This window comes from Nicotiana tabacum, chromosome 13 (assembly GCF_000715075.1).
Source record: "Nicotiana tabacum cultivar K326 chromosome 13, ASM71507v2, whole genome shotgun sequence".
In the NCBI taxonomy this organism is placed as follows: domain Eukaryota; kingdom Viridiplantae; phylum Streptophyta; class Magnoliopsida; order Solanales; family Solanaceae; genus Nicotiana; species Nicotiana tabacum.
The window spans coordinates 86,193,896-86,265,984 of record NC_134092.1 but is presented as its reverse complement, the minus strand read 5'-3'; the positions used below and the strand labels follow the sequence as shown (position 1 = coordinate 86,265,984).

At 38.1% G+C, this 72,089-nt stretch overlaps 4 protein-coding genes, 1 long non-coding RNA gene and 1 other non-coding gene across 8 annotated transcripts in view; 3 read left to right on the top strand and 3 right to left on the bottom strand.

Annotated features, from left to right (window-relative positions):
• The window catches only part of LOC107779089 (uncharacterized), a 13,014-nt gene extending 9,601 nt beyond the window's left edge, over positions 1 to 3,413 (top strand). For 2 of the 3 annotated variants that reach the window (XM_016599432.2, XM_016599431.2), the window contains exons 5-8: positions 172 to 296; positions 1,556 to 1,616; positions 2,075 to 2,123; positions 3,030 to 3,413. In XM_016599432.2, the coding sequence (XP_016454918.1) occupies positions 172 to 296; positions 1,556 to 1,616; positions 2,075 to 2,123; positions 3,030 to 3,100 (306 nt within the window). In that variant the 3' untranslated portion in view covers positions 3,101 to 3,413. Of the gene's footprint in view, positions 1 to 171; positions 297 to 1,555; positions 1,621 to 1,701; positions 1,742 to 2,074; positions 2,124 to 3,029 lie in introns of all 3 variants that reach the window. The other variant, XM_075228099.1, reaches the window with a different exon arrangement.
• Positions 3,414 to 34,014: 30,601 nt separating this feature from the next.
• LOC142168556 (small nucleolar RNA R71) lies at positions 34,015 to 34,121 on the bottom strand. The gene has a single exon (XR_012698409.1). It is a non-coding gene; the product is annotated as a small nucleolar RNA R71 (small nucleolar RNA).
• A 10,458-nt stretch (positions 34,122 to 44,579) lies between these two features.
• Positions 44,580 to 47,546, top strand: LOC107779088 (acid phosphatase 1-like). Its single transcript, XM_075228098.1, has 3 exons — positions 44,580 to 45,219; positions 45,829 to 46,038; positions 47,171 to 47,546. The coding sequence occupies exons 1-2, from the start codon at positions 44,807 to 44,809 to the stop codon at positions 46,019 to 46,021; spliced, it is 606 nt and encodes a 201-aa protein (XP_075084199.1). The 5' UTR covers positions 44,580 to 44,806; the 3' UTR covers positions 46,022 to 46,038; positions 47,171 to 47,546.
• A 1,587-nt stretch (positions 47,547 to 49,133) lies between these two features.
• On the top strand, positions 49,134 to 49,736 carry LOC142168206 (putative mitochondrial protein AtMg00300). The gene has a single exon (XM_075228863.1). It carries the CDS (start codon positions 49,134 to 49,136, stop codon positions 49,734 to 49,736), a length of 603 nt encoding a protein of 200 aa, XP_075084964.1.
• Positions 49,737 to 56,717: 6,981 nt separating this feature from the next.
• LOC142167862 (uncharacterized) lies at positions 56,718 to 62,114 on the bottom strand. The gene is made up of 2 exons (XR_012698068.1): positions 61,425 to 62,114; positions 56,718 to 58,171 (listed from the first exon to the last, which is right to left on the bottom strand). It is a non-coding gene; the product is annotated as an uncharacterized LOC142167862 (long non-coding RNA).
• Positions 62,115 to 65,106: 2,992 nt separating this feature from the next.
• Positions 65,107 to 65,652, bottom strand: LOC142168205 (uncharacterized). The gene has a single exon (XM_075228862.1). It carries the CDS (start codon positions 65,650 to 65,652, stop codon positions 65,107 to 65,109), a length of 546 nt encoding a protein of 181 aa, XP_075084963.1.
• Between the last annotated feature and the right edge of the window lie 6,437 nt (positions 65,653 to 72,089).

The window sequence follows — 72,089 nt, the reverse complement described above, 5'->3', positions numbered from 1 at the left end:
AAATGGAAAAGGGAAGGTAGTATGTAACTGGATAAGCAGCTCTGTGATGGCGATATATTTCCTCTTTTTCTTATTGTGATTTATATTGGGCATGCAAGATTCTGTATGTTTAAATAACAGGATTTATGAACTTAAGTTTATTTTGTATCTTTCGTCCTATTGAAATTGCAGGTTAACTTATTGTTGACTAAATGGATGAAGGATCTAGAGAAGATATTTTATGGCAACATCGTTGCCTATGATGCTGCTATGCTTCCTGAAGCTAAGCAGGATGAGTTGCAAAACGTAATTTGGAGGTAAGCCATAGCAATATTTGTTCAGGCTCCACGATGTATCCTAACATTGCAGGTTTCATTTTTAGTTTGTTTGTTAAGTATTTCATCATGTGAAGTTTGTGATCCGATCATTTTTTCCTTGGTCATTAATCATTATATAGAACTGATGAGCTATTTCATTTTTCTTACATTAATTCAGCATAACTCTTTGTGGCCATTTCACTTATCAATGCAAATCTGCTAATGTTTGTTGCCATTTCCAACTTAGGGGACTCTGCTCAATTAGGATAAGCAAAAGGATGGGTAAGTTGAAAACATTTGTTAGAGAATATGAGCTGAAGTTTCTAGACCTTAATCACATATAAGAAAGAGGAAAATAGTATCGGCCTTTAATTTGACTGGAATATTTGATCAGTCACTGAGTTCTCTTGAGACATTTCTAAGGATAGCTCTAAACTCTGTGTGAAGGTTGTAATAGTTGGGTTTCCACATTTATCAAGATAGAAATAAACACATTGGATAATTATACCCTAAATTGTGTCTTCATGAGATACTAATGAGAAAATAGTGAAACTGTATACTTGAAGAGCAATATACAACTTTTTTAAGTTCTTTTAAGCTTGCAACAAGCTATGATGAAAAAAGTCGATTAAATGCATTGCTCCTTATAATGATCTTGTCTGGATAGAGAAGCGAACTAAAAAAAAAACTAGTCTTTTTTAGCTACAAACAAGCTAGGATCGTTAGGGAGTTAATTATCAAACTAATCATTTAAAGTCAATTGCTTCTCCCTTGTATTGAGGGATAGCTAAACCAAAGATCCAATAGAATTACAGAAGTTAAAGCCTTTGCCTCATTATCTTTTTTTCCGACGAATTCATTGGAAATTCTAGCTCACTATTTTTCCTTTTGTTTTTGCTTTTCTATCTTTAAATTCCCCCTCTTTACAAAATCCACCTAAAAGTTGGAGAGTTCTCTTAACACTGTCATTGCCAATGTCAGTTCCAAACTGTAGGAACTAGCTGTTTGTTGTAATTGCAGCTGCATATTTTGAAGCATGATGTTTCCGTGGTGTTATAGTAAACTACAATTTGATGTGGTATAGGAGAATGGTATAAACAAAGATAGAGTATTATATTTGGTAATCTGAAAAGGGTCGAAGTCTCTGTAGTCTTTAATATGCCCTATTGTAATTAAGATTAAGGAGATGGCCATTTGGTTACCAATGACAGTTCTATGTGCATTCTATTTGATTGGCCTTCTGATATTATATGTTGTAGGAATGTCTTCTCTGATGATGGTACATCTACGCCTGATCATGCTGCCTTGCTTCCTCTCCAGGCAAGTACATCTTTGTACATGCATTCTTGAGGTGCTCTTCTTGATACAGTCTTTGCTCAGAACTGAAGACTTGTAGTGTAGGCAGTTGGTGGGCGATTAAAAGAGTTGGGAATTGCATGTCAAATGTGAGTTGTTGGAAATGCTTTTGCGTCTTTTGTGAAAGATAAAAATTTGTTCTCATTTCTCCTTAAGTTGCTATTAGCTTTCACCTTCTATTGACTGCAAGAAACAGTGTAGTTTTGAGACTAGCATTCATCATTTCTTGAAAGTACATCTCTTTTAGTAATTTCCCTCGAATTTAGTTTTCGCTTTATTGGACTCTGTACCAAAGGTATAATGCGTCCGAGGATTCTGGATACCATACTTATTTTTCTTTCAAATTGTTGCATATAGTTTGTTTTTGGTTGGGCTCTGTATACATACCGAGCTTATTATATTCTTTAATCGTGTGATTGCAGGCTTTGTCGAGGTATGTTCGCAGGGAATTCAACTGTATGTCATTGACAGGTACTAATTCTGCCTTAAACAAATTATGTATCAATTTATTTGAAAATGATGTTAGCACTTGTAAACTGAGGGCTTTCATGCTCTTAGTCTGCCCTCTTAAAGAGACAGAGGAAAATCTTAAACAGTGCGAGACACCGCAGTCTCTATCCTTGCGATGCCATATTTCATATCTGCAAACCACCCTTCCATCAGGAAAAGAAAAGACGGGAAAATAGAATGATGAATTTTTTTACAGGAAGTCTTGTTGCCTTCAAATCCCCAGTTTGGGGTTTGGGAGATGTTACCTTGGTGTTCAGATTGACTTAGTGCTTTAAATATAATCTTGAGTATAATAAAATAATTTTGTAGCTCTTAAATATATTAGTCGGCATGAGATATCTTTCCTGCATTTGAAATGTTTGCACAAGTATTGTATGAAAATAAAGCTCAGCAGAGTGGTTAGGATGCTTGATTGTGATTCTGGCTATTGATTTGTGGCTAGACATGGAAGTCTTTGAAGTCCTCTTTACCAAATGCCCAGTTAATTGTTTCAGAGAATTCTTTTAACTCAGTTTTATTGCATCAGACATTATGCATGAGGCTTCATACCTGAGGATTGGTTGAATTGAATCCATCCATTTCTTTTGATTGCTTAAACAAAATGGGGCTAGGGTTTGAAGGCACGGGTTGTCTGTGCTATATCTCTGTCTTTTCATGCCCATATTGTCGATGTATGGATGATCCTATCTTTTCTCACTTGAAGCAGCCCCATTCTCATTCGTAACATATAAGCAACTTATACCACGGAGACTTATGAGGGAATTTTCAATAAATTCTTTTTCCTTACTGATTCCTCACTGGTAGCCTGTATAAAGATAAAATATTTCTGGAACTTTCATTATAGTGATGGTGCTTTTGATTGGACAGATAAAGAAGCTATATTTTCGGGAAACTTCATGTTCACCCCGTTGGGAAGCTCAAAAGCTGGTGCTGTGTAATGCGAAGAGAGAGAGAGAGAGATCAAAACCAAACATGCTCATCAACAGTGCCAAAATTCATGGTAGAGACCAAGCCTTCTGTCACTGAAATCAGAAGAAGAAATTGCCTAGTGCTTATTAGGCAAATAGATGTGCAGTCCACTTTTCTCTAACTTTGTCACATAGAAGTTGCTGGCTGTTTTTGTTCCCCAGTATGAATCTTGGACAAAAATATCCTACCTGTTGATGCTAATTGTTTTGACGAAATTACATGGGTGCTTTTGTTAAATTACAAGTGTAAGATTTGCGAGTTCAAGATTTGGATTACTGTAAATGTCGCCAATGTGTTTTTCAGTTTTTGTTTTGGGGGAAATATTGGAGGGGTGAGTGCCCACTTGCATTGCTTTTGTATACAACCTTGATTGTTGATTAGGATTTATGTCTACACGACTCTTTTAAGTTCTTTTTTTTTTTTTTTGAGATGAATAAATAAGGGGATGAGCACTCGGCAATTTCTTCAAAGGGGCATTTTTTGTGTTAAATGTTTTCAATTCTTTAATTCCTCCAACAGTCCACACCATACTCTGTACGAACACTATGTCCTATGGATTTTATTTGAAAGACCTTTTTCTATCCTTTCTCATAGGAGCTGTCTCGTTAATGGAATTCATTAACTGACGAGCGCAAAACCGGTATATAAAATTGAGGCTCGCTAGTCAAAGATAATATAGTTATTAAATCGTCTCCACAGGGACTGATGTAAATAATGTTCAAATAAATCTTCAGCTTAACACTATTCGGGAAAATAAACTTGTGATTTTGAATTATTAAAGAACTATGAGTAAAAACTAAGATTATCGATTACGAACGATTAACGGAAATTGGGTAGCTAGGTAGCAACAATTGAATATCAATGAGAGAAATAAGTGCTTTGATAAGATATGTGCTCAACTATTATTCGGGATATAAATCTGTTCCAAGTTCACTCTTAAGTTCTATTGATTCTTTCGATTTCAATAGCTGATTAGATTATCTTTAGGATTCAAATTCTTTTTTCGAATGAATGAGAGTTCCGTTAAACAACTTAATGACAAGTGCTATGAATATATGCAAGAATATGTTGAATGAATTGTCTTACGAAGAACTTCTCTCCATTATTCCTCTATATTGGGTCAATTGATAACTCTATAAGCTCTTTTGATTACCTATGAGAGTCGTGATATTTACCCAACAAGATACCACAATGATATTTGCAACTACACTTCTCTCCCGATTAAAGTAAAACCACAAATAACCTTGAAATTTAATTAGAAACTCATTCAATATATTCAAGCAACTAACAAAAATCAAATCCTCGAATAATAATCAACTCACAATGTCGCGCCCCGTTTTCTCTCGAAAGTGGGTTTCGACACGTGACAACTCTTTTAAATGTGTATTAAAAGAGAAGAGTCGCCACCTAACAATTTTAAGGTGCATTAGGGCACCTATTTGCAGATAATTTTGATTTAATTAATCTACGTTGCCAAAGATCGGGTAAGGGCTCAGATTACCTCAAAGAGAAAGTGTTAGGCACTATTCGAGATCCACAACTGTGAGTCCCGACCGAAATTTACGCTATGTGGGATTATTGGATTATAATTGTCCCATGTGATCATGTAAGTGAGGGAAGATAGGGAATTTAAAAGTTCTACTACGATGTAAACAAGTGTAAAGAAAATCGCACAAGAATTAAACTATATATATAAATGATCAGTACAAGTCTTTAGAGGTTACAGGATATAACCTAATTATTCTAAGTTCAAGAAACAAGGCGCAAATAAACATATAAAGGAGGGGGGTCCTAAGTTTTTTAGTCTAAAGGATCACCCCATGCAACATAAATAATACTTCGCAACTCCCTTAGGGTAGGGAGTTTGCTCATATTATTCAGCGGGCACAGACTATCATCTCCTGTTACCCAATTACTATGTTAAAGTTGTTTACCTAAAGCGCTCTAGTTCAATTCTAGACCGTGTCCTATGCGTGCACTACCCGTCCCATGCCTATGATCCAGGAGACTTTGGACCTACTATTTGGGTGGTTCTAGACTTTACTTAGGATGCTCAAAAATGATAAAACTAGGCACACATTCAAAAACATGTAGGACTACACATAAAGACAATAAATGGCTCGAGTTAGCCTCCACACATAAGCAACAAAGAACGTGTGCAGATTTCGTATTAGGAAGTAGACAATTTCATAATTAAGGCATATTAGAGTCGTTAAGTCCTATAGATATGGCTTCTATGTGATCCTAGTTCAAGACATCCTACAGGCAGTACTGCTATTTCATACTATCGAATTTGCAGATTACAAGTATTATAAAACCTATAGACATGATCTTTAAGTTGTTTGCGCAATGGGGCAGTAAAACCATTTGAAAACTCAGAATTACCAGTGTTTGATTTTATAGGCATGCTTTCAAAGCGAGTAGCAGTATCCTATAGGCAGGTTCTCTAGTAGTTGGTATTTGAACTCAATTTTATCATACTTATTCCTATAGGCATGATATCTAGGTGGCAGTGTAATAAAATAACAGAAGTAATCGATTAGTTAATCAAATAAAGCCCTATATACATGGTATCTAGATGAGCAAAGACATGTACTAGTGTGATCCTATAGGCATGCTATCTAGTAATCACATTGCAATTACATAACTAAGCAAGTAGTTATTGATATTCGATTCCTATAGACATGTTGTCTAATAGTGCATAGAAGTAAACATGGAAGCAAGTAAAGCATTTACTCGAACCAACATGCTTTGGATAGTGTACGGGTATTAGACAAGTTAAGTGAAGTGTGTAATTTCCTATAGGCATGATTTCTATTAGTGTACAGAATTAAAGCACGTCAAGCAAATAGCAGGCAAAGCAAATAAATTCCATGGACATGTTTTCTACCCATTTAGGAGGAAATTAAAGTATACCTGCTTCCCCCATTTCACTAACTCCCCAATTGTTTGCTTACAAATTATTACAAGCCGAGATAATGAGTACAAGTACAAATATTACATAAGGAACAACTGCAGGCCCAAGAACAAGCCCAAATGATAATAACCCAGTACTGCCTGGGCCTTCAACATGCTCTCTTTCACACGAATAGCAGGCCCAGATCCAAACGCATCTCAAACAGGATAGTGTATCCATTTGCACAAACCCAAGGCCATACATGAACTCATACCAAGCCCAACAATTACAGATTGAGCACTTAACCAAACAAGTTAATGGACCACACATGAAAATCAACTAAACAGCCCTAAAGCAATATCTCATAGAGATAGGATTGTATGACATTTAGCAGGACTCACAAAAAACACATTGGCATTTCAGAAGCAAGAGTGTCAGGATTGATTAAGCAAAGAACGCGAGACTAGGAGAATCGATAGGCTTAATTTCAACATGGTAAATTTGACATGGCAAACAAACAGTATAGGTTAAATCATTAAGCAGGTGATAGCATGCCAAATATAGACATAACATTAGGAGAGTTGAGGAGACATGCCACTTAGAGTTAACAGGGTAAGCAAACCAAACATATACAAGATGCACATGTTAAGCTTTCCAGAGTGAGTCTAGGGTAGAGCATGGTTCAGAATTAGTCCAAAAGGGATTTAAAGCTATGAATCTAAGTCATGAAGGTCTGATAGAGTCATAGTCAGAGGATAGCAATTACACATACTAAACAAGCGGATAGGCATGATCTATAACAACCAATAAGAATCTTAACCATGTTGAGTATAACACAAAGGTTCCCAAGTTCAAAGATATCATAGTAGGAAAACATGCCAACTTAAGGTCAAGTAGAGCAGATAGATTTCAGAACTTAAGCCAGTCAATCCTGCATAATATAGAAAACTAAGTGTATTGGGATTCAACTAGAAGCCTAGGCAATACTAACGAGTGTAGGATTAGCCAAATAACACATTACAATTCTTAAAGCCACATGTTTGGTTAAAGCATTGGAATAACAATAGGGTTCATGTAAATAAGGACAATAGTAGAGCCTACATAAAGGATTCAGGGATTTATTAAAACAAATTCTGGGCAGGCAATAATTCCTTAGAGTTTGAGAGCAAGCATTCAAATTGAGACATGAAAATATACAGTATTAAATAGTCAATGTTATAGATTAGGCATTCATGAACATAACAACTTCGAACAAGTATCACAACGCATAAATCTTCTACACATGCTAACTTATACAAGCCTAGATGAAGCATTACAAGAGAAAACCAAAGCAAAGGTCGGCATAATATCATATTGGGTTTAAAAAGCCCACATAACAAGGATATTCAAAAGCATGAACACAAATAGGGAAGAAACATAATAGCGAGAGTCTGAACACTTACCACTTTGAAAATTTAACAACAAATAGAGAAGAATCACCAAATTCCAGTAGCAAGGTAAGAACAACAGCTGGAATTCCAAACCCCTAGTGCGTTAGAGTTCACAGGAGCTTCGAACGAGCCCCGAGTAGTGCTCGCACTATGGAGGTAGTTAGAGAAGATTCTGGTGGCCTTGGCTTTCAGCCGATCACAACCAAAAATACAGAAAGTATAGAATAATGAGAGTTGAGAGAATAACAGTAGTGGTAGCAGTAATTAAATCTTCGGGGGAAAAAGGGGAAATAAGGTTTATATAGTAGTAAATATCAACACATAAATAAGAAAATACAGTCAATCAAACATAAACAAGGAAAGAAGAACATGAAAAAAAAAATTAGAATCAAATTAGGGGTTGAAACTAGGTAAACCCTAGTTTGACAAGGATCAGAAATTAGACGGAGATATTGGTGAATTGGACCCTCATAGCCTTGCCATGAATGTATATAGATGAAATATCATCCAAATCTCGAAATGAAGCCGATTTCCCTTGATTTGGAGACTGGTACTTGACAAAAATAGGCAAGTACTAAGTAACACAATAATCGAGTAAGTAACAACAAAGTAACGCGTAAAAGGTAAGTAAATCACATAAGAAATCCATGATTTGATCGGATTCGAAGAAGATTGGGGGAGGCGACTAGGGTTTTCTGAAGAAGGGAGAGAGAGAGTGTTTAGGGGCAACTGTTTTGGAGGAATGGGTGTTAGGGTTTGCGGTTGGGTAGTTCAAAGAGATGGAGTGATCGTGGGCTGTTGATCTTGAGAGAAGTTTGGAATTGGGCCAGGGGTCAATGGGCTGAAGTTTGGAAGTCTGGGCTGGTGGATTGTGTCCGAAATTTGGCCTGTTTTGGGCCAGATTTTAAATAAGAGAAATTAAGGAAAAAATAAATTAATAAAATAGCTAAATAAATATAAAAAAATACTATTTATGCAACTTAACATTTTTAAAAATAAGAACTGAATATTATAAAAATATAAAAGGTTATTTTGACCGTAAATAAAATAATAAATATAATTAATTATAAAGTATAGGCTATTATTGAAAAATAATGTGTAAATAGCTCAAAAAAGCAAAATATAATTATATGAAATGAAGTAAAATGTTATAAAACATTCATGTGGGTATAAATAATAAATTTGGATGATTAAATCATCCTAAAATAATTTGAAAGGATATTTAATAAATATTTGAATAATTAAATGCGAGAAAATCAATTTTAAAGCTTTAACAATTGTAGAAAATTATAGAAAATAGTTATATGACTCTTGTAAATTGAATAATAATGCAAAAATGATATTTTGAAAGTACATGGAATACTCTATAAATTATGAGGGCACAATTGGGTATCAACAACTGCCCCTCTTTACCCGGGAATGATGAAAGAGTTATCGGGTAAAGAAAATGATGACTAATTTTGTCCGAAATGAGCGAGGATGAGGTGTGTTTGAAAACAATAAGGGTCTAACCCTGGTTCTTGAGTTGCTTTCATATATCTGGTGTTACGGAAATCAGGCCGTGTGTAGTTCTGGATCCAACGGCGAATGAAACCGATGGAGTTGTTATAAGAGTGGTCGTGTATTTTGAAAAAAGATCTCTTGGATAGGATAGTGTTGTGAGTAACGGATAATTTTAGGTAGATCTATGAATGGGAATTTGAATGTTACGGATATTCGAGATAAATGTTTGGGCGGTTACGGAACAAAAAGTAATCAATTACTGATTATTGGTTACGTTTGAGATAATAAAAGGATGTGAACATTGTGAACGGAAAACAGAGCGAGAATTACTCTCGTTTGTAGAACGGTTACCTCTCGAGTTACCTGCAAAACTTAAAACACGATGCACACGAATATATAGGATTATTGCGGAAATTTAAACATGATGCAAATTTCTTTCGGACAATGAGAGTTGTCTTTGGACAATGAGGATGATGTCCTTAGACCATGACGTCCAGGTCCATGAAGCATATGATAAGGGATTGTTAGCCCTGTGTAGGGGAAGGCGGTGCTTAGCCTTATGCAATAATGGAGGCAGTGCTTAGCCTCATGCAATATAATGGAGGCAACGCTTAGTCTCATGCAATATAATGGAGATAGTGCTTAGTCTCATGCAAAGGAAGGCAGTGTTTAGCCTTATGCAACAATGGAGGTAGCGCTTAGCCTCATGCAATGTAATGGAGACAGTGCTTAGTCTCATGCAAAGGAAGGCAACATTTAGCCTTATGCAATAATGGAGGCAGTGCTTAGCCTCATGCAATATAATGGAGACAATGCTTAGTCTCATACAAAGGAAGGCAGCGTTTAGCCTTTTGCAATAATGGAGGCAGTGCTTAGCCTCAAGCAATGTAATGGAGATAGTGCTTAGTCTCATGCAAAGGAAGGCAGCGTTTAGCCTTATGCAATAATGTAGGCAATGCTAAGCCTCATGCAATGTAATGGAGACAATGCTTAGTCTCATGCAAAGGAAGACAACATTTAGCCTTATGCAATAATGGAGGTAGTGCTTAGCCTCATGCAATGTAATGGAGACAGTGCTTAGTCTCATGTAGAGAAAGGCAACGTTTAGCCTTATGCAATGATGAGGGCAATGCTTAGTCCTATGCAATGTAATGGAGACAATATTTAGTCTTATGCAAGGAAGGTAGTGTTTAGCCTTTTGCAATAATATAGGCAGTGCTTAGCCTCATGAAATGTAATGGAGACAGTGCTTAGTCTCATGCAAAGGAAGGTAGCATTTAGCCTTATGCAATAATGGAGGCAGTGCTTAGCCTTATGCAATGTAATGGAGATAATGTTTAGTCTCATGCAGAGAAAGGCAACGTTTAGCCTTATGCAATGATGAGGGCAGTGCTTAGCCTATGCAATTTAATAAGGACAGTGCTTAGCCCTAAGCAGGAAAAGCAACGATTAAATGTAAGAGGGAAAATTGGACCTTAGCTTGACGCGTTTGTGCTTGGTGACTTCTGTCGGTGTGAAGATAGTGATCTTATTGTATGTATGTATATATTTACGGACATGCTTGTTATGTCCATTGTGCCTGCACCCAAATAAAAATCATGAGTTATGGGGGGGGGGGGGAGGGAGATCGGTTCGTGCTTTCGATTCCTCTCTTTGCCTTCGCTCCTGTCTTGACACCTTGTTCGAGGCACCCTGGGTAACATATGGCTATCATAGAAATGAAATTTTCGAAAATATGCATTTGTGATAAATTACTTGTAAGGATTTTAGTTGTTCAAAATATGTGATGATGCATAAAAGAAAATAACTTCGTCGAACCATAGACCGTGACACGCTTTGAGACATTGCGACCTTCTTAACTCGGAATTTTGAGGACCCCCTCAAAATCCTTCCCCAGTTCAAAAGTATACTCCCGACGATACATTTCTTGGCGCTCCTTAATGTAATGGGATTGGTTCTAAACTTGCCCCAGTTCCTGACCGTAGAGGGGAATGAAAATTTTATTATGATGTGACCGAACCCACATGGCTGCCTATGTATCCCCTCTTAAATGGTAATCAGGTCAAGCGTAGTTCATGTTACATCAAAATAAAGTGCAAACATAATCTTAAACATAATATCTCTTGACGGCGTCTGAATTGATAGGTTTTGGCCATATTTCTCCATCCATTTCTGCAAGTATAAGCACTTCTCCTGTTAGTACTCGATGAACCATGTAAGGGCCTCGCCAGTTAGGTGAGAATTTTCCTTTTGCTTCGTCCTGATGCAGGAAGATCCGCTTTAACACCGATTGCCCCGGTGTGAATTGCCTCGATCTAACCCTTTTGTTGAAAGACTTAGCAATTCTGTTCTGGTAGAGTTGACCGTGACACACTGCGTTCATCCTCTTACTGTCAATGAGATCCAATTGCTCATACCGGCTGTGTATCTATTCCGCATCGCTGAGTTCGGCCTCTTGTATGATTTTTAGGGAAGGAATCTCCACTTCGGCTGCTATAATAGCTTCAGTACCGTAAATTATTAGATAGGGGGTTGCTCCAATTAACGTGCGAACTATGGTGCGGTACCAGAGCAAGGCGAGGGTAGCTTCTCATGCCATTGCTTATAGTTATAGCTTCCACGACTCCATTCATTTGCGGCCTATGTGCTGTAGAATTTTGGTGCTTGATATTGAATATTTCACACATGGCTTTTATCAAATCACTATTGAGATTAGCGGCATTATCAGTAATTATTGACTCAGGTACTCCAAATCGACAAACAATACGATCCCGAACGAAGTCTACTATGACCTTCTTAGTCACAGCTTTATAGGAAGTAGCTTCGACCCATTTTGTGAAGTAGTATATAGCCACCAAAATGAATCTACGTCCGTTTGAAGCGGTGGGTTCAATCGGTCCGATGACATACATGCCCCAGGCAGAGAAACGCCAGGGCAAACTCATTGTATTGAGTTTGTTGGGTGGCACCCGTATCATGTCAACATGTACTTGGCATTGGTGGCACTTTTTGAACATATTTGATGTAGTCTGTCTCCATACTCATCTATAAATACCCTTCCCTTAATATCTTTTTGGCTAGAATAAACCCGTTCATGTGAGGTTCACAGGTTCCGACATGTATATCTTCTAGCATCCCAGATGTCTCCTTGGTATTGACACATCGCAGCAGTCCCAGGTCAGGAGTTCTTCTATACAGAATTCCTCTGCTCTGAAAGAAATGGTTGGCATCTTCGAAGCGTACACTTCTGAGTGTGCGTAGCATTTCCTGGGTATTCTCCTTTCTCCAAATACTCTTTGATATCGTGAAACCATGGATTTCCATCGAACTCTTATTCAACATGAGAATAATAAGCTGGCTGCTTATGAATCTCTATCGGGATAGGATCAATAAAATTCTTGTTTTGATGTTGTATCATGGTAGACAAGGTAGCCAGTGCATCTACAAACTTGTTCTGAATTCTCAGAACATGTTTGAATTTTATCTTTGTGAACCTTTTGATCAAATCTTGCACACAATGCAAGTATGGAAATATTTTAGTGTGCTTGGTAGACCATTCCCCAAGTACTTGATGTACCAGCAGATCTGAATCTCCAGTCACCAGTAACTCCAGAATATTCATGTCGATGGCCAATCTGAGTCCCAAGATGCAAGCCTTGTATTATGCCATATTGTTGGTGCACGGGAACTGAGGTTGGCGGATACTGGGTAGTGTTGACCGGTTTCTGATACCAAAACAGCTCTGATGCCTGCTCCTTTGAAGTTTGCGGCTCGGTCGAAGAACATCCTCCAACCATCATATGTTTCGGCAATATCTTCTCCTACAAATGACACTTCCTCGTCGGGAAAATACATCTTCAGTGGTTCGTATTCCCTATCTACGGGGTTCTCTTCCAGGTGATCGGCCAATGCTTTCCCCTTGACCGCCTTCTGAGTCACATAGATGATGTCGAACTCACTTAGCAATAACTGCCACTTTGCTAGCTTACCCGTAGGCATGGGCTTCTGAAAGATGTATTTTAATGGATCCATCCTCGATATGAGATATGTAGTGTATACGCAGAAGTAGTGTCTCAATTTCTGGGCTATCCATGTCAAAGCACAACAGGTGCACTCCAGCAAAGAGTACCAGGCTTCGTAAGGTGTGAACTTCTTACTCATATAGTATATCGCCTGATACTTTCTCCCGGTTTCATCATGTTGCCTCAAGATGCAACCAAAAGCTCCATCCAACACGGATAGGTACAACAGTAAAGGTCTTCCGGGCTCTGGCAGGACCAACACGGGTGGCTTAGACAAGTACTCCTTGATTTTATCGAAAGCCTTTTGACATTCTTTGGTCCAGCTCGTTGCAGTATCCTTCCTCAGCATTTTGAAGATCGGCTCACATATCACCGTTGGTTGTGCTATAAAATGACTGATATAATTGAGGCGTCCCAGAAAACTCATCACATCCTTCTTGTTCTTTGACGGTGGCAATAACTTTGATTTTTGATGGGTCTAGCTCAATACCGTGGTGACTGACGATGAAACCCAACAACTTCCCAGCTGGGAATCTGAAAGCACATTTTGCAGGATTTAGCTTCAGATTGTATTTTTGAAGCCGGTCGAAAAACTTCCTCATGTATGCTATGTGATTCAAAATCCTCTTAGATTTGATGATGACGTCATCCACGTACACCTCTATTTCCTTGTGTATCATATCGTTAAAAAGAGTAGTCATAGCCCTCATGTAGGTTGACCCGATGTTTTTCAAACCAAATGGCATCATTTTGTAGAAATATATTCCCCATGGCGTGATGAAGGCTGTCTTTTCGGCATGCTCTTTGTCCATCAAAATCATGTGATATCCTATGAAGCAATCCACAGAGTATTGGAGTTCATGCTTGGCGTAGTTGTCGATCAGTGTGTGTATGTTGGGCAACGGGAAATCATCGTTAAGACTTTCTCTGTTCAGATCTCGATAGTCAACGCACACCTTGACCTTCCCATCCTTCTTTAAAATTGGTACGATGTTGGATAATCAAGTTGGATACTCGACCACCCGAAGGACTTTGCCTTTTATCTTCTTAGTAACCTCTTCCTTTATCTTCAGACTTATATCTGGCTTGAATTTCCCGAGCTTCTGCTTTACCGGAGAACACATGGGGTTGGTAGGTAGCTTGTGAGCCACTAAGGATATGCTTAAACCAGTTATGTCATTGTAGGACCATGCGAACATATCCTCATATTCTTTTAGAAACCTGATGTACGCTTCCTTCTGCTAATGCGAGTTTCTTTAACTGTTTTAGAATCTCCTAAGTTAACTGCCCCAGTTTCTTCCAAATTGAACTTTAGTTTGTTCTCAAAATTCTCTACTTCTTTGATAATTTCCTCAGCTATTATATCATCTTTCAAATCTTCCGAATCACTTTTCTTATGTTGCATTGTCTCATTACATGTCACAGTCGTAGGTTCATCAGGATATGTAATAATTATGCTGAAAAAGAATGTACAAAGATAATAATAAATAAACGAAAAGCAATAATGCATTAATAAAACTTAAAATTGTCAACAAATACGACTCGATGTCTCGAGTAATTATTTCAAAACAAAACACTAAAAATTTCTTAAATGTCCAAAAACAAATTTGAAAATAAATCATGCCAATTTTGCCAAGGCTACCGAGGTACTCGGCGAGCCTGGGATGGTGCAGCAGTCCAGTTCCTAAGAACAACTCCTTCTCCCACTGTCTGAATGGTAAGGTCTTCGTCCCCATCCTCCTCTAAGATTGCGCTGCAGTCCATATCTTCCTCGTCCAGAAACAACTTCCTCATACCAGCCAAATCCTCGTCTTCCTCGGATCCACAAATCATATCAATCTGGTGGAATGTGTGGTGCAACGGTGGTATGGGTTGTTCCAATGGATGATAAAAGTCACGCCATGGCGGTATCCAATCATGATATTCTTGCACGGTGTATTCATACCCGAGACCAAAGGTTGTGCCATGATATTGTGGTCGTATTGGTTCCGTGATCCCTTGAAGCTTTTGACCAAGACCCTTGCCTAGTTCATACCCCAACAACATCAGTATGCTCTCTATCGTATTGCTCCACCATCGACCCTTCTCAATTGCGTTTACTCGCTCAATGCTATGGTATGTTTCTCCTCCCAGTTTCCTCCTATTCTCGATAACTGACACAGTCTGGTCGGTGTAGATAGGGTTACTTCCATCTCTGTGAATAATCGCCTCTTGATGATTCCACTCGAACTTCACAGCCTGGTGCAAGGTAGAAGTGACTGCCCCAGCTGCGTGTATCCATGGACGTCCCACTAACAAGTTATAGGTGGCGGATATATCTAGCATCTGAACTCCACGTCGAACCAGGTCGGGCCCATCTACAGATCAAGGTTTATTTCTCCGATAGTGGCTTTCTAAGACCTATAAAATGCCTTCACGTTCATACTCCCCATCAGTATCTCATACAGACCTATACCCAGTCTTTTCAAAGTAGTCAACAGGTATATGTTCATATCGAACCCCCGTCTATCAGAACCCTGGCAATGAACTTGTCTTCATATTGCATAGTGATGCGCAATGCTTTATTGCGACTCAACCCCTCTGGCAGTAACTCATCTTCATGGAAAGTAATCTTGTGACTCTCCAGTATGTGACCTACTATATTATCCATCTCCCCACTAGTGATACCGGTAGGCACATAAGCTTCACTTAATACCTTCATCAAGGCATTCTTGTGCGCATCTGAGTTTTCCAACAGCGATAAGATGGAAATCTTGGCAGCAGTCTTGGTCAAGTGATCAACAACGGAGTATTCCCTCGCCCATACCTTCCTCCAAAGATCATCAGTGCCTATCTCCACGACAGGTGGCTTGGATGTGATCTCTTTGCTTGTTCCTCCAAGATTCTCGGGTGTGTAAACTCTGCCAGTTCTGGTCATTCCTTGCGCAAAAACTGTCTCTTCTATCTTGGCTTTTCTTTTCTTTTTGCCTTTGCCACATAATCCTATGGGACAACATCAGGCTTATAAGATGGTGTTGGAGCTACCATCACAGTGAAGGGCATAATTACCTCAACCTCTAATGGCGCCTAGGTTTGCACCACAATCGGCGAGAGGGTGACGAGAGATGTTTTGGGAGCATCCCCCTCTCGAATAAGTCCGATGGATCCCTCCTGATCCCATTCTTTATCAGTTTCTATCACATTCACTCCCTCGACCCTATGATCAGGAAGAGGGTTATTGCGGACATTCGGCGCGGACTCCTTTGCTTGTATAACTTTGGTGTCAATCAGCGTCTGGATCTTGTCCTTCAGCATGTGGCATTCCTCAATAGTATGACCCTTCATGCTTGAATGGTAGACACAAGTTTTGTTGGGGTTAACCCACTGGGAAGGGTTTTCAATAGCAACAACCGGAATGGGAGTGACATAACTAGCGACCTTCAGTCTCTCATATAGTTGGGCTATGGGCTCAGCGATAGGGGTGTATTGTCTGGAAACTCTGCAGTCAAAGTTAGGTCATGGTTTTGGGTAGTTTTGGCAGGCAGGAGGAGGTGAATGGTAATATGCTTGTTGGTTATTATAGGTATGGTAAGTAGTGGCAGGGTATTGGTATTTTGGAGGTGAGGGTTGATATTGGGTGGAGGTGTTTGGTATGAAAGGGGAGACTTAGGGCCCTGGGCTAACAATCACGGCACCCACTTCTTTCTTCTTTGAGATACCTCCTGATTGCAAGGCTTTGTTGGTGGCTTGCAGCAACTCGAAGTTGGTCACCATACCGCTTTTGATCCCTTCTTCTATCCTTTCCCCTAACTTGATGATGCCTGAGAACTTGTGATTTTCTATAACCATTAATCTTTCGTAATACTGCGAATCCTGAGCTCTGACAAAGAACTTATTCATTTGCTCTTCTTCTAATGGCGGCCTTACCTTGGCAGCCTCTGATCTCCAACGAGTAGCATACTCGCGGAAGATTTCTATTGGCTTCTTCTTGAGGTTCTGGATATAGAAAACGTCTGGCGTTTTCTGTGTGTTGAACCTGAATCTATCCATGAAATCGGGTGCCATGCTTACCCATTTTCCCACTTCTTCGGATTTTGGCTGATATACCAGGATAACGCATCACCTATAAGACTTCGCATGAACAACTTCATGCGGATCTACTCATTCTTGCCTACTCCCACAAGCTTGTCACAGTAGGTTCTCAAATGCACCTTAAGATCACCGGTGCCATCAAATATCTCAAACTTGGGAGGTTTGTAACCCTCCGACAGTTCTACATCTGGCTGGGTACACAAGTCTTCGTAGTTCAAACCTTCAACGCCCTTCCCGCCTTCAACACTCTAGACTCTTCCTGTCAGTTTCTTTAGCTCTTCCGCCATATTTCGGATAAGCAGGTCTTTCTAGGTTGGTTTAGGAATGTATAGGGTCTGTTGCGGAGTGTATGGTAGGGTCTCCACATATATTGGGTTGCCTTGGTGTGTTCTTGGGACCTGGGTATATGGGTGATCATTGATAAGGTTTGAGAGGGATCAATGGTAGGTTGTGGTGTATTTTGAGGGGTGTGATAAGTGGTGGTTTGTGGATACTGGGTTGGGTGATGGTGGTGGTGTTGAGGGGTTTGCACTGGTGGGGGTTAAGGTTTTGAGAGGGTGCGAGATTGTGATACTGGTGCGTTGCGGGAGGATTTTGTGGAGCCATGAGAGGTGGATTTTGGGTTTGGGTGTTTTGTGGTGGTGTTTGATTCTGAGTGCTTGTGTTTTGATGGTTGATGTCATGAACATTAGATTAAGGGAGAGGTTTGCGAGATTTCGGACCTGCTCAAGCTCACCTTGTAGCTCCAAGATTTTCTGCTCTAACCGTAGGACCAACTCATTCTGTCCTGGCGTACTTCTTCCGTCTGAGGTTTCAACATTTTCTACCACTGTAGCATTGTCTTTTCGATTACCACTTAGACCATCCATCTTCCCTTTGCCTTTGACTTTGCTTTTTGGGTCGGTAGGTGGAGGAGGAAGTGAAGGACCTCTAGATCTGTTGTGGTATGATGATGATGCCAGAATGCACGAACCAACCTTTGGGAATGGGAGTAATCAAAAGAAAGAAAAACAAAAGGTAACCAAGTAAGTAAGACGAAGTAAAAGAGTGTTTGCAATATTTAAACAAGTGTTATGTAAAGTCATGCAATAATTCATGTCCTAATTTGGGGCCTCGTTGTGCCTGAAGTAGGCCTAAGAGACATATAGACTTGGAAAGATTCATGCCAACGTTGCCTCATTCCATTAATGCGAAAATAAGCCAAATCAATCTTTCACTAAATCGAAATAATAGTTATACAGTCACTAATGGCACTAAGCCTTATTACATCGAAATCTAATGAAATCTAGTCTAGAAAGCATCAAAGAACATTATCTCCTAGTCTACTTGGTCCCAGAAAGACCTTCTCCATGCTTGGCTCTTTTGACTCCATCAATCACATTTCCCAGATCGCGCATGTCGAGTAGCAAGTAAGCCATTGCCAGCTTTCCTCCTTCATCATAGTCCATGCCTTGACAGTCCCAAAGCTTCTTTCTCATCTTCCCCTCTAGCTCCATCAATCCTTGCTCTAGATGCTCTAACCTCTCCGTCGACTTATTTGCAATCTCCTTCCATTCCCTGATTGCCTCCATATCTACCTTATGCTATTCCAGATGCTTAGCTTCATATTCGAACACTCTTTTATGTAGCCTATTGTACTTCACATGTGCACCACCTCATCTATGATCCTATCTTTCAGATTGACCCCCGGTTTGACGTCCCCATCTATGTCGTCTTCCGACCATGAGAGATAGTAGTACATGTGACAAGCGTGATACCTGTTTAGTTCAATAGTCTCTCCCTCCACCCTGATCTTTTGATTCCATATGTGTTGGGCTTTAAAATTGAATGGGATGACATCTCCTTTGAAATCTGCTTTATGCTAAACCATGTTGGAAACTCGAGGTATGACTTGTTTCCTCACAGCTTGACTCATCACCCTTATAGGAGCGTAAGGGTAGATGCCTCGTAGCTTGATCAGTACTAAGTGAGTGGTCCCTTTGGACCTGATGATGAACTCTAGAAAACCACTCGAACATTCAATGCACTTGATCGTCTGTCAGATTACTAAAGAAACACACCCAGCCTACACCATTTCCAAGCTTTGCAAACCTGTCTAGAATGAACGTCATCTTCTTTGGATAATGACTGGCTATGTAGTCGTTCAACGGACTTAGTAGAAGCTCCTGGCGATAATCTCCCCTCTGAAAGTGTTCTAGCAACCAAACTTGTAGTAAGAGATTACAACCCTTGAAGTGTCCAAACTCATGCTTGCACCGATCCAGAGAACGGTACATCTCGGCTAAGATCATAGGGATGATAATGTATTTCTGCCCCTCGATACCCTCCATTAAGGTCCTGGCGACCATGGCTAAGTGAGTGTTATTCTTTCCCCTTGCAATGGAAAGATCAACAAACCCAAGAAACAGACTATGAAGACATAGTCCCAGCGATGTACCCATCCCAAAAAGGTAATGACTAGATCCTCATGATGCAGGTGATATGATTTTCTATGCCCATATCGCTCATAGATAAATTCAAAGGAGATGTATGATTTCTTCAGGCAGACCCAGTTCATCGTTCTTCTTAAAACCCAACATCTTCAGAAAACTGCGTGGGGTGCAATTTTATGGCACCGGCAGACCCGGACTATCCCATGGTAACTTGGAGAAGCCCCCTATTTCTTCCAGAAGAGGAGTCATTTCTATATTGCCAAATCAGAAAATAACTCTCTTCTCATCCTAGAACATGGTGACTGCCTCAACTAATTCCTTGTTGGGTCGAATATTCAGCAAAGATGGCAAGTTACCTAGTACTCTCCTGTCACGTCCCAAACTTGGGAAGTGCCACCGGCGCTCAACCGAGTAAACCCAATTGAGCAAGGCGGTTAGATTTTATTCTACCCAAATTCATCCGTGAATAAAGAGGAGATGTACTCCGTTAATCAAATACTGAAGGGATTTCATTAACCGCTTCCATTTCATTATCATTAATAACATCATTCAATATTTCCAAAATAGTACGAGTTTATATAGATTAATGAAAAACATATTGTCAAATACCAACAGTTCTAATCCAATTCCCAACATCAAATACCACCCACAACCTGTCTACGGAGCCTCTAAGTACAACTGAAGAGTAATATGGAAATGCCGGCAACAAGGCCCCGGCTATACCTCAATCACAAAGTACATGAGAAACAAAAGATACATGACCCCGAAATGAAGTGGGGCTCACCAAATCAGCTAAAAAGAGTGTAATTCTATCACTGATCAATGCCACCTGCTGTAGAACCACCTGCATCTATTAAAGATGCAGCGCCCCCGTCAAAAGGGACGTTAGTACTGTCGAATAACACTAGTATGTATAGCTATAAATCCTCTTTCAAAATAGAATACCCATATGATCTATGCATGGAACACATAACATAATGTAATTGAAACAACCTGTATAAACAAGGACAACGAAAGGGTCACCTATTGTCTGCATTAATAATGTATCTCATTAGACCGTCCTTAGTGTTCACATATCATATTATGCACTTATGCGTTTCATAGACCGTCCATAGTGTTTATTCATACCGTACACTTATACTTCTTATACACAATGAACCTATGCTTTTCATAGACCGTCCATAAGATTTCATACCACAATATACCTATGCGTTTCATAGACCGTCCATAGGATTTCATAACACAATATACCTATGCGTTTCATAGACCGCCCATAGGATTTCATATCATAATATACCTATGCATTTCATAGACCGTCCATAGAATTTTGTATCACAATATACCTATGCATTTCATAGACCGTCCATAGGATTTCGTATCACAATATACCTATGTGTTTCATAGACCGTCCACAGGATTTCATAACATAATATACCTATGCGTTTCATAGATTGTCCACATGATTTCATATCACAATATACCTATGTGTTTCATAGATCTTCCACAGGATTTCATATCACAATGTACCTATGCGTTTCATAGACCGTCTACAGGATTTCATATCACAATGTACCTATGCGTTTCATAGGCCGTCCACAGGATTTCATATTACAATGTACCTATGCGTTTCATAGGCCGTCCACAGGATTTCATAACACAATGTACCTATGCGTTTCATAGACCGTCCACAGGATTTCATAACACAATGTACCTATGCATTTCATAACACATTGGAAACAAAAGTACAAATACGTACATCTCATAACCTTTCACACCACATATCACTTAATCCATACTTTCAACCACTTACAACATTATTATTGTATTGGCTCTCTTGGCCATACATATGATTCTTTATTCATGGCATAATGGCCGTATTTCATATTCCACACTTTTATTTCTTCCCTTTCATAGATCATCATCATAATTATCAACAAGTAGAATATTCCGAAAATCACAACTTTAAGTTCATTAGTAATGAAGGCTTCAAACACAATAGATTTCTTTCCAATAAATGGAGTAAAATGATTGGCAATCGAAGCACAAGTTAAAAGCATACATAATTTCCACTCACGAATATGTAAGAACGCAAAACACATTGATAAATACTTACAAAGCATAGCATTAGCTAAAACAACTACATATATGCATCACTTGAGTTCATAAGCTTTTAGCCAATTATATTATCGAAGTCAGTTTTGGAATAGTTGAGTCAAAGCTCATTTCATAATCTTTCTCACATTATTTCATTTTATTGGCACCATTGACCACAAATATAACTTTCACTATTGGCACGTTGGCCACACTTTATATCCTCAATTCACTGATTTCACTTCCAACCATCTTTATAGGTTATCAACAATAAGACATTTCCAATAAAGACTTTAGGTACATATATGATCAATTAAGAGTCTTAAGAATATTGAGATTTTCTCACATAATTTGGAATACTAGCTTTCATTTGAAATACGATTCAAAGCCATAACATTTTAATACGCAACTCATACTTTGAAACTCACGGGAACATTATATAGTTCGATTCCAAGAGAGAAAGTTTAGCCAACATACCTCAATTGAGCTTTCCTTAAATTACTACAACGTTCCGAAAATTCTAGCAATCCCAATCTATTTTGAGACATAACAAAATTGAACCATAATTAGGAAGATATTCATGGTCTCAGCTCATTTGAGCATTTTATCAAACACTAGGTGTGCAAATTTAACCACAAGGTTCTTCTACAAGATTTTCCTCACTACACAACCCAATCCTTACTTATTTAAGCTCAACAATCTTCCCACAAATCTTATTGGTACTTGCAAGTGTAGATAATACTCTCATATCCAAGAATCATACTCCTAATCAACCATCTTCTACCCAAATTCGAAATTAAAAACTAGGGTATGGAACCTTACCTCTTAGATGAAGAACTTGTGGGGTTTCCTTGTTAATCCTCCAAGATTTAAGCAAGACTTGATGAATAATTAGCCTAGGGTTTTTTCTCTCTCTAAAACACTCTCCCTTCTCTCTAAAACATCAGATTTTTGCTCAAAAATTGCTTCCGGACTGACCCTCTCTATCCTCACTTCTGCGGCCATTATGCGGCCCACAGAGTGATTCTGCGGTCGCATAATGGACCGCAGAAATGTACTTTTGTGCCAAAAATTTTTCTTTATTTTCTGGTGTATTGTTCAACCCAAACAGTCCGAGCCGCGGCGAGCAAGCTTGCCGCAAAGAATTTCTAAAATCCTTAAACACGTATATCTACTCCGGCACCACGAAACCTTGAATTCATTTGCGAAATTTTTCGGGGCTTTACACTTAAATACTTCAAAACTTTTCGGGGTGTTACATATCCTCACGTGATTTCTATCGCATGGTGCAAGGTCGTTCCACTAGTCAATTAACAGAGGCAGGATATTTTGGACCATACCAAACCAAGGGATTTCGTGCTTCATTTTCTGCAAACAAATAAAAGTTACCACTTTCCCAACTTCCCCTCCAAATTCGACTATTTGCATAATAATGGTCAACATATTGGCAAATTTTTTCCAAGTAATGCACATAATATGATGGTGTCCTTTGGGATTATGGAAATCCCATTGGACTTTGGACAAGGTTTATCTAAGCGGGTTGATGTGTCAATGACGTCTCAATCCATACTAGGTTTATCATGATGCATGTACATTTCAAATCAGAGTGTGGTTTCTAGATGGGTCTAGACTGGTACTTCTCAAGTGGACAACTTGAGAGGGAAAGGTACGGGACTGTTGACCACACCGCTGATTGACTAGTTTACTGCTAATAAGCCTTTTCGATTTAAAAGGGTATTTTTTGGAAAATGCGACACTCATCAAGCGCCTTTATGTTGATAATAAGCACGAGTGGAGTATGATGCTAAAAGCATGCTTTATGCAAAAATAATAACACGTTGCCAGATATTTACATGATGAAAGTGCGTAAAAATAGTAAATATTATGAACAGGAGAAAGAAAAGAAAAAGGAAAGACAAAAGGGAGACGTCAATTTAACTCATGAAAATGTGCGAGAACGTAATTAAATGAAGCAAATAGGGATATAGGGACAGGAGAGACATGATATAGCAGTCTTAAACAAGATGAAGAAAATGGAGAGAGGATGTACCTGTCATAGCAGTTTAAGAAAATAAAAGAAATAGAGAGAGAGGATATACATGTCATAGCAGCTTAAGCAAATAAAGAAAATAGAGAGAGGGGATGTACATGTCATAGCAATTTAAGAAAATAAAGGGAAATATGAAGGGGATGTACTTGTAATTAAATAATCCATTAATAAACATAAGTCAAGTTTATTATGGTAAGAGTCTAAGTATATCCCCAGTAGATTCGCCACGCTGTCGCGCCCCTTTTCCTCTCGAAAGAGGGTTTCGACATGTGACAACTTTTTTAAATGGGTATTAAAAGCGAAGAGTCGTCACCGAATGATTTTAAGTTGCGTTAGGGCACCTATTTGCAAATAACTCTATTTAATTAATCTATGTCACCAAAGATCGGGTAAGAGCTCAGATTACCTAGAAGAGAGGGTGTTAGGTACTCTTTGAGGTCCATAACTGTGACTCCCGGCCAAAATTTACGCTATGTGGGATTATTATAATTGTCCTATGTGATCATGTAAGTGAGGGAGGACAGGGAATTAAAGTTCTACTACGATATAAACAAGTGTAAAGAAAATCGCACAAGAATTAAACTATATATATAAATGATCAGTACAAGTCTTTAGAGTTTATAGGGTACAACCTAATTATTCTAAGTCCAAGAAGCAAGACGCGAATAATAAACATATAAATGAGGGGAGGTCCTAAGATTTTTAGCCTAAAGGATCGCCCCGTGCAACATAAATAATACTTCGCAACTCCCTTAGGGTAGGGAGTTTGCTCATATTATTCAGCGGGCATAGACTATCATCTCCTGCTACCCAATTACTATGTTAAAGTTGTTTACCTAAAGCGCTCTAGTTCAATTCTAGACCGTGTATTATGCGTGCACTACTCGTCCCATGCCTATGGTCCAGGAGGCTTTGTACCTACTATTTAGGTGGTTCTAGACTTTACTTAGGATGCTCAAAAATGATAAAACTTGGCGCACATTCAAAAATATGTAGTACTACACATAAAGACAATAAATGGCTCAATTTAGCCTCCACACATAAGCAACAAAAGCACACTGCAGATTTTGCATTAGGCAGTAGACAGTTTCAGAATTAAGGCATATTAGAGTCGTTAAGTCCTATAGACATGGCTTTTATGTGATCCCAGTTTTAAGCGTCCTATAGGCAAGGCCACTATTTCACACTATCGAATTTGCAAATTACATGTATTATAAAACCTATAGACATGATCTCTAAGTTGTTTGTGCAATGGGGCAGTAAAACCGTTTAAAAACTCAGAATTACTAGTGTTTGATTTTATAGGCATGCTTTCTAAGCGAGTAGAAGTATCCCATAGGCAGGTTCTCTAATAGTTGTTATTTGAACTCAATTTTATCATACTTATTCCTATAGGCATGTTATCTAGATGGCAGTGTAATAAAACAACAGAAGTAATCGATTAGTTAATCTATTAAAGCCCTATAGACATGGTACCGAGATGAGCAAAGACATGTATTAGTGTGATCCTGTAGGCATGATATCTAGTAATCATATTGCAATTACACAACTAAGCAAGTAGTTATTGATATTCGATTCCTATAGGCATGTTGTCTAATAGCGCATAGAAGTAAACATGGAAGCGAGTAAAGCATTTACTCGAACCAACATGCTTTGGATAGTGTACGGGTATTAGACAAGTTAAGTGAAGTGTGTGATTTCCTATAGGCATGATTTCTATTAGTGTACAGAATTAAAGCACGTCAAACAAATAGCAGGCAAAGCAAATAAATCCTATGGACATGTATTCTACCCATTTAGGAGGAAATTAAAGTATACCCGCTTCCCCCATTTCACTAACTCCCCAATTGTTTGCTTACAAACTATTACAAGCCGAGATAATGAGTACAAGTACAAATATTACATAAGGATCAACTGCAGACCCAAGAACAAGCCCAAATGATAATAACCCAGTACTGCCTAGGCCTTCAACATGCTCTCTTTCAGACGAATAGCAGGCCCAGATCCAAACGCATCTCAAACAGGATAGTGTATCCATTTGCACAACCCAAGGCCATACATGAACTCATACCAAGCCCAACAATTATAGATTGACCACTTAACAAAATAAGCTAATGGACCACACATGAAAATCAACTAAACAGCCCTGAAGCAATACCTCATAGAGACAGGATTGTTTGACATTTAGCAAGACTCGCATAAACACATTGGCATTTCAAAAGCAAGAGTGACAGGATTGATTAAGCAAAGAACATAAGACTAGGAGAATCAATAGGCTTAATTTCAACATGGCAAACTAATAACATAGGTTAAATCATTAAGCAGGTAATAGCATGCCAAAGATAGACATGACATTAGGAGAGTTGAGGAGACATGCCACTTAGAGTTAACAGGGTAAGAAGATAAAACACATACAAGATGCACATGTTAAGCTTTCCAGAGTGAGTCTAGGGTAGAGCATGGTTCAGAATTAGTCCAAAATGGATTTTAAAGCTATGAATCTAAGTCATGAAGGTCTGATAGAGTCATAGTCAGAGGATGTCAATTACACATACTAAACAAGCGGATTGGCATGATCTATAACTGCCAATAAGAATCTTAATCATACTGAGTATAACAAAAAGATTCCCAAGTTCAAAGATATCATAGTAGGAAGACATGCCAACTTAAGGTCAAGTAGAGGTATACAGATTTCAGAACTTAAGCCAGTCAGCCATGCATAATATAGAAAACTAAGTGTATTGGGATTCAACTAGAAGCCTAGGCAATACTAACATGTGCAGGATTTGCCAAACACCACATTATAGTTCTGAAAGCCACATGTTTGGTTAAAGAATTGGAACATCAATAGGGTTCATGTAAATAAGGACAACAATAGAGCCTACATAAAGGATTCAGGGACTTATTAAAACAAATTCTTGTCAGGCGTAATTCCTTAGAGTTTCAGGGCAAGCATTCAAATTGAGACATGAAAAGATACAGTATTAAACAGTCAATGTAAGATATTAAGCATTCATGAACATAACAACTTCGAACAAGTATCACAACCTAGAAATCTTCTACACATGCTAACTTATACAAGCCTAGATGAAGCATTAAAAGAGAAAACCAAAACAAAGGTCGGCATAATATCATACTGGCTTTGAAAAACCCACATAACAGGGATATTCAGAAGCATGAACACAAATAGGGAAGAAACATAATAGCGAGAGTCTGAACACTTACCAGTTTACAAATTTAACAACAAATAGAGAAGAATCACCAAATACCAGTAGCAAGGTAAGAACAACAACAGGAATTCCAAACCCCTAGTGCGTCAAAGTTCACAGGAGCTTCGAACGAGCACCGAGTAGTGCTCGCACTAGGGAGGTAGTTAGAGAAGATTCTGGTGGCCTTGGCTTTCAGCCGGCCACAACCAAGAATGCAGAAAGTATAGAAGAATGAGAGTTGAAATAATAACAGTAGTGGTAGCAATAGTTAAGTCTTCGAGGGGAAACGGGGAAATGGGGTTTATATAGTAGTAAATATCAATACACAAATTAAAAAATACAGTCAATCGACTATAAACAAGGAAAGAAGAACATGCGAAAAATTAATTTAGAATCGGATTAGAAGAAGAAACCAGGTAAACCCTAGTTTGACAAGGATAAGAAATTGGCCAAAAATCTTGGTGAATCGGACCCTCATAGCCTTGCCATGAATGTATACAAACGAAATATTATCCAAATCTAAAAAAATGAAGCCGATTTTCCTTGATTCAGAGACTGGTACTTGCCAAAAATGGGCAAGTACTAAGTAACACCATAGTCGTGTAAGTAACAACGAAGTAACGCGTAAAAGGTAAGTAAATCACGGAAGGAATCCATGATTTGACCGAATTCGGAGAAGATTGGGGAGGCGGCTAGGGTTTCTGAAGAAGGGAGAGGGAGAGTGTTTAGGGGCGACTGTCTTGGAGGAATGGGTGTTAGGGTTTGGGGTTGGGTAGTTTAAAGAGATGGAGTGATCGTGGGTCGTTGATCTTGAGAGATCAACGACCAGGATTTAATGAGAGGCAGATCGGGTTAGCGGATTGGTATGGAGTAGTGGGTCGTTTGGTTTGAGCTAGCTTAGGGTGTGGGCTGGTGGATTGGGTCCAAAATTTGGCCTGTTTTGGGCCAGATTTTAAATAAAAGAAATTAAGCAAAAAATAAATTAATAAAATAGCTAAATAAATATAGAAAATACTATTTATGCAAGTTAACATTTTTAAAAATAATAGCTGAAGATTATAAAAATATAAAAGGCTATTTTGACCCTAAATAAAATAATAAATGCAATTAATTGTAAAGTATAGGCTATTATTGCAAACAATGTGTAAATAGCTCAAAAATGCAAAATGTAATTATATGAAATGAAGTAAAATATTATAAAACATGCATGTGGGTATAAATAATAAATTTGAATAATTGAATCATCCCAAAATAATTTAAAGGGATATTTAATTAATATTTGAATAATTAAATGCGAGAAAATTAATTTTAAAGCTTTAAAAATGATAGGAAATTATAGAAAATACTTATATGACTCTTGTAAATTGCGTAATAATGCAAAAATAATATTTTGAAAGTACATGGAATACTTTATAAAATATAAGAGCAAAATTGGGTATCAACACACAACATCTGTCAATAACCCTAAGAAGGACTACTCCATAGTTAAGAAATTGTTCTTCACAAGAGTATTAAGAGGACAAGAAAATATTACAACTCACGAATTCAAACAAACTTTCGTATTGAATGATTCAAATGAAGTATTCAATGTCTCCGTTATTTTCTTGCCTTCTTCTCTCCAAAAGTTGCTCCCAAAATCCAAGATACCTAGTATGGGACGAGCTTAGGCTTCATAAAGTTCAGGGGGAATTCCCAAAAATTATAAAAATAGACCTGACTTAAATTTTCTGTAGGCAGACGTGCGCTGCCGCGCACCTGGCTACTTGGGCGCGCATCTCATCCGGGCCTCCTGTCTTCTGTGCACACTCATGTGCGCGTTCTGGCCTTGCCGCGTAGCTTTTTCTTCCTTTCTTCAGCTTGTTTTTCTCACTTTGTCCATTGATTATCTCATCTATACCTGCACCAAACAGTAACATATTAGACCGTAATTCAAGCAAAGTCCTCGTCAAATCAACTCGACTAAAGACAAAAAAAGGTCTAAAATGTCAAGTAATATTAAGCTCATCACTAACCCATAGGGTCTCTTAAAGAAAGTCACTCTTAGGATGTTTGCTTTTCTCTAGATTTTCTCTGTAGTTTTTATTTTTTACTTTTCTGAGTCTTTTTGAATAAAGCCAACAGTGAGGACTAGAGGTGAAACAAATCAAATAACTCGCCAAAAGTATAGACAAAATTGCAGCATCATTTGAACGGAGAAACCTTTGTGACTACATTGAAGAGCAACTAGTTGTGCCAATATGAAGAAGTTGCTAAGTGGGTGGGACAAGTATACAAAAAGTTTTACCAAACTCTTTCGAGACTTTTAACCCTCTAAAACATGCTGGATACAATCAATTCTGGATCGACATTACGTTTTTTATTCAATTCAATCCAGTTTGTTTTGTATTAAGAAATCAGAGAAATTAGAGAGAAGATCAAAGAGAATGAATGGTGACAAATTTAATGATTTAAAAAATAAACAGAAGTACATTACTATTTATAGATATTTTAACGGAAATAAAATAATGAGAATGGAGTATGATATTTCTTTATACATTCTAAACTAAAAGGAAAACAAATATTCTATAATTTAAAGTAGATACTAAATCTTAGAATTAGTAAATATTCGGCTTCTATCATTAATATAAAAAGGGATCCTAAACTAGAAGGAAGCTAAAGTTGAAGGAGCGTGAGACATTTGTAACTTATTTCTTCCGGTCCACTTTAATTGATTTTTTTGGCTATTTTCACACATATTAAGGAATCCACTTTTTAGTATTAATTAACAATAAAATTGACCATATTAACTTTAATTTATTTATTAAAAATATAACAAACACTCCTAGACTCTTTATTCCAAGAGTAACTTTGAAAAAAAGAAGTTAATTCCTTCTTGATATTTTAAAAAATTAAATATTGTGGAGTACAAAAAAAAGGCCAAAAAATAATTAAAGTGGAAAGGAGAGAGTAAGTAATTTAAAAAAAAATCTATATATAATAAAAGGAGAGGCAAAAGCACAATATTAATACAAGTGGCATAACCACAAAAAGCCAAGTGACATTAGGACAAAACAAACTACCTTTCTAACTAAAAAACCTTTTAAATTTTAAATTTTAAATTAATTGGTTGGTTACTCTATTTGAATTAATAAATATAGATATCTTATAATTAGCTATAATAAAAAAATATAAAAGTATATAAAAATAAAAATATATATATTAAAAAAATTCCCATTCAAATTGGGGAGTAGTTTCAAGTTGAAGTTTTAAAATTATTTTAAAATAAAAAAACAAAAATAAGAAAAAATAAATATATCAATATCTATCTATATCTATATATAATAAAAGGAGAGGCAAAAGCACAATATTAAGACAAGTGGCATAACCACAAAAAGCCAAGTGGCATTGTTAAGACAAAATAAACTACCTTTCTAACAAAAAATAAATTTTGAAGTTTAAATTTTGAATTAATTGGTTGGTTACTCTATTTGAATTAATAAATATAGATATCTTATAATTAGCTATAATAAAAAAAATAAAAATAAAAATATAAAATAAAATTCCCATTCAAATTGGGGAGTAGTTTCAAGTTGAAGTTTCAAAATTATTTTAAAATAAAAAAACAAAAATAAGAACAAATAAAATTAGCTATAATAAAAAAAAAACGAAAAAATATAATAAAAAAACCTACCCATTCACATGGGAGGAGTAGTTTCAAGGCGGATTTTTAAAATTATTTTAAAATAAAAAAACGAAAATAAAAAATAAAAATTAACTTTCAATTCAAATTGGGGAGTAGTTTCAAGGCGAATTTTTAAAATTATTTTAAAATAAAAAAATGAAAGTAAAGAAATTCAAAACTTTCAATTCAAATTGGGGAGTAGTTTCTTCCTAATATAGTAGTCTATATAAATATCTATTTTATATATATATATATATATATATATATATATATATATATAAGAAGTAAATAATTATATGATGCCAAGTGGTATAACCATAAGACGACAAGTGTAGATTTTTAGGACAAAGCTCCAACAAAGTTGGAGTTTTAAAATAAAAAATAAAATAAAAAAAATAAAAATTGCCAATTCAAATTGAGAATTAGATTCAAGTTGGAGTTTTAAGGCAAAATAAACTTCTTTTCAAACTAAAAAAACCTTTTGAATTTTAAATTTTGAATTAATTGGTTATTCTATTTAAATGATATAAATATAGATATCTTATAATTAGCTATAATAAAAATATAAAAATAAATACCCATTCAAATTGGGGAGTAGCTTCAAGTTGTAGTTTTAAAATTATTTATAAATTTTTTAGATGTAACAAAAAGAGAAAAAATATATATTAAAAAAACTACCCATTCAAATTAGGGAGTAGTTTCAAGTTGGAGTTTCAAAATTATTTTACAATAAAAAATGAAATTAAAAATAAAATAAAATTGTCAATTCAAATTGGGGAGTAGTTTCAAGTTGGAGTTTTAAGACAAAATAAACTACATTTCTAACTAAAAAGCCTTTTGAATTTTTAAATTTTAAATTAATTGGTTACTCTATTTATATTAAAAATATAGATATATTATAATTAGCTACAATAAAAAAAATTATAAAAAAAAATATCCATTCAAATTGGGGAGTAGTTTCAAGTTGGAGTTATACAAATTTTAAAAATAAAATTGCCAATTCAAATTGGGGAGTAGTTTTTTCTCTCTCTCTCTCTCTCTCTCTCTCTCTCTCTCTCTCTCTCTCTCTATATATATATATATATATATATATATATATATATATAAAATTAGTAATTTGTGTCCAAAATAATGAAATTTTAAGTGGGAAAAGGTAATAATAATAAAAAAGACTTATATCTTTATACTTTTGATGAATTTAAAATTATAATTTAGTAAAAAATATTACATTATTTAAATTTTCAGTAAATTTCAAAATAAAAAAACTAATCAAATATTACAGTAGAAAAGAATGTACGAAAAGGTGGGGATAAAGAGAATTTATAGACTTAATTAATAAATAATGAATAATAAATAATAAATAATAAATAATAAATAAATAAATAACAATCAATAAAATTATTGATAAATTTAGACAATTGAAGAATTTTGAACAGTATAACATAATAAGTTTTTTTAAAAAAAATGTACTTTCAGAGTAATAAATATATATCTATATTATAAAAAAAAGAAGTGATAGTAGGCTATATTCATGCAATTTAGACACTACTTACACTCTAATTTAGCCGCACTTTATTGATATTTGAATGCTAAAAGATAACAAAATGCTCTAATTAAGAATTTGATGCTTTGCAGGAGCTACTCCGAGCTAGGAGGGAGCTAACGAGTGTTTTGGAGTCAACATGGAATGTGAAAGGGCAATCGAAGGTTAGCCCGGTCGAAAAGGAGCGAGAAAAGCAAGCGAAACGACCCCTCCAGGTGCGCGGCCGCGGAGTGGGCTGCGAACTGGTCCGCGAACTCAAGGCAGTGAGGCAGTCCAAATGCGGTCGCGGACGAAAGCCAAACACGCAGGGTTAATTATGTAATTTCCTAGGCGACTAACCTAAACCTATATGAAACCTAAACTCGCCCAGAAGTGAGAGATAACTGTTTTTAGAGGATTTTAGAGGCAAGAACAAGGGGGAGAAGACAAATAAATTCCTACGAGTTTTCATCTTCTTCTTGATACTTCTATTTGTTGATTATGAATTATTTTAGTGATTTATTTTCCATTAGCATGAATAGCTAAATCTGTTATCTAGGGTTGATGAAACCAATTGTTGGATGAAGTCTTGACTCTATTTTGTTATAATTGAGCCGTGTTTGTTCTATGATTGTTCAATTACGTATTGTATTGTAGTTAATTGAAAGAGCCCTCGATTAATCGTGTCTATTCACCCTGTGTTGCTTGAGAAAGAACACTTGGTTAGATTGTTGTTAAACAACACCACTTTTGGAGAAGTTAAGAGATTAATTACTTGAATTTAAAAGTGGGGTTAGAAATAACGAAGGTTTGGTGGGATGATTCTGAGTTGCATAAATTGTTAACTAGAGTAGTTCGAGAGAATGCTTCTAGTAAATTATCGTAATTGATCGAAAGGTAATTACGGTAGCCCGGAACTCATAATCCTCATAAAGTATTACAGCGAGATTATAGCTAAAGAGTTGAGAATTAATCCGGCAATTGGGAAAATCAATAGCCCTAGATACTTTTACCTTTGAATTCAATTTTAGTCTTGATTATTGCTAATTTTATTGTCATTTTTCCTTGGCTAAATAAATTCCACTGATTATTCATAAAACTATTACATCTGGAAGTTGTCTGAGCTTATCATTAGCATTATTTAAGGTTGTAGTAAATAGGTTAGTTCCCTGTGGGATTCGACTCCGGACTTAAACCGGGTTGTATTTGCAGCGACCGTTTAGTCCTTCTTTCAAGGCATAGTTGGGCGTGATCAAATTTTGGCACCGTTGCCGGGGAACTAACGGTGTTATTTATTACAACTTAAAAGAATTGCTAAGATTCTTAGTTTGGATCAATTTCTTACGGTGTTTAAATTTTTTATTTTTTTTATTGAAATTCTCAGATTTGAATTCTCATGTGACTCAGGTGTATGCCTAGAAGCTCTTCGAGGGTTGGTGAACTTTTTGAAGGACTTTCAGACCCCGAGAAAGCATTTAGGGCATTAAATCGAGCCAACAAGAAGAACAAACAGTTACAACAAAAACACACACTCGAAATTGAAATGGACAACGTGGACGATGTCAACGAAAATAATCGGAATAATCGGGTTGACCCAAATAATGGAGTGGTGGCACCTCTTGTGCCAGAAGCTGCTCTATATGAATGGGCACAACCAACTGCTGATAACTTAGCCACCGCCATTGCTGTACCTCAGGTACAAGCGGAGACATTCCAGATCACCAACAACATGCTGCATCTATTGCAAAATAAGGGACTGTTCTCCGGGTCATACATTGAAGACCCATAACAACATCTGAAGAACTTCCTATCAATATATGTGACCCAAAGACAACCGAATGTGACTCCTGAAGCCATCAAGCTATTACTGTTTCCATTCTCTATAACTGGAGATGCTCAAACTTGGCTGAATTCACTTCCACTAAACTCCATTTTCACTTGGGAAGAATTAGTCAAACAGTTCTTAAACAAGTTTTATCCTCCCAACAAGACTGCAAGGCAGATTGATGAGATATTGCAGTTCAGGCAAAAACCAACTGAGTCATTGCAAGAAACCTAGGAGAGGTTCAAGGGTATGCTAGTGAAGTGTCCACACCATGGCATTCCAGATTAGATGCTGGGACAGAGATTCTACATAGGTTTAGTAGATAGTTTGAAGGCCAATGTAGACGCTTCAACTGGGGGTGCATTTTTGAGCAAGACATTCACAGAGTGCAAGATTCTTCTTGACAAGATGGCTCAAAATTCAGGCTGGATGGCTAAAAGTACGACACTTACACCAATAGTGCATTCTGTTGCTCTTGACCCAAACAATTCCAATGCAGAGAACATAGCCACTCTCATGACTCAGATGAGCATACTGACAAAGAAAATTGATGAGATGGGTACAAAGCAAGTGCACATTGTTGATACAACGAATGGAGGATTGTGCACTTCTTGCATAAACCAGTCATATGTGTGATCATGGAGTGGAGAGAATGACAATCAGGGCTTCAGAGAAGACATGAATTATGTCAATACTTTTGGAGGTCAGAGGCAAGGTGGGCAACAATGGGGACCAGCACCAAACCAGCAATACAGACCCAACCTGCCACAACACAACCCAATTCTGGAGGCGCACGACCACAAGGTCAAGTTGTGCCTTATCAAAGGCAGCAGGGCTATAATCAGCAGCACCAGCAACAGTTGGCCTACCAACCCCCTCATCAACAACAGGACAACAATATGGTAGAAGTCAAGGGTATGCTGCAACAACTCATTGGAACAAATGGTAAGATGCAAGAAAAGTTAGCAGCACATGATTCAGCAATCAAAGGCATTGAAACTCAACTGGGACAACTGTCTATGGCCTTGAACAATCGCCCCCAAGGAACATTGCCTGCAGATACAAATATTAACCCAAAGGAACAGAACCCAAATCAGCTAATGGCAGTGAGTCTCAGGAATGGAAGAGATTTAGACAGAGAGCAAGAAGTTGCTCAATTTAGGAGAGAGACTATGCCAACTACTCCAGTTACATTATAGGCAGATGAGTCAGCAGAGCTCACCAAGGTTGTAATTGAACAAGCACAAGTTGACAAGGGTAAGGAGAAGGACGGTGAACAAGTCTCAGAACAGGTGGCACCTCTTTTGGCAGAAGATTCCAACAAAGAAAAGACATCAAGTAATGGACATAGATTGATTCCTGCACCATTCCCTCAGAGATTGGCAAAACAAAAGAAAGATGATCAATACAGGAAATTCATGAAAATGCTTCTACAGATTCAATTGAATATTCCACTGATGGATGCTTTGAGGGAAATGCCAGGGTATGCAAAAATAATGAAGGACCTGATGTCGCAGAAATTTGACTTCCAGGACCTGTCTACTGTAACTCTGACACAGACCTGCAGTGCGGTAGTGACAAGACCTATGGCCCAAAAGGTGTCTGATCCAGGTAGCTTCACTATCCCATGCACTATTGGGAGTTATGCTGTTGCTAAAGCATTGTGTGACTTGGGAGCCAGCATAAACTTGATACCCTTGGCAATCTATACGAAACTGGGCATTGGCAGAGCTAGACCGACCTCAATGTTACTGCAACTGGCTGATCGCACAGTCAAAAGACCGACAAGAATTCTTGATGATGTGCTTGTGCAAGTGGGGAAATTTATATTTCCTGCAGACTTTGTTATTCTTGATTGTCAGGTGGATGAAAAGATACCCATCATTCTGGGAAGGCCATTCTTATCCACTGGGAGAGCATTAATTGATTGTGAGACTGGAGAGTTGAAAATGAGGTTGAACAATGAAGAAATAATATTCAACGTTCAACAATCCATGAGGAGACCCAGTGAATTTGCAAACTGCTCACTAGTGGAGGCCGTAGATGTGATACTGCAAGAAGAGGACGAGACCCTTAATGTCAAGGATCCACTAGAAGCCTGCTTGATGAATTTGGAAGAGATGGACGGTGAAGGGTTGGCAGAGTAGGTCATGGCTCTCGAAGGTCAAGGATTCTGGAAAAGGGAACCTCAGTTCGAGCCCTACGCTTAGAAGAGAGAGCAACACCACTTGCAAAACCATCAATAGAGGAGCCATCACAACTAGACCTGAAACCGCTTCCAGCCCACCTCAGGTACACTTTCTTGCGGCCTAATTCTACCTTGCCTGTTATTATATCATCTGGTTTGCTAGCTGTGCAGGTAGAGCAACTATTGAAGGTATTGCAAGAATGTAAGACTGCCATTGGTTGGACCATGGCAGACATAAAGGGTATCAGCCCAGCCTTTTGCATGCACAAGATTCTTCTGGAAGAGGGGCACAAACCTTCCAAGGAACATCAACGACGTCTGAACCCAAATATGAAGGAAGTAGTAAAGAAGGAAGTGATCAAGTGGCTGGTGCGGGTATCATCTTCCCTATCTCTGACAGCCACTGGGTCAGTCCTGTCTAATGTGTGCCGAAAAAGGGAGGAATGACGGTCGTACAAAATGAGAATAACGAGTTGATCTCGACTCGTACAGTCACGGGGTGGCAGATTTGCATGAACTATCAGAAACTGAACATAGCCACTCGAAAGGACCATTTCCCATTGCCTTTCATTGACCAAATGTTGGACATGTTAGCTGGGCGGTCCCACTTCTATTTCTTGGATGGATATTCGGGGTATAACCAGATCTCAATAGTCCCGGAAGACAGAGAGAAAACATCCTTCACTTGTCCATATGACATCTTTGCCTTTCGGAGAATGCCCTTTGGACTTTGTAATGCACCAACTACATTCCAGCGGTGCATGTTAGCCATTTTCACTGACATTGTGGAGGATATTATGGAGGTGTTTATGGATGATTTCTCCGTGGTGGGGGATTCATTCGAAGATTGTCTTCACAATTTAAGAAGAGTGCTCAAAAGATGTGTGGAGACAAATTTGGTGCTGAATTGGAGAAAATGCCATTTTATGGTACAAGAAGGAATAGTTTTGGGCATCGAGTGTCTAGTAAGGGAACTAAGGTCAACCATGCTAAAGTTGATGTGATTGAGAAATTGCCACCGCCCACTTCGGTCTAGGCAGTGAGAAGTTTCCTTGGGCATGCCGGGTTCTATAGGTGATTCATAAAAGATTTTTCCAAAATTGCTAACCCTTTGTGTAAACTTCTTGAAAAGGATCAGCCCTTTGTGTTTTCTAATGATTGCAGGTTGGCATTTGAGGAGCTGAAGAAGAGACGGATAACTGCACCCATCATTGTTGCACCCAACTGGGAGCAACCATTCGAGCTCATGTGCGACGCCAGTGATTATGCTATAGGAGCAGTCTTGGGGCAGCGAAAAGACAAGATGATGCACCTGATTTACTATGCAAGCAGGACGCTCAGCGGTGCATAACTCAATTACACTATAACGGAAAAGGAAATGCTGGCTATAGTGTTTGCCTTCGACAAATTCAGGTTGTACTTAATTGGTTCAAAAGTTATTGTTTATACTGACCATGCAGCAATTAGGTACTTGATTAGCAAAGAAGGAGTCAAAGCCACGCTTGATTCGCTGGGTTCTTTTCCTACAAGAATTCGATTTGGAAATTCGTGATAGAAAGGGGACAGACAATCAAGTGGCAGACCACCTCTCAAGATTAGAAGGATCTGAAAAGAGAATAGAGGTTGAAGACATAACAGAGACATTCTCGGATGAACAGTTACTTGCAGTGACAGTGGAGGCGACGCCCTGGTATGCTGATATTGCTAACTATTTAGCAAGCGATATTGTGCCTTATGAACTCTCCTCAATTCAAAAGAAAAAGTTCTTCCGCGACTGTTGAGCCTTTTATTAGGACGAACCTCTATTGTTTAAAATATGTGTAGATAACATGATCCGGAGGTGTATCCCAGAGAAAGATCAACCTTCTATTTTGTAGGCTTGCCATGCTTCACCATATGGTGGACACTTTGGAGGAATTCGGACAGCAGCAAAAGTGTTGGAATTGGGATTCTATTGGCCTACTCTATTCAAGGATGTCCATGCTTGGGTCAAAAGTTGCGATGAATGCCAAAGGACAGGCAACATATCTCGCCGTCACGAGATGTCTATGACAACAATTCAAGAGATGGAGGTTTTTGACATGTGGGGGATCGACTTTATGGGGCCGTTCGTCAGCTGGTATGGTAATAAATATATATTGGTAGTGGTTGACTATGTCTCCAAGTGGGTCGAAGCAGTGGATCTCCCAACCAATGATGCAAAATGGGTAATAAGTTTCCTAAAGAAAAACATCTTCACACGTTTTGGCACCCCGAGAGCTATAATCAGTGATGGTGGAACCAATTTTTGCAATAGAGCGTTCGCACGTCTGTTGGAAAAGTATGGAGTTTGCCACAAAGTAGCCACACCGTACCACCCACAGACGAGCGGGCAAGCTGAAGTGTCCAATAGAGAAATTAAAAGTGTCCTGACAAAGACAGTGAATGCAACAAGGACCGATTGGGCGAAGAAGCTGGATGATGCATTATGGGCATACCGCACAACATTCAAAACTCCAATTGGTATGTCACCGTACAAGTTGGTGTTTGGAAAGGCATGCCACCTTCCGGTAGAGCTCGAACATAAAGCACTTTGGGCACTGCGGCAGCTGAATCTGGATATAGAGACTGCAGGCACCAGCAGAGTCACTGAGTTACATGAGCTCGAGGAATTTAGGTTCCACGCTTCTGAAAATGCCAGACTATACAAAGAAAAGATGAAAATGATCCATGATAAGAACATCTTAGATCGGAACTTCAAGCCCGGAGATCTAGTGTTGTTATACAACTCGAGATTGAGGTTGTTTCTGAGTAAGTTGAAGTCTAGATGGTCAGGACCCTTCAGAGTGGTGCAAGAGTTCTCAAGCGGAGCTGTGGAGATTGAATCCGAAGATAGGATAAACAAGTTCACGGTAAATGGACAAAGGTTGAAACATTACCTTGGAATGGTCGAAGAGAAAGGGGATAGAGAGGTGATAACTTTGGAAGAACCCCGGTACGCGAACGAGGAGTGATAATGAAAGCCTGCATCGTGCTGCGAAGTTAAATCAGGCGCTTCCTGGGAGGCAGCCCATGGTTTGTTGTAAATCGTCGTGCCGCGACGTTAACTTAGGCGCTTTTTGGGAGGCAACCCATTATTTTTCTTAATTTATTTGTTGTAATTGATTTTGAATGACTTTAACCGACCTACTACTATGCAGGGCAAAGATCACGCGCATCAGAAGGATTCGGGGGTCGAAATTAACCTAAGACTAGGTAAACAAAATGCGGCAAACACAAAAATTGGCTGGAGATGGAGATCCCGCGGATTGGACCGCGGATTTAGGCCTGTGTTCTGCCTCCCGTCCGCGGCCGCGGATTGGGCCGCGAATTTTGGGACCCCCTCTGCCTAGAATCCGCAGCCGCGGATTGGACCGCAGAAGCCCGGGCTTGTCCAGGTAAGTGTTTTTTATTTTAATCCCCCACCCCCTTCTTTTCCTTAACCCAAACCCTCACTTCCCCCACTTCTCTTCTTCCCTTCCTAACTTTAAGAACCCAAACCCCTCATTCTCCCCCACTTATCTTCTTCCCTCCCTAACTTCAACAACCCAAACCCCTCACTCCCTCCCACTTCTCTTCTTCCCTCCCTAACCTCAAGAACCCAAACCCTTCCTTTCGCCCATATTTTCCTTCTAACACAAGGCTCTTCTCCTTCCTTCTCTTCTCCACTCAACCGATATCCAACCTCCGTTCTTCTCAATATCTCCAAGTAAGTACATGATTTTATTCCTTTTTCTTAGTATTTGTTTTAATTTTATTTTCCTTTTCTGTATAGGGTAGTAAAATCATAGGTACTTTTGTTTGGGATTTGGATTGTGGTTTATATGTGGTATATGGAGGCTATTTGAATTGATTGACTTGGAGGAAGCCATTGTTGGGTTTGATTGGGTGACTTGGGGGTACATATGCACACTACCTGTTTGTTGATTTGCCTTAATGAGTGTTAAAGATAAATTATGACCAATTATGCGAGTGAAGTCTGAGTAACCGCCATTGGGACACATATTCCTCTATCCACTGATAGTAGTATTTATTGTGTAGGTAAAATGCAACCCTCAAGGAAGAGACGCACCACCGGAGCCTCGTCAAGTGGTCATGAAGGTTCATCCCGGACATGGACACCGGCCAGTGCAACTCAGTTTGATCGTACCGGGTTTCTCTCCAGAGCTGCCCAAGACCATTTCAGTTTGAAGGCCACTAAAAAATCTGTACCGAAAAGGGGTATTGATAGGGCGTCCCTCCAGGATGAATGCCCTAATATGTATCGGGAGTTGATCAGGCGCAGATTAGATAGCTTTTTTGAAGAGCCGGAGAAGGGTAACTTGATATTTGTTCGGGAGTTCTATGCCAACTGCCCCGAACATGAGGATAGAATATGCACTGTGCGACACACGAGGGTGGATGCCTTGTTAGAAGCCATCAGGAGAGTGTATCGATTGCCTGAATTCAATGGGGAGGAGGATTTCTATGATACTTACAGGAGGGAACCCATCACATGGAACAGGTTTTTCAGAACTATCTGTGCACCAGACAAAGAGGTAGTGTGGGTTGTACCGGGATCGAAGCTACACTCTTCCTCACTCACTTTTGAAGGAAAATGCTGGTTGTACATCATCAACAGTCGCTTACTACCGTCCCACAACACCACAGAGGTAAGCGGTCTGAGAGAAGCCTTGATATGATGCTTCATGAATGGCCACGACTTCGATGTGGCCAAGGTTCTTCAGTCTGAGATGTTCGTCCATTCAACACAGAAGAGGTATGGGTTCTTTTTCCCCTCTCTGATCACTAGATTGTGCCGGGCAGCAAGGGTGCCTGAGAACCCAAATGCGGATGGCATGGTAAAGAAAGAACCAAAGTTTCGGGCAGACAAAGTGACCATCGGGAAAGACCCGATGGCACCAGGAGCAGCTCATAGTGACGATTCTAATGCGTCGGAAGAGGGCGACAAAGGGCAGGAGGAGGTTGAACCTGCCTCACCCCCACAGGAACAAGCTACAGTGGCTGAAGGACCATCCCAGGTCAGACGGAGCATGCAAATGATAGCCCTAGAACAAGACATGGCATGACTGCGCACTTCCGTTATGGAATTGGGGACCAAAGTTGATGCTTTGGCAACCCAAAATGCGAAGTCAGAAAAGAAAATCATGGGTCGGCTGCGTGCGCTGGGGAGAGCATGTCATCTCGACCCTGGCACTGTCTCCGATCAAGATTGATCCACCAGGGAAGTTCCTTTACCTCACATTACTTTACTTTGTATGACATGGGGACATGCCATCTTTTTAAGTGTGGGGTGGGGGATACTTTATTGTATGTAGATAGTTTCGTAGTTTATTTGTATAAATCAATTTCGACTTGGCCCAACGATGGATATCATTCGACGGGTTTCTTGAGGGACTAAAGTCGAAAGAAAAAAAAAGATTTTCTTTTGTAGTAGTGTATCAATCCCCCCTTAGTTTTTCTTCAAACCACGGTTCTTTTCCAAGGGTTTTGTTTGAACCGGGTGTAGTTAGCTTTTTATTTTTTTTAGTTTGGAACTTATGGGCTATGGACAGAATTAAAATAGGAAGCCTTGTTTGATTTCGTAATGCCTTGAATATAGCGGTTACTTTAGTATGACGTTTAGGCTCATTTGTTGACTCTTGTAAGAAGGCCTTAAAATGTATGTTCTTAATTTGGCTGAAATACCCTGATCTGAGTGTTTGATGATCTAATCTGTAATGAGTCATGTGCCATGTGTGTGAGAGGCTTGTTATATTCTGTGCACGACATTTAACGCCTAGAACTTGCCCTGTGTGTCTGCAAAGCAAAATGGTAGTCTTGTTTAGTCTGGGAAGTGATATAGGCATTTATTTGTTAAACCATATATATACATACTCCACCCACCTATTTTCTATGTACCATAGTTAACCCCGTTGAACCTGTAATCCTGTTTCCTTGGCAATCACATTACAAGCCCTATCCCTTGTTTGAATTGACCATCTTTTTGAATCCTTTACCTCTCGTAAGCACTGAAAATACTATGAATTTACAAAGGATAAAGTGTGGGGTAGTTGATGGAGCTTTTGAGTGGAACTAAGAAATAAGGAGAAAGATAAATCTTGTTGGAAAAGGCCACTTGAAAAAAAAAAAGAAAAAGAGAAGAACATTGTTAATAGTGTATCATGTTGATTGGTAATAAATCTTTGGTGGCTTTTAAGGTGATTGTGCTCAAAGAAGAAGTGTGGGGTGGTATATGTGGTGTTAAAAAAAATGAAAATATTGGTTTAACTTAGGTGTGGACTTGATTGTAAAATAAATGTATTAAAGTGCTTAGGGAGGTATAGTCACTATTATATATCCAAATATATCCTACCCAACCTACAACCTACATTACATCCAAATAAAGTCCTACTTGATCCTAGACTGAGTGAGCTCAATTAGTAGAGTCATACACTACGGGAAAGCCTATAGTGCGTTTTCTGTGGCACAAGAATGTCATTTTTGAGGGTGAGTGAATTCTGTTCCTTTTAAAGTTCCTCAATGTGTGTGAATTTTACTGATTGTGAAATGAGTCTCTTTTGTTATGAGCAGACACTTGATTCATGAAGGAGAGGTAAGTCTGGACCTTTGATATAGAGTAAGTAAGCCAGTTAGGAACATTGCGTGGCTAGAGGGAGTCAACTCTTGAGGTGTAGATATTGCACTAATGTACTCAATTTATGTGAAATATTCTTGGTGTGACGAATAGGGAAGTCGCTCAGTGAAATTAAGCCTCTTAGAGTGTGGTTTGATTGCTCGGGGATGAGCAATGGTTTAAGTGTGGGGTGTTGATAGTAGGCTATATTCATGCAATTTAGACACTACTTACACTCTAATTTAACCGCACTTTATTGATATTTGAGTGCTAAAAGATAACAAAATGCTCTAATTAAGAATTTGATGCTTTACAGGAGCTACTCTGAGCTAGGAGGGAGCTAACGAATATTTTGGAGTCAACATGGAATGTGAAAGGGCAATCGAAGGTTAGCCCGGTCGAAAAGGAGCGAGAAAAGCAAGCGAAATGACCCCTCCAGGTGCGCGGCCGCGGAGTGGGCCGCGAACTGGTCCGCGAACTCAAGGCAGTGAGGCAGTCCAAATTCGCGGCCGGATCCGCGGCCGCGGACGGGCGGACAAAAGTCAAACACACAGGGTTAATTATGTAATTTCCTAGGTGACTAACCTAAACCTATATGAAACCTAAACTCGCCCAGAAGTGAGAGATAACTATTTTTAGAGGATTTTAGAGGCAAGAACGAGGGGGAGAAGACGGATAAATTCCTAAGAGTTTTCATCTTCTTCTTGATACTTCTATTTGTTGATTATGAATTATTTTAGTAATTTGTTTTCCATTAGTATGAGTAGCTAAATCTGTTATCTAGGGTTGATGAAACCAATTGTTGGATGAAGTCTTGACTCTATTTTGTTATAATTGAGCCGTGTTTGTTCTATGATTGTTCAATTACGTATTGTATTGTGGTTAATTGAAAGGGCCCTCGATTAATCGTGTCTATTCACCTTGTGTTGCTTGAGAAAGAACACTTGGTTAGATTGTTGTTAAACAACACCACTTTTGGGGAAGTTAAGAGATTAATTACTTGAATTTAAAAGTGGGGTTAGAAATAACAAAGGTTTGGTGGGATGATTCTGAGTTGCATAAATTGTTAACTAGAGTAGTTCGAGAGAATGCTTCTAGTAAATTATCGTAATTGATCGAAAGGTAATTACGGTAGCCCGGAACTCATAATTCTCATAAAGTATTACGGCAATTGGGGAAATCAATAGCCCTAGATCCTTTTACCCTTGAATTCAATTTTAGTCTTGATTATTGCTAATTTTATTGTCATTTTTCCTTGGTTAAATAAATTCCACTGATTATTCATAAAACTATTGCATCTGAAAGTTGTCTGAGCTTATCATTAGCATTATTTAAGGTTGTAGTAAATAGGTTAGTTTCCTGTGGGATTCGACTCCGGAGTTGAACCGGGTTATATTTGCAGCGACCGCTAAGTCCTTCTTACAAGGCATGGTTGGGCGTGATCAAGAAGTAATTTCAAAATATAAAAATAATTGACATGTTAATAAAAGTCATATTAGTAAATGTATAGTACTAAGTACTTGCTAATTTAATAATAATAAAGAGTAATAAGGAACACATAATTTATTTGATTACTATTTAATGTGTATTCTTTTGTTTTGTATAGATTTTGTTATATTTTTTTAACACTACATAAAATAATAAAATAATAACTAATATTTTTAAAAATAATTTAATATATTAGATCATAACTTTATAAGATTAATATTATGTTAAATTATCCGCGCGATGGGCGGGTTAACACTAGTAAAAAAATAATAAGACACGCACGACGCTTGGGACAAAAATGAAAAAAGCAGGGAATATAACGGCACCCACCCACTTAACGTCCGTAGAATAATGAAGCAATCTTATTGGCCTGGTGCTGGTCATCCCCACCTAACATTATTTACTTCTCTAACCAGACTTCCTGTTACGCCTATATGTTTACAACTATACGTATATTCTTTATGCCCCTCCCTTGACTCCATTACTTAACTAGCAAGCATTGGTATTTTTAATCTGAATTCTTCCCTCTCACTTTTTATATCTGTCTCGAAATAGGTACTACAATTTGAAGGTCTTTTTATCGCCGTTTCCCAAAACCCAGCAAGCATCTCTTCATATTCCATTATTTTTGCTATATTCACAGATTCTTGAGAATGATAGTTTTGAGAGTTGTCACTTTCTTGGTGCTGTTTACTTTGGTCACTGGACATGAAAATCTCAACTCCCATGTGTTTCCTAGGCCGTTGATTATCGAGTACCCTGAAAATACTGAACCCCATCACCATCAGTTGGAGGATGATGTTCAATTACAGTGTACGAGTTGGAGATTTGCTGTTGAAACTAACAATTTAGGTCCATGGAAGACGATCCCAGAGGAATGTGGTGATTACGTGAGGCAATACATTGAAGGCGGGGCTTATAAGATGGACATTGATAGGGTTTCAGATGAGGCTGGAGCCTATGCTAAAACTGTTGATTTGGGAGCTGATGGAAAACATGTGTGGGTTTTTGATGTGGATGAGACTTTGCTTTCTAATCTTCCCTATTATTCCCAACATGGTCACGGGTACGGTTTTTATTTGTGACATTCAGTTATGTATTGAGTAAATTTACCCTGCATTACGTTAAAATTGTGGACGTCTTAAAATTAGAGCGCATCCAGAATTTGAACTTTATTATGGATTCGGGTTCAGGATTGTACCACAACTGATCATTTAATTACTGGATATGAAATTAATTATTTGTACTTGTTTAGTGATATTTTTCACACGTATATATATAGGGTCCGAGCCTAAGCTACCCATAACTAGCCCTATGCATTCGCCCCTGCTTAAAATGTGTTATTTCTATAACTTTCATAATTTTCAAGAGTTCAAATTTTAAACTTTGATAGGATATTTTTCTATTTGTCTTATGTTTCAACCACTACTGCAGGTTTTTCTTTTATTTATGATGTATTAAGTTAAATTAAGGAAAGGAAGTATCAATTTTACTAGTTATCAATTAGAAGTGTAATGTGCCTGGTTTTACTTGGAGTTATGGTTCTGCTTCTGTAACAATTTAGATATTCAGTACTATTCATGAGTTTCATGTTTAGCATTGTAATATGTGTAATTGTATGCTAGTGATGATTTGTCTTTGACCTTTCTAATGGATTTTCGGGGAATGTTTGTAGATTGGAGGTTCTTGATAGTGTGGAATTCGATAAATGGGTTGAGAAGGGAATGGCGCCAGCCATAGGTTCCAGTTTGAAGCTTTATCAAGATGTTCTGAGTCTAGGGTTCAAAGTTTTCTTGGTGACGGGACGGGGCGAAAGATACAGAAGTATTACTGTAGAGAATTTGATGAATGCTGGGTTTCGGGATTAGCACAAGCTCATTCTGAGGTGAGTAAATGGCTATGAATTTTATGAAAAAAGTTCGGTGATTTCGTTCCTGTTGATAAAAAATAGAAAACATACATGAGGTAGGAAACATTCAGAATACAATTTGCCTCAATGTATGCTCCGTGTCCTGTGAAGATGATTCTGTTCCATGCCATAAGAGGTTTTGCTAACCATGTCATTACTAATCCTGTGTTTGCTTTCCTTTTTTTTACTAAGACTTAACATCATATATGAAGGCATTTACTGTTAATATTCTCAAAAGGACTATATAAGTCCATTTAACTGATAGCAGTAAGCTTTCTTTCGTCTTTCGCATGTTTGGTTGGTTGCTAAAGCTTATCATTGTGTGTACACTCTTTGAATATTGATCAGTCAAAAGCTGGAACTTTATTCAAAAATTTGGCTTGCTCCCAATTCCTGGATCCTTCATCAATGAAACATTACTTTCTAAAGGTCAATGTATTTAAAATATGCGCTGAGGAACCTAACTCTAGAACACGTGTCTGACAATCTCTTTGCTTAATTACATATATTTGCTTCAAAATCGTACTTGATTATGTAATTTCTATGACTTTATAACTTAAGCATATCCCCAATCTCGACGTGATTTTACATAGGTGAACCACAATTGCTAGTAGATTAATCCATATATTTTCAAGTTGAATTAAACTTAACCATACTGCAAGCCCTTGTAAATCTTCTTAAATATCCATTGGACACATTTACTTATCCCACATATCCGTCTTATGCCAGAGGATGATTAGCATTAACATGTATATCATCTTTCTTGTTGATTAGCATTAGCATGTATATCATCTTTCTCATTTTCTTGATGCTGAAGAATAACAGGTTGTCAACTTTTATTTTGTCTGAATCCTTAGTTTTGTATAAAAGGGAGGTTTAATTTGTAGTTTAAAACATTAATATTGATTCTTGGTTTGAAAATGGGGTTTAGGGCTTGTGGAAGGTAAAAGTTGTGTACTTTGTATAATCTCCCATGGTTGCACTTAGTATTTGAACATGTGACATATCATTTTTTTTTTCTTCTCTTAGTCACGACACAGATCAGCGACGATGCTAGTGTATCATGCTTTTTTAAATAAATAAAATTTTGGTTAATGATTGTATGCAGGGGCTCGGACAACCATGGTAAAACAGCAACAACCTTTAAATCTGAGAGGAGAAATGAGATGGTAGAAGAGGGGTTCCGAATAGTGGGCAATTCTGGAGACCAATGGAGTGATCTGCTGGGTTCCTCAGTGTCTAACCGCTCATTCAAGCTTCCAAACCCCATGTATTACATTCCCTAAGTAAAAATTGTAACTAATCTTCTTTCAGAGGTTGGTAGTCCATGTTGTTGCAACATGCCAATGTTTGGTTTTCACTGGCTAATGGATATCTTATAAATAACGGAAATGTAATTGTTGTAATCCTTTGAACTGGAATAATGATGATTCAATTAATGTATATCATAGCAGCAACAGTTGTGCATAACCACCATATTTCCATCTCTGCAATCTCTCTCTCTCACACACATTTATTCCAAATTTTTTTATTGTTTTAGTTTAGTTCCACAACTGTATCATGAAAGAAGAATCTCAACAATTTGTGAATGAAAAATCACAAACTCTTGACTATTTCTCATTCTTTCTGTTTACGTTCATATATAAAGCCAAAGGTTAGCCACCGATTTTCGAGTCACAATGAATTTGTGAATCAGTCACACTAAAGGTTGATTATGAGAAATAGTAAAGTCTGTTAGAAAAGAAAATAATTATTTGTGGCTTGAATTATTTCCTTATATTTTAAAAAATTTATAATCCCCATAGGTTTGGGAAAACCCATTATTCTAATAGATTTGGGAAAGAAAACTTATTGTCCTTGTCAAACTGAGAAATCTTTCTCTTATAAGTTTGAAACTATTTGAGATCTATATATAGGGATTGTAGGTAGAGATTTTATAGATTGTATTGAGCTTTTTTTCTCATTCACAGTGAAAAACTCTCTCTGCTTCTGCCCCGAGGATTAGGCTTAATCGAACCTCGTTAAATCATTGTGTTGATTTTTCTTCTCTATTTATTTTATGTGTGATTGTATGCTAGTTAACCCACTATCTTCCGCAATAATTAGTATCAGAGCAAGGTTGGGTTCCTACATATAATCTAGGGTTAAGATGTCTTCATCATCTTCAGCAAAGTACGAAGTAGAGAAATTTGACGGGGGTTCTAATTTCAGTCTATGGAATATTAGGATGAAATTGTCCCTAGTATTACAAGGCATATGGAAGGCAATTAATGAGGATTTTCATGAAGAGATAAAAGAGACAGAGAAGGCAAACTTGAATGAGATGGATTTGAATGCGATATTCATGAGCGTTACAGATAGTGTTCTTCGGGAAATTACTGAAGAAACTTATACAACAACAACATGAAAGAAGCTGGAAGATATGTATTTTAAGAAATCGTTGACGAATCGCCTCTACCTGAAAAAGAGTTTATACAATCTCCGTATGAACAAAGGTACACCTACTAAAACTCACCTTGATGAGTTTAATTCAAGTATAATGGACCTGAAGAATGTGGATATCAAAATTAAGAGTGAGGATCAAGCCTTAATTGTGTTATATTTTTTACCACCGTCTTATAATACTTTTGCCGATACGCTGCTATAAAAATAATATTTCACTGGAAGATGAAAGTAATGCACTAAAATCTAAAAAGTTGAGAAAGGGCTTTCCAGACAGGAGAATTGAAGGTGGGGGTCTTGTGAGTAGAGGAAGAACACAACAAGCGAACTTTAATAGGAAAAAGTCAACCGCTAGATCGAAGTCTAGAGCAAGGAAGTAGAAATGTTATGAGTGCGATGAGCAAGGTCACTACAAGAGAGATTGTCCTAAGCTGAAAGAGAAAAAAGGGAAGCAGAAAATAGATAATCCGGCAAATATTGTTGACACTTACAATAATTCTGATGGTATTGACTATGTAAGGAAAGTCTGTGTCGTGAGTTCTAGTCATGGACAGAATTCCTGGATTCTTGATTCCGGTGCTACTTTTCATATGTGTCCACACAAGAATTAGTTTGCAACTTATAAGCAGATGAGTGGGACTGTCAACATGAAAGATGATAATCCATTATCAGTAGAGGGGATTGGTGACATCAGATTGAGAATGTTCGATGGAATTATCAGAAATATTGAGTGTTGGCATGTTCCTTGGATCAAGAGAAATTTGATTTCTCTTTCGACTTTGGATGATCAAGGGTATAAGTTTCACTCCGAGAATGGAATACTTAAAGTGTGTAAAGGCTCCATGGTACTCATGAAGGGTAAACTGCATTCTAAATTGTATCATCTTCAGGACAGGGTAGTTGAAGGGGAAGCTGTTGTAGCTTCTGGAAAAGATTATCTGAATCAGTCTCAGTTGTGGCACTTACGACTTGGTCATATGATTGATAAGGGATTATCTGTGTTGAGTAAGCAGAATTTGCTGGATGGGTACAAAAATCAAGTTTTGAATTTTTCTAAGCATTATGTATTTGATAAACAGACAAGGGTAAAGTTCAGCAAGAAGGCCGAGCACAAGACTAGAGACAAGTTAGATTATATATATTCAGACTTGTGGGGTCCAAACAGAGTTCCCTCCAAGAATGGTGCGAGATATTTTATAATTTTGATTGATGATTACTCAATGATGGTGTGAGTGTATTTTCTAAAAACAAAAGATGAGGCATTTCCGACATTTGTTAAATGGAAGACAATGGTTGAGAGGCAGATAAAAAGAAAAATTAAGCGTCTTCGAACTGACAATGGGATGGAATTTTGCAACTCTGAGTTCAATAATTTATGCCACAGAGAGGGCATAGTGAGACACCACACTTGTGTCAGAACACCAATACATAACGGTATCGCAGAACGTACAAACAGAACGCTTTGTGATAGGGCACGAAGCATGCTTTCACACTTATGTGTTAGCAAGGATTTTTGGGCTGAAGCAATCAATACAACTTGTTATTTGGTCAACAGATCTTCATCCACAACCATTAAGTTCAAAACTCCTTTTGAGGTATGGTCTGGCGTGCCTGCTAATTATTTCAATTTAAGGATATTTGGTTGTCCTGCTTATGCTCATGTGAGGGATGAAACTTGAGCTTAGGGCAAAGAAGTATATATTTCTAGGGTATGCAACCGGAGTGAAAGGTTATGAGTTATGGTGCACAGATCAAAAGGTTCCAGGGTTAATTATCAGTAGGGATGTAACATTCAACGAATCTGTCTCACTGAACAGTCAGAGGGAGAAGGCAATAGTAGAAACAGATGATGGTGTCAGTGACCATATAGAGTTAGAAATTGAATCTCCACTAGCTCAGCCTAATAGTTTTAAAGTGAAGGAAGTGGAGGAGGTGCAAAATATTGCTCAAGATGATAATATTAATGCACTTGTACATCATCAACCATATAGCATTGCAACATGCAGAGAGAAGAGAGTGATCCACCAACCGTAAATATTTGCAAACATAGTTGATGGAAATCTTCTTGGATATACGAATCCTGTGGGATTTGCTTTGGCAATTATAGAGACCGTTGATGCGTTTGAGTGTTATAACTATCCAGAAGCTATTCCGAGTACAGAATCAAATCGACAGATTAGTGCTATGGCCGAAGAGATTGAGTCTCTTAACAAGTTTAGGCTTTGCCTAGACTTGGTTAATGTGTGCGACAATGGGTAGAGCCCTTGCGAGGGTTGCACGCTGAGGGAACAGTAGAGAGACGTTCCTATTAATGAAGAGAATTCAAGCCAAGGGGAATATTTGTTATTTGTGTCTTGAAGTATTTTCTTATTTTTTAGGAAACCCATAATCCCTATAGGTTTGGAAAAACTCATTGTTCTAATAGATGTGGGAAAGGAAAACTTATTATCCTTGTCGTATTGGGAAAAATTTCTCTTATAGGTTTGTGACTATTTGGGATCTATATATAGGGGTTTTAGTTGGGGATTATATGAATTTTATTATGATTTTATTCTCATTCATAGTGAAAACCTCTCTCTGCTTCTGCCCCGAGTATTAGGCTTAGCCGAACCTCATTTTTTTAGAAAAGAAAAATAACAGGAGAGGATGTGGATCTATAATCCATCGCGCTCATTTTGATTTAATACTACTATTTGGTTGCATCTTGCTTATGTATATTTGAAAGCATCTTAAATATGCTTTGCTTCCTATTAGGCTTGAGTTTTTGGAGTTCTCTGAAATGTTTTCACCAACTATTTAAAACATGGCATTCTAATCTATTCTAAAAGCAGCACATTTTCATCTCGGACACCCACAAGAACAATCATAACTACGCCTCAATCCCAACAACCATCTTGAACGTCGACAAGTTTAAACAAAGTAGATTTAAGTTAACAAATTCTTAAATTGGAAATTATGATGACCCGATAGGCCATTTTGAGTACTAGCCTTTATTTCCATATTCCGAGACTTTCATTAGCTTCATTTAATATATTTTGATTTACGTGCGTGATCCGTATAATTTTCCGAAAAGTTTTTTACGTAAACAATTAAAGAAAAAATGATTTTGGGATTATAATGACATTTGGGTTGAACACTGTCAACATTCTTGGTAAACGACCTCGATCGGTATTTTGACGATTTCGATAAGTTCGTATGATATTTTTGGAGTTGTACGCACTTTTGGTTGGGGTCCGGGTTAACCCGAGCGCATTTTGGCGCGTTATTTGGAAAGTTGTGAAAATGAGTTTTCAAGTTGAAAATCATGAGTTTTGATGATCGATTCTTGTTATTTGATGTTATTTTGATGCTTTGAGGTAGCAAGCAAGTTTATATGATGTTATTACATTTGTGTGCATATTGGTTTGGAGCCCGAGGGCTCGGGTGAGTTTCGAATGCATTGGAGAAGAGTTTGGATAGTTTGATGACTAATGGTGCATTACCTGTTGTTGGTGTCTGTTTCAGATCTCGCATTTGCGAGGTTTGGCTCGCAATTGCGAGCCTCGCTTTTGAGAACAATAGTTCACATTTGCAAGCATGGGATGGGGGTCGGGTCTTCACAATTGCTAAGAAAGAGTCGCTTTTGCGATGGGTGTTGTGTTCGCTTTTGCGACTCTAGCATCGCATTTGCGAAGCAGTGTAATATTGGGCAGCTTTGCATTTGCGAAGCTTGGCTCGCATATGAGAAGGGGGTAGCCTTTGCAAATGTGAAAGCTATGTCGCATTTGCGACTTCTGTGCATCTGATGCACTGATCGCATTTGCGATTAGTGTTTCACATTTGTGGTCTTCGCAATTGCGATACCTGCAGCTGGGTAAAAGAGAAAAAAATGGGATTTAGCTCATTTTACACCATTTCTCAACCCTAAACACTCTAGAGGTGATTTTTCAAGAATTTCTTCATCCCAAAATCATTGGTAAGCAACTCTAATCAACTTTCTTTCAATTACCCATTACTTTACATGAGTTTATAACATCAAATCTAGAATTTTCACGGTAGAAATTAGGGATTTGGGTAGAATTTGGGGATTTTCTAAAATTGAGATTTAGACCTCAAATTGAGGTCGGATTTTGAAACAAATCACATAACCGGGCTCGGGGGTGAATGTGTAATCGAATTTTGGTCTGGATCTCGGATATTGACCAAGCGGGCCTAGGGATAACTTTTGTTGACTTTTCAAATTCATCAAAAATTGAACCTTTTTTAATTATGGGTAGTTTCTGAGGCTTAATTTGAATTGTTTGATCGATAATTGGCTAGATTATATTGGTTTGAAGGCTTGTTCGAAAGTCAAGGCCGTGGTTGGTTGATTGATTTGGTTGCGAAGTGATGTAAGTATCGTGTTTAACTTTGACTTGAAGGAATTAGGACGTGTTGGTCTACTTGTTATGTAAATTATGTGAAAAAACAGCGTATATGCAAGGTGACAAGTGTATATGCGCCGTCGAGGGGTTGAAGCATGCGGGATTGAGCTATTTACTTCCATGTCGTTTCAATTATTCCATGTTATCTCTTGTTACATGCCTTAGTTGCTACATATTCTTACTTGTTATCCATGCTTTACTTGTTATTTGCTATTTAATTGTTACTTGTTTTGATTTGTACATTTCCCACCCAATATCTACTTACCTACTGCATACTTCTAATTGCAACAATTTTATATTTTTGTTGTCTCATGTTTACTTGCTTTTATTATCCTTATATCACCTTAAGCACTTTATTTTGTCATTCCGTTTATGTGAGTCATTTAGCGATATTGGTATTAATGTTTTTCCAAGGTTTGGGATTACGAATTATTGGCTATTCTCCGTTTGTATTGGTAGTTCCTTATTGTTTTGCACGTTTCATTTCTCTTTTGTGTTGATATTTCATAAATAGTGGCGTTGAGTTGTTTATGTTAACAAATTGATATTGGGGGATCAGGTTACGCGCCACAACGATATTGAAATGAATTGATATTAGGGGATCGAGTTGCACGCCGCAATAGAAAATGATATGATATGATATCAGAAATGAGTTGTACGTTGTAAAGATATTGTGTTAATTCCCCGGCAACGGCGCCAAAATTTGATCACGCCCAACTATGCCTCCTAAGAGGTCTAGCGGTCATTGCAAATATAATCTGATTTACAAGTCCGGAGTTGAATCTCATAGGGAATTAACTTACTAATTACAACCACTAGTTTCGCACGAATTCAAGTAATCAACCTTCAGAAATATTAAATAACGATTTAAATGTTTACTAACTAAGAGTAAAGTAATTAAAATGCAGTAATCTATAATTAACAGAGGAAATATTGTGGACAAGAGTTGGAAAAGTCTAGGGTTATGATTTCCCCTATTGCCGGAATCTCCCCTACCACGTTTCCTATAAATTCGCGTAAGTATTCTCTACTGATCGTGAGTACTTTGGTGTCATAGCTCTCTCTCACGTAACTACTATAATTTACTAGATATATTCTCTCGAACTACGTTAGCTGGCACTAATTCACCGCTCACTACGATCGCACCAAGGTTTCATTATCTCTAATCCCGCTTTTAAACCCTCCGTATTGATCTCTCAAATACATTAGGAGTGGTGTTGTTCAGCAACTACCTAAATGTATACTCTCTCTCGAGCAATATACACACTAAATATGCACAGTTAATTGAAAGCTCTTCAATCAACAACAATGAAAATATAGTTGAACAAGTAGAGAAAAATCAAAGGCAAATCTATATTAAACGTAGTAGAAAATCACCCTTCAATAGATTCCATCAAACCCTAGATTAGAAAGTTTAGCTACTCATAAATGTATCAACAATTGTCATGATGTTTAAATATATTAAACTACAAAGTATAGAGAAGTAATAAGGGAAAACTCATTTGTTTCTTGCTCCATCATGCTCTCTAGCCGTTTTCTTCTCCAAAATAGTGTCCAACCCTTTTCCAACTTATTTGGGAAGTATTTATATGTTAGGGACGAAATTCCCCAGTCCAAATCCGGGTTGAATTCTTTTAATCCGCGATTTTTAATTACCGTGCTATAGACCTCGCGAAGCCTAGTATGTAGCGCGGTCAAGCTGGCTATAGACCTCGCGAAGCCTGGTCTATAGCGCGGTCAACCTGGCTATAGATCTCGCGAAGCCTGGTCTATAGCGCGGCCAACCTGGCTATAGACCTCGCGAAGCCTGGTCAGTAGCACGCTTTGGGTACTTGATGCTTTTGTGCTCTTTTCTTGCATTTTTGTCCTCTTTTTGTTCAACTCTCATTCAATAATTTCTTCCGATGTTCGTACACATAAAACAACATAATTTAGATCAAATGTCGCATAATTAATCACTAAACCAACAAAATATAGGGCGAGTAATGTGCTAAAAGTATAGCATTTTGTCCTAACATCACCACCCCATACTTAAACATTGCTCGTCCTCGAGTTAATTCCTAGAGCACTTTTATTTCCTTTTAGCACATCCGAAGCACACCATACCTATAACTATGGTTGATAGCAATAATTAAACTTTAGCATATGCCTTCAAACTTCCTCTTACTTTATGCCATACTTTAAAAATTTATTCAACAAAAGGACAGCATGTTTATAACAATCCCAACCTCACAAACCGACTCAATATCACAATGCATTCATGGCTTGAACACTTAACATCATAGAGAAATCTAATAACGTAACTTATCCCTTGCAAAATCATGTGCCCTCACAACAAGAACAAGAGAGTAAGTTGAATCCATACATTCGAATCAAATGCTCAAATATATTTTTAAGGACTCACATATATCATAGAAATCCCTCACTCTCACAAAGAAGTCACATGCATGCACAAAGTACCATAGGCTTGCCCGTTTTGTAAACCTCTACTAATGTAGGCTTGCTCGATCTAAAATTAATTAGGACTTTTTATGATTGTAATGTGGCTAAGGGACGGGTAGGATAAATTTAGGAATAGTGACTAACCCTCCTAAGCACTTTAGCACATCACAAACTTAACTTTAGGCACATTTTTCTTCAACTCAACTTTACTTTCGCAAACAATATCATCCCCTGAAATATTTACTCTTTCTTTAAGCACTAATTTAATTCGTACCCATTAGCAAGGGCAAGATATTCTTATTTTCTTTTGCTACATATTTTTTTTCTCTTTTCAACAATACTCTTTTTTTTTCTTCTACCATTCCTGCTAGTGGTGTATTCCTTACAATACAAGTGCACCTTTCTTTCTTTCATTGGTTCCACTCAAAAGCCACCCAAGTTCCCTCTTTACTTCTTTTAGTGCTCATTTTACAATTAAAGTGCTTTAAGAGGTAAAAGGATCAAAACAGTGATAATTAAGAACATAGGGGTATAGGCTTGTAATGTGGTTGCCAAATAAAAGTTTATAGGCTCAAAAGAGTTGACTTAGGATAAATATTATATGTGATAAGCATTAACTCAAAAAGGTCAAAGAAAGCCTAAAATTATTTTTCCAACCGAGCAGAACCTAAAATTTCGCTTCAACTCACATGCCGGACAAGTTCTAGACTTTAATACAATGACACGGACTATACAATTTCTCACCACACATGGCACATGACTCACTAAGGACGGCTTCATTCCAATTCTCAAAAAATTCCAAGTATTCAAAGAGCCACAAAATATTAAGCATCAAGCACAAAGTGACACAAGTCAAGAAAATGAGATCTAGGCGTCAATAAACATGTTATCTACTCCACAAGGCATCATAAGAATTTTCAAACCATAGGGAAGGTACTACACATGCTAGAGACTAAATATGCTACTATCAAACTAGTCAAAGGCGCCTAGCAAATCTCATTTTCCCCTTTTATTCCCTAAATCCTACTCCACTCTAAAAATAAAAATAAAAACAAAAACTACTACCCGGTTCAACTACATCCCGTGGAAAAGAATCGGGCACAAAGAAAAACCACGAGGGATTATTACTACCTAAAATAATAAAAAGATATATTTTTGGATTTTTTTGTTTTGTGTTTTTGGCTAGACTTTAGTCCCTCAAGAAAACTGTCTAGGAGATCCATCGTCGGGAAAAGTCCAATCATTCCATTTTTTTAAGATATTAACTACTAAAGCAATCCTAAAAACTAAAGACTAAAGCTAGAATATTATACTAATTATTTGTTTTTCATTGTTTTTAATATTCTATGCTAAAATAGAAAAGACGAAGCTAAAAAAAAGTATATAACAAGAATTAATTAGTTTATCTAATATTTACAAGTCACAGAAAATATACAACCTCCCACCCCACTTAATTCATGCAATGTCTTCAGTGCATATATAAATTTATAAAAAAAAAAAACAAGTAGGGTGGTAGGAAAACTCCTTGATCAGTCATCGTCGTCGCCTTCATCTTCGAAGGCCCCATATGCAGTTGTCCACTCTTCATCCTCTTCTCCCTCCTCAGCATCATCATCCTTCTCCTCCTCCTCGGACTGCTCTGTCTCGGCCTCGGACTGCTCTGGCATGTTGACATCCTCATCCTCTAGGAGTCATTGGCCATCACCAAGCCCAACCAGTTGCTGGGCATGAGCATTGAGCGGAAAACGCTCCTCTAAGATGGCCCTCTCCTCCGTAGTGGCCGGCCTTCCTCCACTCCTAAGTTGCAAGTCCATCATCCCATATAAATGGGCCATAAAGTAGCATTGCACTCAGCATCCCACTCTCCCCCTACTCCTGAATGCTAGTGATGTCCGTCAGTCGGAGGGGTGGTGGAATGACTACATCAAAAGCTCGCTCCTCCTCTACCTCTTCTTATCTCAGATATTGAGTCGGCATGTTACCGAAGGACAATCTATCAATTCTCTTGCTTGTTCGCACCTGCGCCATCTGGTTGCACATCAAGTGGCCCACATTCACTTTCTGGCCAATCATTAGGAAGTACTACAAGCATACCCTTTCACGGCTAATAAGAGTCTTATGGTTGCATGGTAGTAAGCGTGTGTTGATCAATTTCAACCACACCTGAGCTTCCAGCTTCATTTTTTTCTTTGGAAATTTCCTATGACGTTGGATCTTCTTGTCATGAACCCAAGAGACCACAGAATTGATACAACAGAGAGTATGTCTCAGCACCATATATGTTGGACGGGTAATAAAGTTATCCAGGGGCTCCTGGGGAACATCCGGGGCTCCCAAGTAATTGCATATAGTCGATGTAGAAAAATCAATCAACCTCCCCCGAATAGGCACTAGCTGCTCAGGATCATTCGGATCATACCCGGCGTAAAACTCACGGACAAGGTTTACATTAATATCCCCAGTGTTTCCAAACACGTAGATCAATCCAAGATCATGAATACCCTTCCAAATTGAGTGATACTTAGCTTTTAGACGACGCTCATGAACAACTGACTCAGAGTGTATATGTTTTGGCCAACAAAGCTTGTACCAGTCCTTGGCAGATGTGGGTATACTCTTAAGTCTAAATTCCCTTTGTCCCACCTGCTGAGGGCGTGAGGCTGCTATAGCTGCAACTGCTTGCAACACCTCACCCTAATTTGAAGTGGCCTCCCCTCCTTTCCTCATTTTCGGTGGAGGTGCGAAGGAAGCCTTGGCTTTGGACTAAGCAGTGGCCTTGCCCTTGCCTTTACCGTTGTCCTTCTTAGGAGGCATGTTTGTACCTACACAAGTGAACATTAGTCAGTCTTAGACGTATTGAATCACTTCAAAATATGGTATTGCGACCACAAACTTAAGATTTCATCACATGAAGTTCAACAATTTTCGAGGCTACTCAGACTTCACCTCGTTCTTTTAGCATGAGAATCAAGCAATGACACAATGATGTCTACTACAATTGCGAAGCATATAGCTACCGGTGAGCCACCCCACCCTTAAAATTTCAAGTGGTGCACGGCGACATAACACTAGTATACAATCCCGGAGACTCGGGCTCCAATGGGGACAAAGAATGCCTTTGAGGCATTTTGACAAACACTTAGCATGCACTAGAGCCATGAAAGTGCTTGTAGGAATGGGGGATTACCTCACCCTCCCAAATCATCTTGGGAATTTCGTGCTACCACTTTTGCACACAACAACAATACCATTCCTATGGGGTTTATGGGTTTAGGACGAACAAGCACATTGTTACTATGAAGAACAAACCCAAAAGTTCTGATTTCATGACTTTACGCAATTCGAAATTTGGAAAAGAAAAGAGCTAGAAACCATACCTTATATGCTTAGGAGGAGGGATTGCTCTTCAATTGAGGTTGCTAGTGAGTGAAGGACTGGACGAATGAACGACTTCCATGGAGTTTGTGTGTGAGAGGGATGGGGAAATTGGAGCGGGCAGTATGGTAGGGCAATTTTTATGTTTAGGGAGGGTCTGGGCGTGTGTTATGTTTGGGAAGGGTTGTGCGGGTAGTTAGTTAATTAGGGGTGTTTGTTTTAGGATAAAGAATTAGGGAGGGTTTGTTTTAGCTAAGGAATTAGGGTGTTTTAATTAAGTTGTGTGTGTGTGTGTGTGTGCAGTGTTTAAGTAGAAAGAGATAAGAAGAAGAGCAAAGTAAAAAACATTTCTCACTTACCCGACGCCGCTAGGTCTGCCGCGAGGTAGATCTCACTACAGCCCTAGCGACGCGTGCTCTGCAGCGTGGTTGAACCATGTCAACACAAGATATGTAGCCTGACCAAGAGCACTAGAAACCTGGCACCACGAGGTCTACTGCCCGCTCCACTTGTGCTGCATGTTGTGAGACACGAAGTAGGCAGCGCGGTCCGAAGCGTGCTAAAGTGATTGTTTTTATTTTCTTTATTCCATTTTTGTGAACGACTCCAAGAACTACGACCTCCCACTATTCTTTAGTACTTGTTCACACACCAAGGCTTAACTACAAACATTTTAGTGCCTACAAACAAAAAGAAAATTCTAGTTACACTAAAATAAACTACGAATTGGGTTGCCTCCCAACAAGCGTCATGACGCATGCTATCAAACTTAAGGTTCACTCAACATTTAAGGCTCCTGCAAATGAGTATTTGATACAACCTTTTCCTTATCCATGCCAAGGTAATGTTTTAACCTTTGCCCATTGACTTTAAACCTGTTCGTTCCATCCTCGGATTCAATTTCTACAACTCCACTTGAGAGTACTTGCATAACTCTAAATGGTCCCGACCACTTAGATTTCAGCTTACCCGAAAATAATTTGAATCTTGAATTATACAACAACACGACATCTCCGGGTTTGAAAATCTTCTCTTGAATATGCTTATCATGCATCATCTTCATCCTTTCTTTGTAAAACATGGTGCTCTCAAAAGCATGGTAACGGAATTTGCCGAGTTCATGAAGCTCTGTGACCTTACTTGTACCAGCGGCCTTCATGTCAAGATTGAATTGCCTTAATGCCCAAAAATCTCTATGCTCTAGCTCCACCGATAAGTGACACGCCTTTCCAAATATCAATTTGTATGGCGACATACCAATCCGAGTTTTGAATGCAGTGCGGTAGGCCCATAGTACATCATCTAATTTTTTCGCCCAATCAGTATGAGTAGCATTTACAGTCTTGGTCAAAACACTCTTGATTTCTCTATTTGACACCTCTACTTTACCACTTGTTTGTGGGTGATACAGAGTGCCGACCTTATGACGAACGCCATATTTCTCCAACAACTTTGCAAAGGCTCGGTTGCTGTCACACCTTCTTTTTTCCGAGGGATAAGGGAATTTTTTCAGTTAAAGTGACATAATTCGAAATGGGATTATTTAATTAATCAGAGTCGCCACCTGGGATAATTTATGGTGTCCCAATTTACCGATTTATTTTAAATCCCAAATCAAAGAAGTTTGACTCTATATTTGGTTTGCGAACACAGAAAACCGGGTAAGGAATTCTGTTAACCCTGGAGAAGGTGTGAGGCACTCCCGAGTTTCATGGTTTTAGCACGGTCGCTCTACTATTAATAATTGGCCCAATTATCTGATTTAATACATATTTGAAACCTATTGTGTATTTTTTACCTTTTAACTACTTTTAGTATTTATGGAATTTGTTTGAACAAGTCGCGATGTCGCGCACTTGTTTGTTTTTATTCATATTGTGAATCGCGCCACGTGAAACATACCCGCGATTTATAATATATTTATTATTATTAATATTCGAATTTGTGGTCGAGTCACATAAAACGTACACTCGAGTTGGGATTACGTATCATGATTATGCCACGGAAACCGTAGTCATAGTCACAGTGATTTATTATTAATCGTGCCTAAAGCATGCTACGAATGTTCATGAATTAGTTTCCTAAACTATTTCGAGATTTGTTGTGAGGTCATGGTTTATGGAATCATTAGGGAAGAGATGGTATGAATTGATTATCAACTTATTGAAGATAGGGTATTGGAACTTATCAATTTTGTACTAAAGAATTGCTAATTTTTTTTATTCTTTAACCATAGAAGATAATTCTTAGTAGGGCAACTTTGAACAATCATACAACAACATCCAATTAACATGAAATCAACCAATAGAATACCCATAATTTGACAAATCACAATGGCCTACCTAGATAACATATAGACTTGACCAAACCAAACTAAAACTGAATGGTACTCACGTGATTAATGAAGCTTACCTCAAAATCAAATCAATAAATATCAGGCCAATAAACTAAATTTATGAGTATCTATATCAATGTAGTCTAACAATAAGTAAAATGTGACTCCATTCCAACAAATAAGCAAATCAAGAGTAAGGGATCATGTAGCTAAACGAGACCAAAATGCAAAGCATGAATATGCTGTGAAATTTTTACACCTTTGAACAAATCATCTTAGAGAATATAAACACCAATCAAATAGTAAACATATCAATAAAATCAGCCAAGTGAAACTCAAATATTCTGTAAAGGAAAGGAATGGACCTTTAGAGGCTGAAATCTTTTAGATATAAGAACTTCTCGTGATGTCGAGTACAAGAACATTCGGCAACAATTATTTGAATAGAACAAAAACTAAAACAGGGGCCTTCAAACCGAGCAGAACAGATCGGCCACAACCTCAACGACGACCTCGAAAGCGACCTTGGCTAATCCTCAATCACTGGAGCTATTTTGGAATTGCTATTTTTTGTGAGAAAGGGCTTCTTTAATATCATTTTTCAGGTGATTTATGGTTGTTAAGGAGGGATTTTGGAAGCTTCTTTTCGCTGATTTTTGTGGGAGATTAATGGAGTTTTGTACCTGAAGTTTGGGGTATTTTCGGGTCTGTTTGAAGGTGGCTTTTGGACGGAGAAAAGGGGTTGGTTTGGGGGCTGTTTTCATCTGCTTCGATGGCGTTGTTTCAGCTGGTTTTTGGCAGCGTTTCTGGGTGTATTCTAGGTGGTTAATGGCTGGTGATAGGGCCTGATTTTTGGTTGATTTATTGGATGAACATGATGAAAAATCAGCTGGGTTTTTATGGCTTCATTGATGCTAAACAGAACTGTTTTGGAGGTGTTTTAATTGTGCTTTTGGAGAAGGTTTGTGTGGGTTTCAATGGAGAAAAATGGGTGGTGAGCTATGGTTAAAACTAAGGTGAAGGAAGGAAGGAATTTCTTTTTGCCTCTTGTCCGTATCTTAATTGTATGAGTGAGTGGAAGATATAGAGGTGTTGGTTTAGGGATTAATTGGTGGCCAAAAAAATAAGAGTGTGTATGTACATGTGAGTTTGTTACAAAAGATATGGAAGAATCTTGCTCGGTGTCATTTTTGCATTGGTTCTTTTTTCCTTTTTTATTTATTAAAGATAATCTAAATTAAAGATACTACACTAAAACTAAAAACTAGAAAAATATAAGAAACTATTATGGAAAAAGCTATAAAATTGCTAGTCTTACAAGAAAAATATATTTTTGTGAATTTCTTTTCTTTTGCAAATTAAAACAAAGCTAGTAATTCAAAAATATGAATCTTTTGTGATTTTTATTTTTTTTAAAGAAAAATCTATAAAAGGTAAAACAAAAGCTAAAATATGTAGTTTAAACTCAAAAAATATTTACATAGTAAAAAGTGATGAAAATTTCGGTTATTGTCAAAAATTAGGTGCTCACAGTTGCAGAGGTGGGTGCCTCCATCACTGATGATCGCTCTTGGAGTGCCAAATCGGGTGAAGATATTTTTTTTAGAAAATCAATAACTCCCTTTGCATCATTTGTTGGGAGTGTCGCGGCTTCTACCCATTTTGAGACATAGTCCACAGCTACCAGTATGTACTTGTTGCTATATGAGCTGACAAATTGCCCCATAAAATCCATTCCCCATACATCAAATACTTTCACCTCTTGAATTGGGTTCATGGGCATCTCATGTCGACAGGAAATATTCCCCGTCCGTTGGCACTCATCACAACGTTTCACCCAAAAGTGTGCATCTTTAAACAACGTCAGCCAATAAAAGCCCGACTCCAGCACTTTAGCAGTTTTTCTTACCCCTCCAAAATGGCCTCCATAAGGCGAAGCATGACATGCCTGCAAAACAGAAGGTTGGTCTATCTCGGGAATGCGTCTCCGGATCATGTTATCAATACAAATCCTAAACAAATATGTTTCATCCTAGAAATACATGCGACAATCACGAAAGAACTTTTTCTTCTGCACAAAGGACACGTCATAGGGAACAATACCGCTCGCCAGGTAGTTTGCAATATTTTCATACCATGGCACTACCTCAAGGCTCGTGGCTAAAAGTTGTTCATATGGGAAATTCTCCACGATCTCTTCCACCTCAACTCTCTTCTCAGCTCCTTCAAGCTTGGACAAATGATCAAAAACTTGGTTTTTCGTTCCCTTTCGGTCACGAATCTCCAAGTCGAAATCTTGCAGCAGTAGCACCCATCGAATCAGGGGCGGGTTTGACTCCTTCTTCTCAATTAGGTACCTGAGAGAAGCATGGTCAGTATAAATAATTACCTTCGAGCCTATCAGATATGATCTGAATTTGTCAAATGTGAACACCATTGCTAGCATCTCTTTCTCTGTCACTGTGTAATTCGATTGGGCACCACTCAAGGTTCTACTTGCATAGTAGATTAGATGCATAACTTTGTCATTTCCCTACCCAAGAACTGCTTCCACAGCATAGTCACTTGCATCACACATCAGCTCAAAAGATTGTCCCTAGTCGGGTGCCACTATGATTGGTGCAGTCACCGGTCTCTTCTTAAACTCCTCAAACGCTACCTTGCAATCATCGGAAAATACAAAGGGGTGATCTTTTTCAAGCTATTTACACAAAGGGTTAGCAATTTTGGAAATTTTTTTTATAAACCGCCTGTAGAAGCCGGTGTGACCAAGGAAACTTCTTATGGCCTTTACAGAAGTGGGTGGAGATAACTTCTCAATTATATCAACCTTAGCACGGTCCACTTCAATGCCCTTACTTGACACTAGATGTCCCAAGACTATACCTTCATGTACCATGAAATGGCACTTTTCCCAGTTCAGTACCAGATTAGTCTCCATACACCTCTCCAATACTCTTTTCAAGTTCATAAGGCAATCATCGAATGAGTTCCCCACCACTGAGAAGTCATCCATGAAAACCTCCATTATTTCCTCTACCATATCTGTGAAAATGGCCATCATGTACCTTTGAAATGTGGCGGGTGCGTTGCATAGGCCAAACAACATTCTCCGAAAGGAATAGATGCCATACGGACAAGTGAATGACGTTTTATCTTTATCCTCCAGGGAAATAGAGATATGGTTATACCCCGAGTATCTATTCAGGAAGCAAAAATTGGACCTCCCCGCCAATCTGTCTAGCATTTGATCAATGAATGGCAGCGGAAAATGGTCTTTTCGGGTGGCCTTATTCAATCTTCTGTAATCCATACAGATTCTTCATCATGTTACTGTTCTTGTTGATATCAACTCGTTGTTCTCATTTTGCACTACAGTCATTCCACCCTTCTTTGGCACACACGGAACCGGGCTGACCCAGTTGCTGTCAGCGATATGAGAAACATGTTTCCCGCATCCAACCACTTGATCACTTCTTTTTTAACCACTTCTTTCATGTTGGGGTTCAGCCTTCTTTGATGTTCTCTGGAAGGTTTGTGCCCATCTTTCAATAGAATCTTATGCATATAAACTATGGGGCTGATACCCTTTATGTCTGCAATGGTCCACCCAATTGCAGTATTGCACTCCTTCAGAACCTGCAAAAGTTGTTCCACCTGCACATCTAACAAACCAGATGAGATGATAACATACAATATTGAACTAGGTCCCAAGAAAGCATACATGAGGTGGGACGACAGCGGTTTTAGCTCCAACTGTGGTGGCTCTTCGGTTGATGACTTAGCTGGAGGGATCTTTCCTTCTTCTAAGTGTAAAGGCTCGAATTCTAGCTCTTTTTTCCAGTACCCTTGGCCTTCAAGGGCCAAAACCAACTCCGCCAAGTTCTCACCATCTACCTCTTCTAGGTTCATCAGGCAGGCCGCTAGGGGGTATTTTGCATTCAGTTCCTCATCTTCCTTCTCTAAAATCACATCTACAACTTCTATCAGAGAGAAGTTAGCTAACTCACTTGGTCGCCGCATAGACTTATGCACACTGAACGTTATCTATTCATCGTTCAGTCTCATATTTAGCTCCCTAGCTGCATAATCAATTAAAGCTCTCCTAGTGGCTAAGAATGGCATTCCCATAATTATGGGAATCTCCTTGTCAACCCGGCAGTACAGAATGACAAAATTTGTCGGAAACACAAACTTTCCAACCTGCACAAGTACATTATCAAGTATACCTGATGGCCTCTTCACCGTTCGGCCGGCTAGCTGTAGTAGCATGGATGTGGGTCTCGCTCTTCCAATGCCTAACCTTTTATAGATAGCTAAGGTCATCAAGTTTATGATTTCCCCCAAATCACATAATGTTTTAGCAAAAGCATAGCTACTTATTGTGCATGGGATTGTGAAACTCCCTAGGTCGGCTAACTTCTCAGATATGGGTTTCGTCATGACAACACTACATATTTGAGTTAGTGTAACAGTAGCCAAGTCTTGAAAGTCGAACTTGTGAGACATCAAGTCCTTCATCATTTTTGCATAACCAGGCATCTCCCTCAAGGCATCAATCAGTGGAATGTTTACTTGAATCTGCTTCAACATTTCAATGAATTTCTTATACTGCTCATTCTTTTGATATTTGGCCAACCTCTATGGGAAGGGTGTTGGCGGTCACTTCTTTCCTGTGACTTGAGTTTGATCCTGCTCAAGCACTTTTTCTACTGCCTTCTCTTGCACTCCCTCGGCCTCCTTTTCAACCTCTCTTTCCTTGTTTATTTCTTCCTGGGCTGGCTGGATTCTTACTTTTATTAGCTCAGTTGACTCATCTACCTCAATTGGTACTGGCATAAGTATCTCAGTTGGTCGGCTTTCGCGAGCAATTTCTTGCTCTAGATCAAGATCTTTATAATTTTTCAGACTCACAGCCATCAGCTGCTTCGGGCCCTGCTCTTCGGGTTAACATGTGTGTCCGTAGGTAATGTCCCTTGAGAACGATTGTTAAGCCCCATGGATATTTTCCCTAGTTGAATCTCAATGCCCTTGATAGCTGAGTCATATGATACTACTTTTTCGTGCATCTGGTGTGCCTTTTCTTGCATCTGGTTGACCTTTTCTTCCATTTTCTCGTTGGACCCAATAAGTTGTTGCAACATTCCTTTTATTTCAAACAACCCATCATCTTGTCGCACTATCTGTTGCTGTTGAGGTTGTTGATAAGCTAGTTGTTGATTCTGCTGATTGTACCCTTGTTGCCTTTGATACGGCACACCCTGACCCTGTGGTCGTGCAGCTCCGGGATTATTATTATTGTTGTACAGCTGTTGTGCTGGCCTATATTGTTGATTCTGATGTCCCCAAGTGTGACCGCCTTGTCTCTGGCCTCCATAGTTACCCACACAGTTCATATTCTCTTGATAGTTTTGATTGTCACTCTCACCACTCCACGAGCACATATATGGTTGATTAATGCATTTTTGTCATGTCAACTATGTGCACCTTCTTCTAGCCTGACTCATCAATCGTTTTGGTTAGGTACTCAATTGCGTCATCATCATAGCCATATTCTTATCCATGGAGTTGTTTGGGTCTAAGGCTACTGAGTGAACTACACGAGTGATTGTAGAGTCTCTTGTCATCCATCTTGAGTTTTGAGCCATTTTATCAAGTAAGACCTTGCATTCCCTGAATGATTTGCTCAAAAATGCTCCACCTGCTGAAGCATCAACATTGGCCTTCAAGCTGTTTGCCAATCCCATATAGAACCTTTACCCCAACATCTGATCTGGAATTCCATGATGTGGACACTTAACCATCATACCTTTGAACCTCTCCCACGTTTCTTGCAATGTTTTAGCTGGTTTCTGCCTGAAGTTCAATATCTTATCAACTTGCTTGGCAGTCTTATTGGGTGGGTAGAACTTGTTCAAAATCTTCTTGACTAATTCCTCCCAAGTGGTGATGGAGTTTATGGGGAGAAAATTAAGCCAAGTCTGAGCTTCTCCAGTCATCGAGAATGGAAACAATAACAGTCTGATTGCTTCCGGTGTCACATTCGGTTGCCTTTGAGTGACACAAATGGATAAAAAGTCTTTCAGATGTTGCTGTGGATCTTCAATGTAAGACCCGAAGAATAGTCCTTTGTTCTGCAGCAGATGTAGCATGTTGTTTGTGATTTGAAATGATTTCGCTTGTATATGAGGGATTGCAATTGCGGTTGCCAGATTTTCAGTAATGGGTTGTTCCCAATTATACAAGGCTGCTTCTGGCACAAGAGGTTCCACACCCTGATTATTCAGTCACCCATATCTAGTTCGATTCGTTCCATTGAGTTCTGTTGTCGTTTGACTTTCTTCTTTGCTCGAATTAGTTCCTTGAAAACTCTCCCAGGGTCTGGTAATGCTTCGTACAATTCACTAGTTCTTGAGGAGTTTCTAGACATGCACCTGTAACACACAAGACTACAAATATTAGAGTTTCAATATAATGAATTTCAAGTCGAGAAAGCTGAATAAACTACGAATTCTAACATTTCTTTTAGTCGTAATTAATAACACTGTTAGTTCCCCGACAACGGCGCCAAAATTTGATCATGCCCAGCTATGCCTCCTAAGAGGTCAAGCAGTCTTTGCAAATATAATTCGGTTTATAAGTCCGGAGTCAAATCTCACAGGGAATTAACCTACTAATTACAACAACTAGTTTCACAAGAATTCAAGTAATCAACCTTCAGAAATATTAAATAACGATTTGAATATTTACTAACTAAGAGTAAAGTAATTAAAATGCAGTAATCTATAACTAACAGAGGAAATGTTGTGGACAAGATTTAGAAAAGTCTAGGGTTATGATTTCCCCTATTGTCGAAATCTCCCCTACCACGTTTCATATAATTTACTAGACGTATTCTCTTAAACTACGTTAGCTGGCACTAATTCACTAGTCACTACGATCGCACCAAGGTTTTGTTATCTCTAATCCCGCCTTTAAACCCTCCGTATTGATCTCTCAAATACGTTGGGAGTTGTGTTGTTCAACAACTACCTAAATATGTACTCTCTCTCGAGAAATATACACACTAAATAGGAACAATTAATTGAAAGCTCTTCAATCAACAACAATGAAAATATAGTTGAACAAGTAGAGAAAAATCAAAGGCAAATCTATATTAAACGTAGTAGAAAATCACCCTTCAATAGATTCCATCAAACCCTAGATTAGAAAGTTTAGCTACTCATAAATGTATCAACAATTGTCATGATGTTTAAATACATTAAACTACAAAGTATAGAGAAGTAAGAAGGGAAAACTCATTCGCTTCTTGCTCCACCATGCTCTCTAGCCGTTTTCTTCTCCAAAATAGTGTCCAACCCTTTTCCAACCTATTTGGGAAGTATTTATATGTTAGGGTCAAAATTCCCCAGTCCAAATCCGGGTTGGATTCTTTTAATCTGCAATTTTTAATTACCGTGCTATAGACCTCACGGAACCTAGTCTGTAGCGCGGTCATGCTGGCTATAGACCTCGCGAAGCCTGGTCGGTAGCACGCTTTGGGTACTTGATGCTTTTGTGCTCTTTTCTTGCATTTTTGTCCTCTTTTTGTGCAACTCTCATTCAACAATTTCTTCTGATGTTCGTACATATAAAACAACACAATTTAGATCAAATGCCGCACAATTAATCACTAAACCAACAAAATATAGGGCGAGTAATGTATTAAAAGTATAGTATTTTGGCCTAATATCACCACCTCACACTTAAACGTTGCTCGTCCTCGAGTCAATTCCTAGAGCACTTTTATTTCCTTTTAGCACATCCGAAGCACACCATACCTATGACTATGGTTGATAGCAACAATTAAACTTCCCTTTACTTTATGCCATACTTCAAACATTTATTCAACAAAAGGACAACATGTTTATAGCAATCCCAATCTCACAAACCGACTCAATATCACAATGCATTCATAGCTTGAACACTTAACATCATAGAGAAATTTAATAATGTCACTTATCCCTTGCGAAATCATGTGCCCTCACAACAAGAACAAGAAAGTAAGTTGAATCTACAAATTCGAATCAAATGCTCAAATATATTTTTAAGGACTCACATATATCATAGAAATCCCTCACTCTCACAAAGAAGTCACATTCTCTACCGATCATGAGTACTTTGGGTATCATAGCTCTCTCTCGAGTAACTACCATAATTTACTAGACGTATTCTCTCGAACTACGGTAGCTGGCACTAATTCACCGCTTACTACGATCGCACCAAGATTTCGTTATCTCTAATCCCGCCTTTAAACCTTCCGTATTGATCTCTCAAATACGTTGGGAGAAGTGTTGCTCAACAACTACCTAAATGTGTAATCTCTCTCGAGCAATATACACACTAAATAGGCACAGTTAATTGAAAGCTCTTCAATCAACAACAATGAAAATATAGTTGAACAAGTAAAGAAAAATCAAAGGCAAATCTATATTAAACGTAGTAGAAAATTATCCTCTAATAGGTTCCATCAAAACCTAGATTAGAAAGTTTAGCTACTCATAAATGTATCAAGAATCGTCATGATGTTTAAATACATTAAACTACAAAGTATAAAGAAGTAAGAGGGGAAAACTCGTTTGCTTCTTGCTCCACCGTGCTCTCTAGCCATTTTCTTCTCCAAAATAATGTCCAACCTATTTCCAACTCATTTGGGAAGTATTTATATGTTAGGGTCGAAATTCCCCCGTCCAAATCTGGGTTGGATTCTTTTAACTCGCGAAGCCTGGTCTATAGCGTGGTCAATCTGGCTATAGATCTCGCGAAGCCTGGTCTATAGCACGCTTTGGGTACTTGATGCTTTTGTACTCTTTTCTTGTATTTTTGTCCTCTTTTTGTGCAACTCTCATTCGATAATTTCTTTCGATGTTCCTACACAAAAAACAACACAATTTAGATCAAACGTCGCACAATTAATCACTAAACCAACAAAATATAGGGCGAGTAATATACTAAAAGTATATTATTTTGGCCTAATATCAAGTATTGTAGTTGTTTGTGGCTGTAGAGTTGATTCTCGGTTTTATGATATGAGATTTGAGATTATGTTATTCTGGGGCCCTCTAGTAGATGACCTTTGGGTCCGTTTATATGATTTTACTGATTTATCTACATTTCATATTCTATTATTATTATTTGTACAGTTTGTTTTGTGAGTGTGTTGTCATAGCCTCGTCACTACTTCGTCGAGGTAAGGCTCGGCACTTATAGAGTACATGGGATCGGTTGTACTCATGCTACACTTCTGCACATTTTGTGTAGATATCGGTGTTGCTCCCAACGACGTGTAGAGGAGTTCTTGCCCGGATCAACTTATAGCAGGAGACTTGAGGTAGAGCTGCTGGCGTTTGCAGTCCCTGAAGTCCCCTTCTATTCTATTTTTATTGTTTATATTATTTTAAATAGTTGTGTTTCGTTCAAACTTTATTTATAGTATTCTAGTTGCTCATGTATTGGTGATACCAGATTGCTGAATTTAGACTAAACCGTGTTATATTATGGATTTATCTTATGTAATTATGTTTTATTACTATTAATAGTTATTAAATTCTCTATTTTATATTGTTAAAATGGTTAATTAACTATCTAACGTTGGCTTGACTAGCAAGTAGACGTCAGGCGTCATCACGACCCTGAGGTGGGGATTCCGGATCGTGGCAGAAATGCAATTAAAAAATATTTCATGAATTCAATTAAATTCTTAACTATTACTATCTTCATTTGATAGAATAATTTAAGTATAAATTAAGAATAATTTTGAGAAAATAATGCATTTACCTATCGGGCCCAAATATATTACCCTTTTTTATTCATTTGAATAATTATTACAATTTTTACCTATTCGACCTAATGTTTTAACCCGACCTACCCAATCTTTGACATTTTCTTGCCCTCATTAATTTTCTTTTAATCTTTCTCCCTCTCTCTCTGTCAAGATTCATGTGGTGCCTGCTTAATGATTATTCTTCATTTGATCCTTTAAGTTTTGAAAAGTTTTCCATTTTTTACTTTAAATTTGTCTTGGTTTACTGCACTAGGGTCAATCATCAATTTTCATTTTTATTTCAAAGTAGTGGATATAATTTCAGATCTTAAGAAAAAAAATAAAAATTCATGCGAGTTCGAAATTTTAGATTTGAAATTTCGTGTGTGTTTGAAGTGTTTTACTATTGAAATCTGTTGAATGTTGTTCTTCGATGTGTAGATTGATATTTTGAGATTTGTTATAAAATATTAAATCCACCATTGAAGGATATTTAAGCTTGAAACTCACAAACTGCGGTTGTGGTTTTTTCAATCCGATTCTAGCTGTAAAATGTTTGAAATATTGATTTGAGGTTGTGGCTAAATTTTGAGTCAATTTGGTGGAGATTTTGAAGTAGATTTTTGAATTTTGGGTTGAAACTGTGTTGAACTAATGAAGAAGAGGAATTTGTATTGTGTACCAAAATAATATACTATATATCATTTTGGTATACACTAATTAATTGAAATAGTATACAATTAACTGTAACAATTTACAGTAAAATATAGTAGTATATAATTAATCGAAAAACACAAGATACCCTCTACATTATATGTATGACATTTTAGTATATAATATAATCCAATAGTATACTACTATAGTATACAATATAATGTAATAATATATTATTATTATTGGGTTCTTTCTTAATTTTTCGAAATTTTTAGTTGGATCCTATTTTAAACTTTTAACAAACTTCTCATGTTGTTTACAGATTTTATTCTTAAATGAAGTATCTAATGGAGTTCCATGAAGGTATTATTTGCTATATTAGAAGTAGACCTAGGAATATGTAATGACCCGATCGGTCGTTTTGCTTTCTAGAACTCTGTTTCCCTAAATAAGACTCTCATACGTGCTTTTACTGTTTTATGACTTGTGGGGATGGTTAGTCCAGGATTTGGAAGGGTTCGGGTTGAAATCGGAATACTTGGTTCCTTAAGGTTAGCTAAAAAGGCTAAGTTTG

Bases quoted from the DNA above. Each gene is read 5' to 3' on its own strand.
- LOC142168206 (XM_075228863.1), top strand. From the start codon at position 49,134: ATGAGTGGGACTGTCAACATGAAAGATGATAATCCATTATCAGTAGAG.
- LOC107779088 (XM_075228098.1), top strand. From the start codon at position 44,807: ATGATAGTTTTGAGAGTTGTCACTTTCTTGGTGCTGTTTACTTTGGTC. The intron at 45,220-45,828 runs GTACGGTTTTTA...GAATGTTTGTAG, and splicing joins TATTCCCAACATGGTCACGG to ATTGGAGGTTCTTGATAGTG.
- LOC142168205 (XM_075228862.1), bottom strand. From the start codon at position 65,652: ATGTTGAAGCAGATTCAAGTAAACATTCCACTGATTGATGCCTTGAGG.